At 46.7% G+C, this 56215-nt stretch overlaps 2 protein-coding genes across 8 annotated transcripts; both read right to left on the reverse strand.

The window, feature by feature from the left end:
- Nucleotides 1-2491: 2491 nt before the first annotated feature.
- PI16 (peptidase inhibitor 16) lies at nt 2492-14040 on the reverse strand. Of its 2 annotated transcripts, none has more exons than XM_037885311.2 (6): nt 13808-14040; nt 8522-8740; nt 7278-7387; nt 6210-6298; nt 4334-5257; nt 2492-3917 (listed from the first exon to the last, which is right to left on the reverse strand). In XM_037885311.2, exons 1-6 carry the CDS (start codon nt 13958-13960, stop codon nt 3778-3780), a joined length of 1635 nt encoding a protein of 544 aa, XP_037741239.1. In that variant the 5' UTR covers nt 13961-14040; the 3' UTR covers nt 2492-3777. The 2 variants fall into 2 exon arrangements, with proteins under 2 accessions (XP_037741239.1, XP_037741240.1); XM_037885312.2 differs by lacking the exon at nt 13808-14040 and adding an exon at nt 10455-10701.
- A 2885-nt stretch (nt 14041-16925) lies between these two features.
- Nucleotides 16926-50741, reverse strand: C21H6orf89 (chromosome 21 C6orf89 homolog). Of its 6 annotated transcripts, XM_037884892.2 has the most exons (10): nt 50622-50713; nt 48479-48810; nt 46106-46173; nt 44748-44955; nt 40435-40600; nt 26133-26287; nt 25688-25827; nt 24129-24255; nt 23011-23134; nt 16926-22274 (listed from the first exon to the last, which is right to left on the reverse strand). In XM_037884892.2, exons 4-10 carry the CDS (start codon nt 44934-44936, stop codon nt 22189-22191), a joined length of 987 nt encoding a protein of 328 aa, XP_037740820.1. In that variant the 5' UTR covers nt 44937-44955; nt 46106-46173; nt 48479-48810; nt 50622-50713; the 3' UTR covers nt 16926-22188. The 6 variants fall into 6 exon arrangements, with proteins under 6 accessions (XP_037740820.1, XP_043389569.1, XP_043389567.1 ...); XM_043533634.1 differs by lacking the exon at nt 46106-46173 and having other exon boundaries at nt 48725-48810; nt 50622-50714; XM_043533632.1 differs by lacking the exon at nt 46106-46173 and having other exon boundaries at nt 48424-48810; nt 50622-50714.
- Between the last annotated feature and the right edge of the window lie 5474 nt (nt 50742-56215).

Raw genomic sequence — 56215 nt, forward strand, 5'->3', positions numbered from 1 at the left:
CACAAGTGTTAGTAACACTGAATCATGTTAGAAAAAATTAAGACCCTAGAATTATATAGAGAGGTTCGGGATACAATTGGGAGAGTTAGCAATGCTGTGGCTCTCTGGTAAGTGGATAGCCCTGTACTTTGATGCCTTGGTCCAGGTCTGGCAAACCTAACAGGGTTACCCAATGTTATTTATTTGGTTCTTTTGCTGATTTGCAGGGGTTTTATACCACGTCTTTAGCCTTGCCCTATGCACAGATTAAAGGTTATAGGCCTGAAAGGCTCTTCCTGGTTTACCCCTCTCTAGTAGTATCTGGGCAACACCCTGGTACTTTTACCATAAGAAAATTGTAATAGCTAAATCTGCATTTTGAGGGAGGTCTCACTGCAGATAGGCCAAGGCTAGATTTTGTATTGGACATGGCTCAGCAGCTGCTCTGTGGGCACTTAGCCTGCACTGAGGCCACGTACAAACCAGGTCACTTGGGCACCAGCTTATTTTTAGCTGATACTTAAATACCTCTGATATTTCTGATTAAATAAAGCACTCAAGTCTCTGTAGGTTTGTTCAGCAATTTACTTCGAAGTGGTCCAGTTTCCGCTTGTATCTGAACCACTGCCATCTGCTGGCCACAACATAGAACAGCTGGTGCCCATGAGTGACCTGAAAACCCCCCTCAGGCTCTTTCCTGTTATGTAACTGGAGTTTTTGATATAGGCTAGTTTTCTCTTTCTTTAATATCTCGCTCAGTGCAGCATGAACAGAGCAAAGCAGGGCTCAGAAGGATCAGGAAAAGCAAAAGCCACGGTCTAAATAACAACATTTACTTACCCATATTACGCACATCATATAGGCTATTATACATTTAACAGCTTTCAGCTTCACACCCTAAAGTGCAAGGAAGCTGATCCACTATTCCTGTTTGCAAAGCTGCTCTGGTTTAAATGTACAGTCAAACTGCTGCCGGGGGAGGGTGGAATTTGCATGTAACGTCTTTGTTTATTTTAAAGACACACACACACACACACACAAAACTTTGGCTGTAGCACTCTGGAGTTGTGTAATTCCTTTGCTGCTGGACCGCTCCCTAGGTCTTAAAGTGCTGCCATAAACATGTCGTGGGAGCAATACAAAGTCCTCCACTGCAGGAGCCTAGAGCTCCATAGTACCATGGGCAATAATGTAACAGAGGCCCTGATTCTGAAATTCAGGACAAAGGGCTGATCCAAAGTACTACTGTTTTTTAGAGCCCCATTTTAAAATTAATTTTAACATAAACTAATGAACCATTTTACTTGTAAATTCTCAGAAAATCCATTCTGTACTCCAAGAGTGAGTCCTCTGTTATGCTGAGTAGGGTACAGAGTGTTCTTTGTACATAGCAAAGTGGCTGCATCCCAGCTTGTGGTGAAAAACTCAGCTCACCTTTAACTATGGACCGGTGAGCAGCACAGCCATAAGACACGACAGATGTACACACAGTTGTGACTATACTGAGAGGGAGGATGGGCCAAGAGTTAGGTCGCTAGGCTGGGATGTGGGAGTCCTGGATTCAATTCCCTGCTCTGTCACAGACTCCCTGAGTGACCTTGGGCACGTCACTTAGGTCCTCAAAGGAATTTAAGTGCCTAACTCCCATTGATTTCAGTGAGTGATATCTAGGAGTGAAGCACCTAAATATCTTTGAGGATCCAGGCCTTTGTCCCTCTGTAGCTCAGTTCCCCTCCAGGAACGGAGGATAATAGCACTGCCTTACTTCACGGAGAGGGGGCTGTGAGGAGAAATACATTAAAAGATTGTGAGATGCTCAGAAATGGTGGGAACAGAGGCCATAGAAAGGGATAGACAGAAGGTCAGTTACATCAGTGGGTCTCAACCAGGGGTATATGTACCCCTGGGGGTACGTAGAGGTCTTCCAGGGGGTACATCAACTCGTCTAGCTATTTGTCTAGTTTTACAACAGGCTACATAAAAAGCACTAGCGAAGTCAGTACAAACTAAAATTTCACAATCAATTATTTGTTTACATGGCTCTGTATACTATACACTGAAATGTCAGTACAGTATTTATATTCCAATTTATTTATTGTATAATTATATGGTAAAAATGAGGAAGTCAGCCATTTTTCAGTAATAGTGTGCTGTGACACTTTTGTATTTTTATGTCTGATTTTGTAAGGAAGTAGTTTTTAAGGGAGGTGAAACTTGGGGGGTACGCAAGACAAATCAGACCCCTGAAAGGGGTACAGTAGTCTGGAAAGGTTGAGAGCGACTGAGTTACATGTTGTGCACACCCCCACTCTCATAATGCTCGGGGATCCTGAAGGAAATGAACAAGGGACTTTGCCTCATTCCTAGCACAACTGCAAAGGGACGGACCACAGAAGCCATTTCTCTCTCCACTAAGAAAACAGCCAAAAGAGTCTTTCACACACACGTTACCAAGCTCCCAGCCGCAGGATTCCATCCGCCACTCAGTGAAACATGGTACGCTCCAGCGTGATGGTTTCAGAACAACGTTTATTGAGAGCAGGACCTCATGGGGTATTGGAAACAGTGTCCCTTGTAGCTAAGGGGCTACAGGATTCACGTCAGTCCCCACCTCATCTGTTAGCAAAACCAAGGGATGCTATGGTTGCTAAAAGATTCGTATCAAGTGGCATCTTCCACTGGATCTTAACTAGACCACCTGAGGCTTGTCGTGTAGTTAACACACCTTTCTTGGAAATGTAAGATACATGGAGCAGACACGCAGAGGGGAAACAAACGTTAATGCCACATACAGTGAAAGCTGCTCTATGGTAAGTCATGCTTCCAGTGGATAGCCCCTAGCAGAATGTGCTTTGAGCTTCATCATGCCACCTAATATTTGCTGGGTCAGGTTCCACTGTGCGTATAAGATACATACACCATAGGCCAAGATCTGTATCTAACTTTAAATACGTCGTACGCTTCAGGCACTCAAGAGAAGCTAGTCTAACGACATACCACAAGATACAGACGATGCCAACAGGAGGTTTATAATGAGCCACCCCCTCCTCTCTAGTGCAGAAGTATTTTTTCCCCATGCACAACAAAATAAGAGCCTTGCCACATGGAGTAACTCTGGAATGGGATGCATGCAATGGACCGAGCAAAACTGATGAGCAGGGTTCATTTCCTGGCTCTCCTGAAGGGGCATGTGCACTGTAGACATAGTTGGTGGAGGAAGCGAGAGGAGTTTAGATAGGGTTGTACCATCCATGTCTCTGCACTTCCTTTCATATAGGATTTGTAGGAAAGGACCTCACAGTCCTACAAGGATAGTAGATCATTCATCGTTTCCAGTGAGGAGGAGGGCCATGAAGCTCTGAGCCTCCAGACTGGTGGGGATCCAGGATCTTCAGTATGAAGGAGTCCCATCTCTGAGTCAGACTGGAGTAGGAATTATGGAGCTTCAGGTTAGAGTTAGAGCTCGGGGAGGAAGAGGCACCAAGGAATTTCCCCTCTCTTCACCCAGCTGCTCCTGCCCCTTCGACAGATGAGCTGGGCACTTAAAACTTAGCTACCCCCCTTATATTGGTATCCAGGGATAGTGGGGTCTCCGCAGTGCTAGCATAACAGAATGGCCACTGCGGTTTGCCAGGCACCACTGAGTATAGCTGGATTGGAGTGGACTTAGCCAGCGGCAAGAAGGCCCAGTAGGGGGTCTTCACCTGATTGATATGCCCCACATGCAGCAGAGCAGGGGGACAATCAGTACTGGAGGAGAGTTTGAGGATAGGAGCACAGGGGGCTGAGGCAGACCCTTCAGAGGAGAAGGCCTGTCAGCAGGGGCGCGGCCAGTAGGAACAGAGAGAACTCCAGAAAGTTGCTGGTGGCTGAACCATTGAGCTGGTCCAAGTCTTTCTTTGTGGGGCCCGTCATCAGCTCTTCGGTCTCTCTGGCACCTGTGTGCAGAAAGGAAGGAAACCTGGAGTCAAAGCGGAAGCCACAGGCAAAGGACCGGCCCAGTTCACACTGCTCCCTCTGCGACATGCTGCCACATGGGCACGGATGATGCATAGCGCAGGACAGCAGCACAGAGCTCCTCAGAAGGCAAGACACAGCTCGTGACTGCTCGTGGGTTAGTGGGCAACAGGCCAAATCCATGCTCATGCTTCACGAACCAGGCAGCTCAGACAGCCCCTGATAATGTTAGGGGACACAGTGCAGGGGAAGGTGCGGGGAAGGGAGTTGGTGCTGTGTGGGGGAGGAGTTTGAGGGCCAGTCTCCTATTGTTTCCTGCCAAGTGCATTTATGTTTCTTTGTCTATGTCCTTTACGTCCAAGATGGGATAGACAGACTCACTCCACAGCTGCCTTACCTGACAGGGCGGACTGGACAGTGAGGCTGTGTCTCCCTGCGGCCTTGGAAGGTGGTAATAAGTGCAGGAGGGAGGTCACCTTAGCAGTGGCGGGTGTTGGCTTTAGGGCAGGTGGGGGCTGCTTGGTATCGTCCAAGCTCAGATCGGTTTCTGGAGTCGTAAGGCTGAAGGATGGAGGTGGCTCTGAGGAGAGGGCTGGCTCAGCTCTCACGGAGGCTGCATCAGACTCCTTCAAGTCTCCCTCCATTTCTGGAGAGGCAGTCGGGCTGAGGGTTGACTCCAGGTCTAGCGAGAGCACAGCCTCCATGGTCACCAATGGGGCACCAGTCTCCTCAGAGTCCACTTGCATTTCTGGAGATGTTTTAAGGTCCAGGTCTGAGGTGGGCTCTACGGAGGATGTTGGCTCAGTAGCCTTGGTGGGGTGGGGCCTTGCTGTTCGGGTGGGTGGTGGGCTTCTGTTCATGGTGGTGCTGGCAGGTGCTGGCCTTGTGGTGGGATTCGGCCTTTTTGTGGTGGTGGTGGGTGCTGGCCTTATGGTAGTAGTGGTGGTCAGGCTCGTGGTGGTGGGTGCTGGCCTTATGGTAGTGGTGGTGGTCGGGCTCGTGGTGGTGGGTGCTGGCCTTATGCTAGTGGTGGTAGTCGGGCTCGTGGTGGTGGGTGCTGGCCTTATGCTAGTGGTAGTAGTCGGGCTCGTGGTGGTGGGTGCTGGCCTTATGCTAGTGGTAGTAGTCGGGCTCGTGGTGGTGGGTGCTGGCCTTAGGCTAGTGGTGGTGGTCGGGCTCGTGGTGGTGGGTGCTGGCCTTATGGCAGTGGTGGTGGTTGGGCTCGTGGTGGTGGTGTCAGTGGCGAGAGCTGGCCTAGTGGTGAGGTTTGGCCTTGTTGTCCTAGAGGATGTAGAGGCCTCTTCTGAGTCTACACTGGGTTCTGATGAGAGACAAAGAGGGCTGTGGGTTACCACCAGCTTCACTTGGAGCTCCAGTCCCCCGAGCAGTGCCAATGAAAACCCAGCAAAGGAGAGCTGGAGAAAGCAGGGGCAGGTGCTTTCACTAGGCTCTCGGGGAAACACACCCCACCTCTCTGCCCCTTGGTGGGAACTGAGCTTAGCAGGTAGCCCACCGGACGCAGGGACACCCTTTTTTCCAGGCAGGTCCCAAGATTTCATTTGTTTTCAGACCTGATGTAGGAAAACGCCACCCCTCTAGAATGGAACTTCCTGGCAGCAGGGGTCCAGGTGGTTGCTATTGGGATAGGAAGCCTTTCCCATATGTCACCAGCATGAACACGGCCCAGGTTGGAAGACAGTGAGTCGTTCCTGTCTTCTGGTGGCTGAACAGTGGAACGAGCTGGGGCAGCTCCCAGTGGACAGAGCTACCGCCATGCACAGGTGTCTGCAGCAGAGACGCGAAGGACTGCATGGACTGCAGAATGTGAAAATGACCTACCCCGAGGAGTGGGTGGGGGGGTCCCGTCAGATCAGGACGAGGCACATGGGCAAGGCAGCGTGTGTGAGGGAAGCTTGCTCTGTTGCTGCCTAGGCTATGCCTGCTCTGTAGATAAACACAGGACTCCAGTCCCAGGTCTGCCAATCCAGCTCCTTTTTGACAGTACTAATATACACTTACAAAAAGCGGATTCACCTCCAGGGAAAGCCCTGGAATCCCAACCCTGAGACCTAGGAAAACTTTGCTGGCAGGGCTGAGGAAGTGCTGGGCTCCCCACATACAGCCAGATTCTACCCCCTTACTCCTGGACTAGCACCTCATTCGGAAGCTAACCCCACTGCTTTCAGGGGGATTGTCTCATGGGTGGAACCTGCCCCCCCAGTTTTCTGGCTCGTCCAGTGGAGAGACTGGCTCCTTTAGTTCCCTTCACGTACCGCAGATTGAATTCCTGCACGTATAGCCCTCGGGGCACTTGGAGCACGGAGGTCCTTCCTTGTACGGCTTGCGACCCCTCACGTTGCCACTGGAAGCAGAATATGCCGATGAAAAGAGAACAGCCCATGACAACAGAGAGGACGAATCCCCTCCCCATCTCAAAAAGGAGGGAGATTTTTAATTCAAATCAGATCTTGCCAAGATATAAATCAAGGGTCATTAAAAAAGTGGGGGGAGCTTTGACTGTGCTCCTAATGGCACCTGGGCTTACAAACACTGTCTAGAGGCCTGAGCCTAAGCCCGGGAGCCTTTCCATTCACTTCAGCCGTGTTTTGGATCAGGCCCTTAATAATTATTACAGCCATTCAAAAAATGACCCCTCAGTTTCCTGAACATTCATCGTTTTATTTTGCCTTTTTCCGTTAAAATTTCCATGTATATTTCCATAGGGTTTACCAGACTGGGAACACGCTGACCAGCTCTGATAGTTAGCCCTTGTATTTATACAGCCCCATCGACAGAGGACCTCAAAGACCCCTGTACACATCTGTGAAGTACATTGATGTAAATCTTCACGAGGAACTCCATGGAGTCAGTGGCATGACACCAGACTGAGAGCAGAATCAAGCTCATTTTCTCCATATCACAGCTGGGGAAAATGAGGCACAGAGAAGTTAACAGCCAAATTCTCCTCCTAGTGACTCTGGTATAAACCCAGGGTGCCTCCATTGGCCTATGTGGAGCAACTTTAGATTTACAGCCCTGTAACTATGTGGCTTTTCATGACCCACCCAAGGACGCACGGTCCATGGCAGCACCACAGATAGAGCCGAGGACTCCTCTGTCCCAGACCTGGGCTGGATTTATAAGACCGGCCTCTCTTTGTTGCCACAGGAAAATGACAAGAAAGGGCTTTCTTGGGATTGGCTTCCACGCGTTACCTGAAAGCAAGGTAAGCAGAGCCTGGGGGAGGATTTTCCTTCTGAGCCCGGGGGTGAAGGTTACGGTAAGTAGATGTGACAGGGCCCGGATGGAACCAGAGCAGCCCTTGGTAAGCGCGCACTCACGGGGGATCGTAGTTGCAGACCAGCAGGTAGAGGTCAGAGTCTTCGACGCCATGCAGGGTTTTACAGAACTGCATCCCACAGCCAACCCGCTCACTGTTTGCCCAGACCACCTGAAGCAAGGGAGGAAGAGAGAAGGGTTACGTCTGTCAGCACAAGGCAGGAAGAGCACAGATGGGAGACCATGAGACACCCTGCCTGTGAGAAGAGGTTTAGACGATGAGCGTGTATGCCATATGCGTCAGCTCAGTCATCACCAGGATTTTCTCCCCTGACCTCCAGAGCTAAAGCATGAACCACTACAGCTTGGGCTAAAGGACCAACTCCCCGAACTAGCAGACTCATGGACTCTGTGCATGAAGGTCACACCATTTCAGAGTTACATCTAAGCGGAGTCAGGCCTTGTTAGTGCTTGGATGAGAGACCCCCATCAACAATTCTTCTCTGTCCAGCTGGACACAACCCACATGCTCCTGAATTATGGTGCTGTTCATAATCCAGATCTGAATTTTGGAAAAGGCCCCTGTCTTTATACTAAGCCAAATGAAAAGTCCAGATCCAAATGTCCCGGAGTAGTGGAGAGTTTCAAACATGGAGCTTGACCTGGATCCTAATTCTGAGGCCAGAGCCCATCTGCGACAGGGACTTGAAAGCCACACCAGGCTCGCTGAGTGACCAAACGGTGCAACATTAAAATACACAAATGATGTTAAAGACTTTTTTTTCCCCTAAAGGGAAACTGTTCAGCAGGCCTGTAATGATCACAGCAGCTCATGATGCCCACACAATTGAGGCATCCACACCAGGCTCGCTGAGTGACCAAACGGTGCAGCATTAAAATACACAAATGACTTTAAAGACTTTTTTTTCCCCTAAAGGGAAACTGTTCAGCAGGCCTGTTATGATCACAGCAGCTCATGATGCCCACACAATTGAGGCATCCACACCAGGCTCGCTGAGTGACCAAACGGTGCAGCATTAAAATACACAAATGACTTTAAAGACTTTTTTTTCCCCTAAAGGGAAACTGTTCAGCAGGCCTGTTATGATCACAGCAGCTCATGATGCCCACACAATTGAAGCATCCATGCTGAATAAGAATCAGTTCTATCCTGGCCAGCTGAGATTCTTATACTGGGCCCATCACCATGGTATTGAAGCTCCTAAACAATATTTCTACGGTGGGTCAAGTCCCAAGCACAACTCCCTCCCAGGAATCCAGCCCCTCATGCCCTGTAGCCAGATACCTGGGTGTAGTGGCCACACATCTGTCCTACGGTGCACTTGGACGTGGTCAGGTTGTAATGCTCGTGCTCGGTGTACCACTGCTCCAAGGCCACTTCCACGTCCATCTCGTCTGTAATGGCAAAGAGGTTCTCACCCCGCCGGCCCCGCTCCTTGTTGTGGCCCCAGATGCACTTCGCTGCATAGGCTTTGGCAAAGGCTTCCAGGTCGGGGGCCCAGCTCTGAAACAAACACAAAGCTGCCACCATCACAAAGCATGAGGCCGGGGCAAGAATTGTCCATCTGGATCGAGTCCTTCCTCACATGGATGAAACGCTCTGACACGCTGAGAGACACACAGCCTATCCCCTATCCAGTGGGGCCCAAGGTTAGAACCTAGACTCCTGGGTTCTGTTCCCAAGCACTGGTAAAGGCTATGGCTCTCATATTTCCCATCTAGATTAATTGATAAGATTAAAGATTAAGGGCCCCGATCCTGCAATTGGATCTGTTACCAAAGCCTTTGTGCCCAAGCAGCGTCTCCTGGGGGCTCTGTGCAGACATCGTGACGTGACACTTTCCACAAGGCTGCGGATCTGTCGAAGCACAGTTGTACCAGCTCTGTGGTATAGAAGCAAAACGTGGGTGCTGAGTGAGGCTGAAGACCCCCAGAGTGACATTTCCGATTCTTATCATGTTTGTCGGCAGGTCCATATTACATAGTAGGACAAGATCAGAAATGAGGATATTCAAAGCTCAACCCTGCACCCGCCAGCGCTGGCTCGGTTTCAGCAGTTTTCTTGGTGTGTGTGTATTATTACAATGGAAGACCAATGAATTCCAAAGTGTGTTTACCAACAAACACTGCTACAAGGGATCACATGGGCGTCAAAAGCGTTCGTTGCGCCATAAGATTGCCAGTAATAGGCACAGACTGAATATCCAGCCAGACCACCTTGAGGATCTGGCCAGAGATTGATCTGGGTGGCGCTTAATCTGCAAGGAGGCCATGTTCCTGGGATTTGCCATGATGATGATGATGGAGTCCCCCTTAGGGATGCAACTGCTGGATTGGGGTTTTAGGATGGGGTTTTAAAGGGAACCCAAGGGCATTAGCTGCTCAAATTCCAGTGAAATTCATTGGAACTCAGTATCTAACCTCCTTAGGTTCCTTAGAACATACCAGCCTAAGGCAAATGTGAATATAAAACACTGGTTGTCAATGGACAGTAATAAAATAGCAGCCATTCTACAGCCGCTTCCATCCCTGGATCTCAAAGCACCTCTATCCAGTTAGGAATTATCCCTGTTTTACCAAAGGGGAAACTGAGGCAATGAGCAGGGTGGTGACATTCACTGTCACAGGGCAAAAAGCTGGGAATGGAACCCAGAAGACCTGGGTCCCTTGTTGGAACCGCTGACTGCAATGCACAGGACAAACTGTGGGAATGCCTGGAGAGAGGGACATGCCCAGTTCAACAGCTGTGTAAGGCCAGAGAACAGGAGCCAGCGCACACATCTGGTAACCTCATCATTTAAACTTGACCGGAGACTCAGTCTGACAGCTGCCTCCCAAGTGATCCCTCCAGTGCCCGGACTGACAACAGCTTCTTGTCCAGCTGAGCTCCCCTGGGCTCCATTTCCTACCTAGCGGCGGTTGCTAGGTAAGAGAGGGAGATGTTTTGGCACAAGAGAAGCATTAAAGGGAACACGAAGATACAGCTGCTTGGACTTTCTTTACATTATTTAAAGGAGGCAGCAGCTTCTCTGAAATCCAACCAGCAGAGATAGCGGGGCAGGTGGGAGGAGAACCCAGACGTACAAGCCCACTGAAAGATCATGAAAATCAAAGGATGGAGCAGTGGGTGAGGAAGGTGGGTTTATCAGCTGATGGGGGCAGGAGTGGGGTGTGATCCAGTGAGGAAACCCTCAGTATTTTGCAGGGAAGGTGATTACCTTAGTTGGTGTGAGGACGATTGGACGATTCCTGGTTCACTGATTCTTATGTGTCAGAGCCCAAGGGTAGGCGGCAAGGATCAGAGAAGATGCAGCCTCTGTTCTCCCAAGTGGCACTCTGCTTACTTATAAGAGGGGCGGCGGCAGGGGAGGGGGGTGTCTGATGTGGCTTTGGAAAGGGGGTTGGCTGCAGGTCTTGGTGTGGGGGTTCATTATCCCCTCCCTGTAGCAGGGAGCTGGGTTCCATAAGCAGAGAACTAACCTCTGTGTTATTTGCTTCATTAAAAAACATAAGGCTTTGGTCTGCGTATGCCCATTGTATAACCATTTCCATGGTAACCAGTTCTGCTGTCCCAAACACAAGCACCGGGTGACTGCCGATGGGCAGTTAGCCACGGGAGTAGGTGAACTCAGAAGCTGAGATCTGCTTCTTCCGAAAGGAAAACGTCCTTGGAAATCCAGAAGAGCAATGCAGACACCCGGAGTTTAATCAGAGACTCACGGGATTGTTTCGAAACTGAACGGCTTACAAAAGTTTACCATGGAGAAGCTGCTGCTGTTGGCCATCAGGTCTTTTAAGTTCTATAATAGTAAATGTAGCATGAGTGCGTGCATTCCACATCTATTCGTGGTAAACTCAGGACAACCACAGTCAAGATCAATACGTTTTTCAGGACAGGATCTGAGTTAGAATCGGTGTCAAGGCGGAATGTGCTACAAAGCAGTCAAATCTGGCTTCAAGCCTTTATTTAAAACAAATAGGATTGAATGTTCTTATTGTCATATGCCTAAGTCATCATTCCATTTTTACAATAAGCAGCAGCATACTTCATTAAGCAATTTTCAAAATTGCTTAAATGAGTTAAGAGCTTGTCCAAGAGCTTGATTTCTAAAGCGCACTAATGTGTTGAGTGTTAATTGGTCTGTATATAGGCCCCGCTGGTGCGTACTAAAGGTTCCCTTGTGCACTTTAATGTTTCAGACAGCACTGTATGGCTGGCTGTCGTATCTGACAATGACATCACACATTCTCAAGTGGCTGTACAGTCCAATCCTTGAGGAGCAAGATTGTAAACAGATGTCACATAAGAATGTACAGGGTCCCATTGAGGACTTGGCAGGATGCTTGACCCTTTTTTTGATCCATTTTTCATGTATGTCTTCCCCATAGTGTTTACTGCCTTTATGGATAGTTGCTCTCCATTCAGGTCTGGCCTTGGCTTTGAAATTATCAATATTTATGTCAATGAAGGTCAGATTCTACTTCATAATGTCTTTGAAGCATTTTCATTCACCACCCCTCTTGTGCTTTCCAAGTTTCAACTCATCCCAGAAAACTTTTTTGGGGAATCTATCATTACCCAAACAGCACTACATTAAAATGCACCAGCAGGGTCAATTAATGTGCAGCACGCTAGTGTGTTTTAGAAATCACACCCCAGTAGAGCACATTACTTAAGCCTCATTTTAAAAAAATGAATTAAGCACTTAGGAGGCTAAGTCCCTTTGACTTTCACTGAGATTTAGACTCCTAAGTCCCTTTTGAAAATGGGACTTAGGTGCTTTTTAAAAATTTCACCCCTGAACTAAAATAGTGTCAAATTAACTTGGGTTCTGTCTACACAAAACGAGTTTAGTTAAATCAGTGCAAACTGTGTGTGCTGGCAAGGCCTAAAACAACCAGGTCATGATTAGAGCTGAGGGCAGAGGAGCGTAGTTTTCTTGTCCTGTGAACATTTTTGAGATATTGAAAAATTTTCCTATCCTGAAAATAGGATGAAAATCAAAATCCCAACAATTTTCACAAACCAAAAATCCTCCCAAAAAAATTGGTTTGGGTCAATGGAACCATTTCGTTTTCATAATTTTGAAATATTTTGTTTCAATTCTGACCTTTTAAAAATCTTCTTTTAACTTGAAATTTACTAAAATTTCAAAATGAACATTTGTTTCAAATTGAAAAAATGAAAATTTTTCCCCCCAAAATATTTTGGCATCACAAGAGTCATCAAAATTGACCCTGTTTCGTGAACAGTTTTGGTTTTGACAAATTGACATTTTTCAGTGCTCATCAAAAAATCTCCAACCGACTATAGTCATGATAAAGAACCCGGTGCAAATTTGTCTTTAGCCAAAGAGGTAATGCAGTCCAAATATCAACACCTTGCACTTTATGTAGTACTTTCCCTCTTCAAAACACTTTACAAATAATAAGTAATTCATCAGATATGGAGAGACATCTTACTCAAATCAAGGGGTCTAATAAAAGAAGCAGCATCCTCTTATGGTTAGAGCAGGGACCGAAAGAATGAGGCTCTATTTGTAGCTTAGACACACTATATGACCTTCGGCATGTTGCTTCTTCATGCGTTAGATTTTCCCATCTATAAAATGTGGATAGTACTTTTTTGCCAGACCTACCCCACAGAGGTGTTGTGAGAAGGAACGTACATGAGCACCTTGGATGAAAGATGGCCAATCTTAAGATACCCATACAGCCAAAATCAATGGTTGACGTTCAATTTTATATTCCATCCTATAGACAAAAGAGTCTATCAGTAATCACAAGTATTTATCAATGAAGTGCAACACTAAGAAGAATTCTCCAAGCTCAGTTGGGATTTCATCACTCTGGCTGGTGAATTTAAGTTTTGGTTATTTATTCATTGCAAGTTTGTTTACTACAGCCATGACATTTACGGCACATGGTGTGTAGCCCAGTCATTGCTACACAAGGAAAAAAGAAACAATTTTTACACTGGATCTCCAGCGAAAGTCAATCACATTTGTGAACTTAAACTTTCAAAGTACATTTCATAACAAGGTTTCAGAGTAGCAGCCGTGTTAGTCTGTATTTGCAAAAAGAAAAGGAGTACTTGTGGCACCTTAGAGACTAACAATTTATTTGAGCATAAGCTTTCGTGAGCTACAGCTCACCTCATTGGATGCATCCGATGAAGTGAGCTGTAGCTCACGAAAGCTTATGCTCAAATAAATTGGTTAGTCTCTAAGGTGCCACAAGTACTCCTTTTCTTTTTTCATAACACGGGATGCTCTTATTTTAAGAAGTGTAGGAGACCCTCCGCTATTCAATAAGATGCAGGATTCCCTTTCTATCATACAGGCGACCTCCAGATATCCCACACCTTCCTGTCATATAGAACAGCGATTCTCAACCTTTTGGATACCAGGCTTGCTGCCAGGCTTTGATACCGGCTTGCTGCCTTAATGAACTATATGAGGGAAATCTCAGGGACTGGCACCAGTTCACGGACCAGTCACTGAGAAACACTGACCTTGAAGACCCCAGATATGACTGCAATCAGACCCTGGGTTTCCCATGGGACACTTACCATTTTCAGCATGTCTGCAGCACGAGGGGAGACCTGGGAGCGGAATTGGTTGTGCATCTCCACAATCAACCTCTTGTCATCATCTGTAAGGGACGAGCTCAGCTCCGCAGCTGTGAGCAATAGGAGAAGGGGAGGAAGCCCAGAGCTCAGCATTGTGGCAGTCGGTCTCTGGCTTTAGCAGCCCATGCCTCTGGCAGACAGATTTAAAGCACTTCCCAAAACAAGGAACACCCAAAGCCTGAGATTAGGGGAGGAAATTTATCTCTTTATTATAATACATTTCAGAGCCACAGGGAACACACCCATGTAATGTCATTGATGAAAAAGGAATGTTGCTTAAGGGGCCAATGAGTGAGCAATGCCCACTCCCTGAGAGCTATCGTGTGTGAAATCCTGGTATTAATTTTTTCCACAATCGTAGGAGCTCCATTTTGGGGCCCTGCTACTGCTGTAATTTCAGTTTTAAACATTAATATAACACTTTGTGATGTGCTGTAATTACTTATGTTTATACTCCTCCCCTGTCCTTCCAGAGGATCCCCAAATGTTTTCCAAATGGAAACACCGACTATAGACAGGGATCATTTCACCTACCAATGAAATGCAGCCACCTCTGGGGCAGAACACGGCAGCTGTTTAACAGCAAGCAGCAACACTAGACATGCAGAAATTGTAATTCTAGGTCAGAGCGGGGTCCCAGCCATCTTGTCCATTATCATGTCTTAGAGCGGCCAGCACCTAAGGAAGGTGCAGTGGGCAGTTATGGAATAACCTTCCCCACAGAAAGTTTCTTCCTGGCCCTCATCAGTTAAACTTATGCCCTTAAGCAGGAGAGCTTATAGCCCTTCCCAAACCTTTTGGGTTGGATAGGAAGTGAGAAAAACCTTATGAAACTGCATACGTAGGGGTGGTAAGGGAGAGTAGTAATAGCTCTATGTCTTTCATCACTATAGAATTCTGACAGGTTTCCTTTTCCCGCATCATGGCATTGTGCCAATCAGAACTCCATATTACACTTCATGGCCCCGCCTTTTGCCCCACCCCCTTTTTGGCCCTATGGTTTTGGAAGTCCCTCCTACTCTTTCCGTCCTTTCCAGGGCCCCTAGGTATCATTTTTGGAGATGTGCATTTTTGGTGGTCGGCCATTTTGAAAAGAATAGGGTGTTTTTTAAAAAATGTATTTAATTTTTCCTTACTGGAAGAGGTATAAATAAAGAATTTATGTCCTTTCCTCATTTTAAGAGGGAAACTTGCTTTTTACGCAGTGAGTGCTATTCTAAATACAGCTGACAAAACAATTGCACAATTTTAATAACAGAGGAATTAAAGGAGAATTGTTAATATATATCCATTTAACACACACACACACACGTTCCCTCCCACCTCACGTTTTTTCCTACCCTGAACACAGAAATGCCAAACTTGCTCTGGGACATTTAGGGATGTTTATGAAAAAAGTAGGAAGGAATTAGGGAAGTTACTTGGACCTCTGTCTCCTCCATCCCCTCCTGTCCCTATCTATGGCCAAGGGGGGAGACCTGATAGCTCAGTGGTTTGAGCATTGACCTGCTAAACCCAGGGTTGTGAGTTCAATCCTCGAGGGGGTCATTTAGGGATCTGGGCCAAAAATTGGGGATTGGTCCTGCTTTGAGCAGGGGGTTGGACTAGATGACCTCCTGAGGTCCCTTCCAACCCTGATATTCTATTCTATGTCTGCTTGGATCCACCACCCAAGCCCCAGGCTGTGTGTTGTGCTCTGACTGCCCCATGTGGACTCTCCTGGTGCACTCCAGGTGCTGGAACTTGTGGTTTGGGTGGGGTATCCAGCAGCACCCCAACCCATTCAAAATCGCCATGGCTCGTCTACTAGCAACAATGATTTTTTTGGCAGGGTCAGCTGCAGCTGTTGGCAAATTTTAAACTGATCAAGGGCGGCTTCTCAACTCCAGGATCCCACCCACAGTTGTTCTTTTTGGAACCAACGTTGGTAGCACTGAGGTGCTGCAAAACAAGCACCAAGCTCCCACCCCTGTGCTGACAAGCTCGTCTCCTGCAGGGCCCATTAGGTAAGTGTGAAAGGAATGTGGCTTTCTTGTATTCAAATGCTTCAATATAGAAATGTATTGTGCAACTGCAATAAACCCATGCATCATTAGGAACAAATAATTTTGTTACATAACATATGAGATATAAAACGCACAGTGGGGTTTGTGGGTCTGATCTGACTGCAGTGGGTTCTGGATCAGGCCCAACGGCTACCGTTTCCAAAAGAAAATAAGGGCATCAGGTACCCTGAGCCCACTGAAAATCAACAGGAGTTGGGCCTCTAACTCCTTGGGCTCCTTTGAAAATACCAGCCTCTGGGTAACATTTTCAAAAGCACCTAAGTGACTTGGGAGCCTAAATCCAATTTTCAAAAGCTACTTTGCTTTTACTGATATAGCTATCTATGTCAGCTGATTTTTTGCTGACACAGATATACCAACAACAGCCCTCGTGTGGTTGCCACTTTAACCACAATAGTACAGGTAAAGCTGCAAAGCTTTAAGTGTAGACAAGACTTCAGGAGACTAAATCACTTTTGCAATTGAGATTTAGGCTCAAATCGTTTACACATTTTTGAAAATGTTACTGATGTGTAACGACAAAATATTATCAGACCATCAGATATTTAATGCCGTATGCTGACTGTCGTCAACCTACCCAGCATACGCAGATCTCTATTATACCCTCCTCCACCACTTCTGCCACCGTAGCACAGGCACTGACTCCATGAAAAAAATCGCCTCCCGCCCGCTGGCAGCCCCACCAATCAGCGCCTTCCCCTCCCGCCCTGCTGTGATCAGCTGTTCCGCAGTGTGCAGGTGCCGGAGGGGAGGGGAAGGAGCAGGGGTGGGAAGAGGTGGGGCAGGGGCAGATCAGGGGCGGGAAGAGGTGGTGTGGGGCTTGGAGGAAGGGCTGGAGAGGGGGCGGGCCCCAGGGTAGAGCAGGGGTCAAGCACCCCCCAGGAACCAAAAAGTCGGGGCCTCTACGCTATAGCTTAAGTATAGTCACAAAACCACGGCTCTTGCCCACGACACTGTTTCTTTAATAAAAAAAGAAAAATCCACATTGGGGGAAAAGGTGCATCAATGTTTGTATTTAAATGCAAAAAGTAAAAACAATTTTTAAATTCTTCTTACATACAAAGCTGATTTATTTACACTCTTTACAGGCTTTTCCCAAGTATTTACAAACTTTGCAATATATTAAATTATAATCATCCATAAAATTCCCTGCATATTTACATTCTTTAACAGCCACTTGAATGTACAGTGTGCATAATTCAACAGTCTTTATGCATATATCTATAGAATAGTTTGCCCAGCATACCCCTGAGTCTTTGTAATAATGTCACAATTAACCATATTACCCCCCATTTCCCACTACACAAAGAGAGAACATTAAAAAAAATCAATGCTCCTTTGTTGGAATTTGCACAGCAAAAGGAAAGGCCAGCACTTCTCATGTTAACACAACAGTCCCTCAATCCTTTAAGACACCTATTTTCAGGTATTCCAGAAGAGGAGAAGAGATAGCTCTTGATAGTAAATATACAAAGAGAAGAAAGTTGAATTCTCTGAGCGGTGAAAGGTTTCTGTTCATTGGTTGCAAGGCTGCTGGAATTGCTCATTACTTGTGCTCTGATCCTGGAAAGTGCTGAGTTCCCTTATTTCCCAATGAATTAACAAGGAGCCAAGGGCACCGCAGCACACTGCAGGATCGGAGTCGATCCTGCAACCCTTCCTCACGACAGCAGTCCCACTGCAGTGAGGCAGGTCTACCTGCGTGAGAAAGGGTGGTAGGCTCATCTTCCTCATACCGTGTAGCGCGGTTACCATTCAAATCACTATTAACTTGATTTTCCTCCTCGTTCCTCTAAGGCTGTATCTAACGCTGCAATCAGAGGTGGGACTGCAGCTTGGGTAGCCATATCCATGCCAGCTTTAACCTGGCTGGCACAGCTAAAAAGAGCAGTGAAGGCCTGGTGGCACGGACTTCAACGTGGGGCTCTACAAGCCCACCTGACATCCTGGGTATGTACTTGCATTGCTAGCCCGTGCTGAGGTCCATGCCGCCACGTATTCACCACGTCTACCCAAGCTGCAATTAGCGTAGACATATGCCAAGACAAAGTGCACCATACAGCACACCCAGTGCCTCCCCTCCCATCTGGAGAGTGGGCACTTTGCAACAGCTGTTGAGGGAGGGGCTGGTACATGCACCAAAAGCCATCTGACTCCAGTAGGATCTTACCCTAGAAAACTCTCCAGGGCTTTGCAATGGGAGTCAGAGATTCAGATTTGCAGCACTGCACAATTCTTGTTAAAAATCAATGGGAACTGGATGTCCAGATCCCCCTAGTTTCCCACTGTTGAAATTAGGAAAGTAGTCAGACTCCTTTCTCCTGCATTCAGTTACCCTGAGTTCAGAAACCAGAGAGATCGGGATAGACAGTGTCTTGGATTATCGGAGACAGGCCTTAAACCAGCCTCTGCAAAGTTCTACCTGTCCCCTTCCCTGGAGCAGGTAGTCTTTCCTTACAGGCGAGTAAGATACGACAGTTTCGTTATCTCTGGTCATTATGGGCAAGGGCAAGTGAGCAAGTTTTGAGCCTTGACTGGTGAATTTTCACAGCAGCTTTGCAAGGCCATGGCATTCAAGGAGGTACAAGTCCATCTCCAGGCTCATACACGAAGCATTTAGGCACGCAGTGAATTTCAAAAGAGGGATGAACTAGGTGAATGGGGTTGGGCCCCAGTAGAGAGTAGGGCAAGGTGTGCAACTAGCCGCACACAGGGACTGTTTAAGACATGTTGTACGCAGAAGGGCCCACAAATGTCGGGCAACACTGGAGGCCACTGACACCCGTGACGTAATATACAGCATCAACGACCTGATCCACTTGCTAAGATGCCTCAGTAACTGAGAAGATGGCCAGGTTGCTCCACTCTGTTACAAACTCCAGAGCCACAGGAGCCGGCTGGCTGTTTGGGGCAACATTTAACCCTTTCTCTACTAAGTCCTTGGTTTGGGGAGATTGCAAGAATAGAATTGCCCTTCCCCACCTCTCAAACCTGTTACTGCCTTTGGAAATGCTGCTGCCTTTCTGGTTGGGAGAAGTTGTGCCCCCAAAACACAAACGGGGTAGTGGGTGGGATGGGACCAGTTCTTGCCGGCAGTCATCAGACTATCTAGCCTGGAAAGCATTGACTAGGAGCACGCTGCATCTCAGCCTCACCAGCCTCATTCTCCTTTGGCCTTATCCACACAAGAGTTCAAACCCCGACAGCCATGCCTGTACTGAATCACAGCAAGGTGCTAACGCTATTTCCCTGGCTGCCAGAGACAGAAACCATGCTACAGACCAGGGCTTTGTACTCTAGTGCTGATGGGGCCACATTTGATTCTTCAGTATCTTAACAAGCAGAGTAAAATCAGCCTCCTCCTGTTTTGGTTTAGCAGCTAAGTCTGCCTTTAATGCGTTGCAGCTCTTGGAAGCAGAGGAGAAAGCATACTGGAAGTGTAAAAACAAATGATGTAAATTCCAAAGGCAGTGAGGTTTGGACATGTGAGCACTGTGTCTCCTAGACACAGCTCTGGAAACTTAAGCAGAGACCAAAAGTGCACTTGGAAAGCAGATCTGCAATCAGGACAGATTCACCATCGTCTGGCCAACTGGCGTAACGCTCTGCTAGTTGTGTTTGAGCTGGGGAGGAGCCATTTTTATGGGTGCACGTCTGTAGAGTAGACATAAACCAGCTTTAGAACCCACTGCTTGTTAGAGAGCCTGACAGCTGATTGTCCTATTGGCTGATTTCTTGTCCTTCCATAAAGCCAGGGAGCTGCATTGGCAGTGACGGGGGTCACAAAACACAGGCATTTAACCGACTACTGGCAATTTTCTCTGCAACTTTTTACGAGTCACATTCAAGGACACTTAGAAGCAACAGCAACACTAACTCACTCATGATCTTAACACCCAGTCCAATACAGCCCCTGTGCGTGTCTCTCATTGAATGCTTAATAAAAATGGAGCGAGGCAGAGGGAAACCTGGAAGCTGATGAGGTAACCTTGTTAGCCTCCAAATGTAAACTGAGAAGCTGCCAAACTGTAAATAGCATCGGTCCCTAATTTGTGTGTTTAGGGCATGATCCGTCTGCCATTGAAATCAAGGGTAACTTGCACAGGATCCAGTCCTTCAGAGGGCTACACGTGTGTGAGAGTGTATGCTGTGCACACAATCACTAGTATAGAACCCACCACCAAAAATTAGCAAACAATAATACTGGGAGTTGTACTACCCTAATTCCCTGCGATATTTTGCTACCAATTAAATTAGACCTTTATTGGTCAAAGCCAACTAAAATAACCCCCACCCTCTCACGTTCTACTCAACCTGTTTTGTCTTTTCCCTCTTTAGGGACTGATTCTGCAAACACCCCCCCAGAGTAACTCATTAGCATTATGCATGTAGGGAAGTGTTTGCAGGATCGTGCCCTTGGATTATAAATTCTTTTGGGACAGTAACTTTCTTCTGTTTTAGCTTTGTAGAGCACCCAGCAAAATGAGGCTCTGATCTGGACTGGAACCTCTAAGCATTACTGTAACAATTAATACCAGCAGCAGCTTCACACCCATTTTCCAGCTGTTGTTAAAAACTTGCAAGAGGGTGGAGTGAAATCGTTCCACTCCGTTCTTTTAATTGACCTAAAGATGTTTACAAATGAAAAGATTCTTGTGTCTCATAACATGATTAACTTGCTTCAAAACAAAAGAGGCTCTCACGATACCATACAAACAAGTGAGAGAGTATGTCCTGAACCGCAGCCCAGGGCTATGACTTCAGTCTGACACATCTGTAAGCCATCGTCCACAGCAGGAACAAAGACCCATAGGATCAGGCTTGGGAGGAACGGCTGTAACTGCAGCCGGCACATGATGAAACTGATCCTCTCTAAAGGCACCGGACAGGGGAGCACCACAAGCAACAGGAAACCTGCAGAGGAAGCTCGGAAGGGACTCAGGAAAAAAATCAACATTCATTCTGGAGAGAGATGGAGCTTTGGGGTCTGGAAGGAGTTAACACACAAATGACTGGGGGGAAGAAGGAACTTCCAGGTAAACCAGATCCTAAAAGCTGCCCTCATTTAGGTCCTTCCCATACTGGCCAAGGAAAGCAAGCCAGCACATTTCAAACAAGAGCTGCATAGTATATGCAAGCAAGATTTGTGAGTAAGGTGCTGGTGCCGTTTGCCTCGCCAATGTAGACAGGGGCCAAGATTTCAAAGGAAATCAGTGATTCTGGGTGGCCAACTTGAGACACCTCAAGGGAGTCTGATTTTCACAGGGTGGGTGCTCAGCACTGTCAGAGTCAGGGGACTCAAGATCACTAGTCACTTTCGAAAATCTTAACCAGGGGTTTCCAGGTCAGACCCAGATGGAGCCGTGGGGGAGCATGGGTGGTGCAGTTCACTCATCGATCTGGAAGGGGAAGCTTATGCAGTGCTTCCCCGCACCTCAGCCTGGCTCTCGCCAAAGCTCTTGCACTCTCAGAACCCGGACAGCCAAATTCACACCGGTGTTTTTGTTAGAGGAGGAGAAGAACATAGGGACTATTTATTGGAACCAGCAATGCTCTGAGGCTGCCATAATGCAGAAGAGCAATCACAACGAGACAGGGGGGGGGGGTTAAACAGCTTCATTTGGTACAAGAACGCTGCTGTGTGTGGCAGTCTTTGCAACCGGGCTGTAAGGCCCATTCTTTTCCTGTGGCCGGGAGCCAGGCCTGAGTCTGTGAATGGGGGCTGCGGGGCTCATTCTCCTCCTTGTGGGGCATGGAATGGGTTGTGATGTGGGGGGAGGAACCATGGAACATGTCAATCATATGTCCCCTTGACAGAGCTGCCCCAATAGACAGGCCCAATGTTACCTCTCCGGGATGAATGCACCGGAGGGTTTCAGTCACGGTTTCACCCGCTCTGGGGCTCCCTGTGAAATTCTAACAGTGCAATAGTCACAAAGGACACAAGGAGAAGCTTGTTCTCAGAAATGCATCCCCCTGCACTCAGGAAAACAAACGTGTGCACCCCCAGGGCTTACCTGAGGGGAGCGATCAGTGCAACTGCCTCTCTCCCAAGGTACGTCGGAGGATGGGCAAGTATTACCTCGGGGGTCAGGGAAACGGTTGCTTGAAACACAAGGCCTCCCACATGGTGGGCAAAGCTGCTTCCCCGGGATGTTTCAGCTGCACCAGTTTCATTGCTTTTATACACCCATTTCCTTGTCCCCCTTGCGCATTCTTCTCGCACCGGACTGGACTCCAGCTCTCCCACAGTTCTTAGCTAGAGGATCCATCGCAAATGACTATGGGCTCTGCTCCTCTGGAGTTAAAGCTCATCTTCCAGTAATCCGCGCTGGCATAGCCTTTGGGAAACACAACAGGAAGTAGCATGAGACAGGCCCATGACTGGTTATTGTACTGGACAAGCTCAGACACCACTATGATAAATATGTAGATAGAAGAGAAGCTGATCAGGGCCTCCATTTTACATCTCTATCACAAGGCAGCACCTCCAGCAGCACCCCGGCAGGGCATCAATCAGAACAGACTCAGAGGGAATGGGGCGAGTAAGTCATCCACACCATTTCCTCCAGCATCCTGGCTATTCCTGAGTGGTTTCCTCTCTAAGCAATCACCTAACCTGACCCTGCTCGTCTTCGGCAACGTGACAAGACAATGCTTTAGAAGGGACTTGATAAATGCAGAGAAAATGTTAATGAACAAGGCTATGAAACTCCTCTGCCTGCAGGACCTCAAGGGAAAGGAGACTCAAATGATCCTTGGAAATCAGTGGGGGCTTGGCCAAGAAAACAGTGAGAGATCAGGACTTAGGCATGAAGTTACGTAGAGTATCTCAAGGCATTATGCCGCTTCTGCTCCAGGTCATAAACTGAGCCCTCGAAGGGGCTGGGGAGTAATTTTTCTCTCCCGCTACATGAGACAGCTTGGCACAGTTGGTTGGGTGCAATTATTTGGTGCTGGAAGTAGATGATCATCTCTGTCGGAGGCACTTGGTACAAGACACAATCGGGATCAGGCGCCTGGCCCTGCTTCGGGAGGGGACCACCTAGGTCTACTCACTGCAGCACTGGAACTCACCGAAATCCCCAGCTTCCAGCTCCACCGACAGAGTCCTGCAGTGTCCTCTGCACTCCTTGGAAGGTGCAATATTCAGGGTTAGCTGGCCGCTTCCAACTGCAAACACGCTGTGCAGTCTGTGGGTCTGTAACAGATGGGAAGGAGGAAAGATATAGAGGAAGGAGCTTCAACACCTCTCCCTGTCCTTTCCGGGCACGGCTCAACCCGGCCAGTGGCTGCTGTTTAGAGGACTATTTATTACGGGGTTATCAATATGAAATCATACCAAATCCAAGGCCCTGCAGGCTGCTGATGCCCCTCTTCAGCTATACAAAGCAGCACAGCCCCACCACTCCTCCGCACTCAAAGAAAAACAAACAAGACAAGGAGGAAAAATGGGCCCAGAGGTGGGAGAGAGAATGGGCAGAGGCCCAGAGTGAGGGGATACACTCAGGAGCACCCATCCCTGATCTGTGCCAACAAAAAATGATCGGGAGCTACTGCATTAATCCAACTTCACAATCCTCCTCCTAAGTAGCTATGGGTATGTCTACACTGCAGTTAGACACTCCCTGCTGGCCTGGGCCAGCTGACTCAGGCTTGCAGTGCTTTGGGCTGTTTCATTGTGGTGTAGACATCTGGGCTGCAGCCCAAGCTCTGGGACCCTCCCATGTTTAGGATCCTAAAGCCTGGGCTCCAGGGCGAGCCTGAACGCCTACACTGCAACTAAGCCAGCTGACACAGGCCAGCCGCAGGTGTTTAATTGTAGGGTAGACAGACCCCAAGTCAGGTCCTTATTTTACATATAGGGAAACTGAGGCACAGAGCAGTCAAATGACTGGCCCCCAAAGTCACAGTGAGGCAGGAACAAAACCCAGCCATCCCAACATGCATTCCCCATGCTTTACTCATCAGACAAGGCTCTCCATTTCCCAGTGCACTTCGGAAAAGCAACTGATTGCACTGGTGGGTGAAATGTATTCCTTTGCAGAGCACTGGTGTACAGGCCAAGCAACATGTGAGCACCTCCTGGTACACAGGCCTTACACTGGCTCTCTGCACATGGGTGACTTCCCTGCATTAAGGCAGTCATGTACCTACACAAAAGAGGAAAGCATACCCCGGGATGGATGTCTCACCTTATTCCCTAACTCTGGGTTGTGAATGAGAAAGCAGCTTTCCAGGGAGATTGCCTTTGGGAACGCCAGCAAAGACAAGGCAGGGAAAAGTTCCTGGAGAATCTGAGTTTTATTCAGGGCTTTGTTCCTATAAAACATATTAAAGAATCACTTTATAATAATGCTTAGCGCTTATATAGCCTCTGTCCAACGTCAAAGGTCTTCGCAAACATTCATCCCCGACACCCCTATGAGGTTGGTAGCTACATATTATTAGTCTCATTTTATAGACGGAGAAACTGAAGCACAGCCAGGTGAAGGCTCTTGCTCCCACAGAGTCATTATCAGAGTTGGGATTAGAACTCATGACTCCCCAGCTCCTAGGCCTGTGCCCTGGTCACACCATTCCCTTACACAGTGATGCATATTTGAACAAGAGGTAGGATACGATGAGTGGGGCTGTAGCCCACGAAGGCTTATGCTCTAATAAATTTGTTAGTCTCTAAGGTGCCACAAGTCCTCCTGGTCTTTTTGTGGATACAGACTAACACGGCTGCTACTCTGAAACCTGTAAAAATATGGTGTTGCTTCTAGATGGGACCCTATCATGCTCCTGTACTGTGTCAAAGCCTTGGACAACTGTAGCCCTTTAGCACAGGTCACAGACATGGTCAACACACGCTGAGGTCCCTGACACACTTTAAGACCCTACATAGTTACATCTGGAACGCAGATGGTTCCTGAAACTCTGATACCCAGGTTTCCTTCGGACTGAGATCAGATTATACCCAAGAAATTGTACCATGTGACCCAAGTTCAGCCTGATCTTACTGTGAGCAACAGCACACAAAGTCCCAGCATGCAGTGCTCCAACTTGATCAGAGGAGCCCTCCACATGGCTCAGGATGGAGTATTCTGCATTGAGGCCAGCATAAGAATGTAAGAACGGCTCTACTGGGTCAGACCAAAGATCCATCTAGCCCAGTATCCTGTCTTCCGACAGTGGCCAATGCCAGGTGCCCAGAGGGAATGAACAGGTAATCCTCAAGTGATCCATCCCCTGTCGCTCATTCCCAGCTTCTGGCAACCAGAGGCTAGAGACACCATCCCTGCCCATCCTGGCTAATAGCCATTGATGGACCTATCCTCCATGAACTTATCTAGTGCTTTTTTGAACCCTGTTATGGTCTTGGACATCACATCCTCTGGCAAGGAGTTCCACAGGTTGACTGTGCGTTGTGTGAAGAAATACTTCCTTTTATTTGTTTTAAACTTGCTGCCTATTCATTTCATTTGGTGACCCCTAGTTTTTGTGTTATGAAAAGTAGTAAACGCTTCCCTATTTCCTTTTTCCACACCAGTCGTGATTTTATAGACCTCAATCATATCTTCCCAGTCACCATGGACTGCATTTCAGTTAGGGGCAAAGGTGGGCTAAACTCTGCTTTTATCTTTTTTGGCCAATCAGGTTTCACCTTCAGGCTCCTGAGAAGTCATCAATACGTTTCTGAACTGGGCAGAGCTTGGGTACCCCTGGAAAAGGGTGGCATGCAACTTCCACGTGTTTTGTCTCAACTCACCAGGGGAAGGCAAATGGAAACATCTGTCTTGGAAGGCAGCGCCAACGTTCAGCTGAATTCTCTTCTATTGTGATCTCTGTCAATTCCGGGTACTGGGACTGAAAATGCTTCAGTTCATCATAAGACAGATACTGCCCTGTCTTAAACAACAGCAAAAGAGAAAGATCAGCAGTGTTAACCTGGCTATTTTCTCTCCCATTTCCAATTCCTTGCATCACATCAAACAGGGACAGCCCTCTGGGCTTTGCATTTTAACAGGGAGAGCAATTAACCATTGGAAAAATTTACCAAGGGATGTGGTAGGATCTCAATCACTTTAAGTCTCCAAGAAATTATGGGCTTAATGCAGATATCACAGGGTGTGGTTCTCTGATCTGTGTTACACACATGGTTAAGACTATATGATCACGACGCTCCCTTCTGGTGTTAAAAACATACACATTACCTTGATTAAGAGGGGCTGAGGCCTCTGGAGGTTTTCTGATAATTGTCCTAGATCAGTCACTACCTGGAGGCTTTTAATGGCAGCACAGCAAGAGCAGTTGGCAGGAATCTCAGAACCATTCTGCCTGCAATCTAGTCCCCACCAGTCATGGCACTCTGGAGGAAAAAGAAAAAACAAGCTTTATATCAGGATGAGCCAAATGGAAAGGTAACGGAGTCCAGATTATACACTCATCACCTAACCCAACACAAAATATTGTCAGATTACTGATGATGTCCAAGGTTTATTAGCTATTAAAAATAATTAATCGGGCAAGCTTTGTTGGAGTCATCAATGTTGCTTTTAATAGACTCTTTTTCCTTTGGTGTTAGAGAAGGCAGTGAATTGATGTTTTTAGAGACAGGGTCTTGGGGCTGTGCATGGAAGAGCTTTATGGAAATTTCTCTTTGTCTGTAAATCTTTGAGGAATGTGGGCTAGACTATGCCATTACTACAGAAGTTTGGGGAAATCTGATGGGCCTTTATTATTGTGCGACTAAACTGAAACAAATCCACAAAGAAAATGTTTGGATTGCTCTTCCGTTTAAAAGACACCCAGAAGACAAAACTCAGTTGTCAGGTTACAAATGTCCTCACTGGGGTCATTACCACACCTTAGACTATGACAATCAGCTGCCTTTTTGCTTTTTACCCAGCCCTCAGCTTGGGCAGGTTCCACTTGTGTCCCTAGGCCAGTTTCTATTATACAGTAACACAGTGCTGCTAGGACTTGGCCGCAGAGCTTGCAAGGGAATGGTCTGGATTTAAACAAGATAGAAACTCTGCGGAAATGTATCTTTTTAAAGCATCAGCATTTTTATTTCTATCTGCTTATGTAATTTTTTTTAAAAGATCAATTTGGGTGCTCAACTCTTAACAGATCCCAGTCAGAAAGGAGTCTGAGTTATGGGCACGATCTGAGTTATGTCGGATGGATAAATGGGCACAGAGGAGTTAATGATTAATGCCCCACTGACTTCAATGTTCAGGGGTCCATCCAATTGTACGATCAGGGTCTCAGCTGGTAAAAGCTATGGTCCTGATTATACAATTTGATCAGTACAGGGAGACCCTTATTTATACCTTCATGGAGTCCCAGCGAAGTCAACAGCACTCCACATCGGTGCAGGGGACTTCCCACAGACAGCAGATTGCAGGAGCAGGCAGGGCTGAGTTAAAGCAATACAGAGCCCTACACACACCTCACATGGTGCCCCCCCTAGACCTGCTCCCAGCCTGCGGCCCTGCCCCCTCCTTAGGGTGCTAGCACGTTTCAGAGAGAAGACAAATGGAGCACGTCTCGTGGAGCTATTGTTTCATGCCACCTGCAGACTCAGACAGACATTAGTGACACTCGGATGTGAAGAAACACTTGAAAATGTGATCTAAGAGGGCTGGCAACATTTGTAACAGAAGCAGAGATTCTCATCTCATGTAACTCCAACAGCTGGGATCCCAGGTATAGGCCTATAGTGCCTTCGCTTTAATCCAGACATGTGATTTTCAAAGTCACCTGGAGGGTCTGGATGGCCAGGAACTGGGAGCCCAAATCCTTCAGATGGCTTTAAAACTCACAGCCTAAGTGTTTCTACAGAACGTGCACCCAAACGATTGGAGACTTTTTTAATACTAAAATCAATAAAAAATAATAAGCTCCCAAATGTGAATGAACGCTGGAGTTATTACATGTAACAGGTTATATCTGGTGGGCATCATACGATGGAAAAGCATTAGATTTGTTTCCCCTACTTTAGCTCCCCTCCTTCCCAACAGTCAAGGAGTAGCTTTACAGAGGTTTACGGTTCATGAGGGATAACAATATGGGAGGGTTATTTGGAACTATTACATTATTTTTATTCATGCAGGTCCCAGGCTTCAAGCCTTACAGATTCACAGGTAATAAAGAATTGAACAGGGCATTTCACGTATTACTGCTGATATACGGACTAAGGAGGATCAGGATAGAATTCCTGTTTCTCATTGGAAAACACAGAGTTTTTTGTTAAACAGATATGCAAGTGTAACATTTTTATTCCTAGCAAAAGGTCAGTTGCACCCTTCCACATGCATGATGTTTTAACAGACAGAAGCAGCAGCCACTTCAGTGTGCTTTTCCCATCCTCCCAGCTTACAGAAGGAAAAGGGAAAATCTTTGTTTTGTCAGCAGTAGGGAGTGTGAATTTAAAAACGCATCTGGTTGCTGATGGGAAACAAAGACCTGAACGATCTCATTGGAGTAACTGCAGTCGCCATTAGCACGGCCAGAGAACAACAAAACATATCTTGGGACTAGACAATGGCAATTCACAATAAAGCAAGGGACATTAAAATAATCTGTTTATCGTGAAATCCTCTAAGCACTGTCCTTAGCTGCTGTAGCCAACTGGTCTGCTGAAATTCTACACGAGACCGAGAGCGCAGTAGCCTGCAGGATTGTATGTTAATCAGCTCTCCAGTCCAGAATTTCTCTTTTGAATTAGCATGGGATATTTGCATTCTCAATTGCCCGACTGAAGAGGTTATTTATTTTTGCCACGAATAAGCCATCTAGAGAGCATTCGAGATGGATTCCCAGTGCTGCCGGCAGGGCTGGGTTGGTTTGTTTTTAATTAATCTTTTAGATTTATTGTTGAGGGTGTTAGTCTGCGTATCAGAATGCATGTGACCTGCATGAGAAGTGTGACCGGAGAGGAGGGCCTGGCCTTGCTAAGAAGGGAGGGAGTGATGCAAGGCTCAGACTGCACATAGATGGGAGGACAACGAGCCTGTAAGAGCACACAAGGGATTGGAGCAGGCACTTCACAAAGTATTTGTTCTCCATTTCGATCAGACTCCTACATTCCTTTCAGATTATCACTCTGTCCAGCCACCCTGGGGGATCATTGGCGTTTTAAATGAAGCACACTGGGCGTGTGATCTGTTTGTAGATTTAACTGGAGGAGGCATCTTCATATAAACAGGACAGACTGTTGCTGTCGGGCTACGATTATATCAAGGTCCATTACAATGTAAAGCTGCAAGCGTGCTAAATTATTCCTGTGTAGCCTGATCATGGGATGAGTGGGAGTGGCTGTTGTATTGATATGTCCTACTACACATGTACATTAAGGAGGCAATGGTCAAGCTGAAACTCCCCTCCCCTGCTATATTTTCATACAGCCCTCTCGCTTTTTGCGGGAAGGCAACTGACCAATATTGCCTCATTCTCACATCACGCTCCCTGCCTGCATGTCATATCCACCTCTCGTCTCATCTTAAACTTATGGTCGGTGCCCTGGAGACCTCCTTTAGTTCTGTAGTTGTACAGAGCCTAGCGCAATGGGGCTCTTATATGCTACTGCTAATGTAAACACACAACGTCTTTTTGAATGTTACTGTGATTAATGTAAGAGGGATTTTGGGTCAACATTTCCATGACACAGAACAAGTAGTTCAAGTTATAATCTGTTTAAAATGACCACACCACCCTCTTTTACATTTCCACAAACTGTCTCAATATTTGGCCCTCTCCTCACCGAGGAATGCAACGGTCTTTAAACCTGCAGATGCACATGGATGTCGAAGCCAATAAGGGCTTGTGTGCAGCACAGCTGGATTGGAAACTAAAAGGTTCTTAACAAGCTTGGCACTGCTGTGCAGAACCCCAGTGAAGTCAATGGCAGCCCACTCACATGGATCTGATGGAAAGGCGCCGTGTTGTGATTTAACATCAGTCAACAGCAGAAGGCTGAGAGACAAGGCCGGAAATCTAGTTCAGGGACCCTGAGCACCATGATGCGGAGAGCTAGGGGCGGCCCCGACTCTGCTGAAAATTTTATGCTTGTGGAAGCAAAGGCAGCTTAGAGCTCAGATAAGTGCTTCAGAAAGTGTAAGTATCAAAATGTTAAGAGCTGACAGTTCACTGGCTAACCTCAGAGTCAGTTGGCCTCTACAAGCTTCCCCGAGTGGCCCACAAAGCACCCAAGACTCAGAAAAGCTCCTTTAGGCAAACCAGTGGCAGTTTACTGTGTGTGGACCGAAGATGAGTTCTCTGCATTGGAAAACCTGCTCCAAAGTCAATGGGAAGATGCCCATTGACTTCAATGGGCTTTAGATCAGGTCCCAGCTTTTTCGCAGTCACTGTTCTAGATGCTGCCTTTAGAGAAAGGGACGGCCATCATCATTCATGCTGAATGGAAAAGAGCTCCCTGCACCAAGCAAACATGGCAGAGAGACAGTCACGCAAAGAAGCCTCACAACCCGGTTTCCGACGCATTTTCTTCTGGGTTTCCTGCCTCCTCTCTCTGAACAAGTCCGAGGAAGTCTGAAGTAACAGCACTAAACCCACCTGATCCTGGTTCCACCGGAGTCTTCCCATTGATTTCAATGTGCTTTGGATTAAAGAGCGCTGTTCTATATGCTGGGTCTACGTGCTCAATTTTTGTTTTTTTCCTTCTATGGCGATTGTGCTGGTCAGTTTCCAGTAACAACCACCCAATGCTGCAGCCCCCCTCACAGGATGTGAACTACATTGTCAGAAAGTACCGGAATAGTGGAAATCTGGGTGGGTCGACAGATAAGCCTCAGAGATATGGGTTCCAACCAGCTGTGGAATAAGCGTGACTAATTTTAACCCAAGACTATTCAAAGGTGAATTCAGGCTTGGGGTGGATCCCTACAGGCATGGCAAAATGACTCATCTATCCTGTTGGTTTGAGAGCCAGTGGATGATTTATCTATTGAGATTTTAGGTGCACTGGATGCGATTGATATGGACATCTGCTGATCCTTCCATAACAACATCTGTGCACAGCTGCTTAAACCACAGGCCTTTCAAAATGGCTTTAATGAGATCCCTGAACAAAGGGGAATATTTTGAACAGTCCGACAAATTTCTGAGAGGGTCTCCAGTTTCTGATGATGATTGCTTGAGGCCCAAGAAATCCTTACTCACATTTGCAGGCCTTTTTCACAAGTACTTTTATGGATGTCAATGGGCGAGATCACAAGAAAAAGGGGCTATTTTCCCAGACTTTAAGACCAGAAGAGCCATTATGGTCATCTCGTGTGTCCTCCTGCACAGGATTTTTAATTCCTGCACTGAGCCCAATAACTTGCCACTGAGCTAGAACAGATCCTTTGGGAAGACATCTGATCTTGCTTTAAAGACTGCAAGCAATGAAGACTCCAACTGCATCCCTTATTATTCCAATGGTCAATTGCCCTCACTGTTACAAATGCACTCCTTGTTTCCAGTTGCTTCAACTTTCAGCCATGGGAGCTTGTTCTGTCGTTTTCTGCTAGTTTAACGAGCCCTTCTGGAAGTAGGGATTTGCAGAACGGAGCCCTCAACCTAAAAGTGAGGTCTCTGTTCTAAATGAACCACTATTGCCATGACAGCAAAAGAAAATGTGGCCAAAGTCACAGAAACCTGTCATCATGCTTATGACCAGAATCCTTTATCTGGACAAACTACAGAGTTAAACAACAGCTTCATTAAATCTGCGGAAGGATGCAGGCCTCATCTTGGTGTTGCTAGGCACCCCGTTTCTGGGCCAAGATTGAGCACAGCTAAACAAAGGCTCTCAGTTCCTCTAGCCAGCCCTGACAGCACTTAACTGCCTTTGGCCTCCATTCCAGAGTCATTGTTGTCGCATCTCCCATCTGTGCTTGCTTCTGAGACGCGACCAGCCAATGGCCATGTTAGCACTGCTGCAGACTTCTAACCTCTATGCCCCCTTGAGTGTCTCCCTTGCCCATTTGTAGTGTGTATATTTTTGTTCTCCTGTCTCTACTGCAGTTTCTACATTCTATACCCAATGAATCAGCTTGCGAAGTGCTTTGGGAATCCATCGGGATGACAAGCACTACATAACTGTAAGATCCTCTAATACGACTCTCTGAAAAGTCTGCTACCTACGCATCTCAAAGCGCTTTACAGATATTAATGAATGAATGCAATTTAGTCTCTGAGGAAAGAAGCTACGATCATCCCTATTTTACAGCTCTGGAAACTAAGATCACTGAGATGAAGCGATTTGCTCAAAATCACACAACAAGACCGTGGCCAAGTCAGGGCCAGAAATCGCATCTTTGCTACAAGGACCATCCTTCCTCCACAAATAAAATGATTCATCGTGATTTTTAAACTAGGCTAAAAATTAACTCGGTCATTTATAATATAAAGTCAGAATGAGACCACATTGGTGCATTAGACATCAGCTGAGTTCAGAAAAGCCTATTTTCACAGGAGTGTTTATTATTACAGTGGAGAGCTAGCTGCACAATAGTTAAGATTGAGATGTCATTTCCGTTTAAACAAAGACTCTTCTTAGTGCTCTAAAATCCAGATTGCCTCAAAATTTGGCACGCTTCATGGGGGTGCGGGGTATGGGTAGTGAACCAAATTTGAGGTCACTTAACCAACGGGTTCCAAAGATACAGCCCCACCACCCCAAATTAACAGCTTATGAAAAAGGCATATTGTTTTTTTGCCCAGACCTAGGGATCAAACCTTGGATCTGAACCTGACACAAGGGTCTCACTCGCTTGAGGGCTACCCCCAGAGCACATGGTACCCACTAGCCCTTGGCGGGGCAACAAAATTCAGAATGTTATTAGCAAGAATTTGGCTCTCCAGTTGGGCTCTGGAGTAAGGGTCAAGCGCCAAACAGATCACTGAACATGTGCAGACAGCGAGGCTAAGAGGATTTGTAGGTGGAAAACTTTCACGGCAGCTGGGTAGCTTGAGGGGCTAAGCAGTAAGCCTCTGATCCTGAAGAACTTACCCAGCCAGCGTCAGGTCAAGTCTCATCTCGGTCAGAAATCTGGGAAGGGTGGGAAAGCACATTGCTAAAATCTGGCTGTGTCAGGGGTTTTTTTCATTTTGGGGGAATGTAATCAAAGTACTTTTATAAAAAAAGAAATGAGACACTGTAAAGCTTGCTGGCAGGGGGAGGGAGGATTCTGGGAAGTGGGGATTATGGGGATGGACAGTAGGGGAGGTTGGAGGAGGGACACTGGGAAGGGGACAAGAGGGTGAGTGGTAGAGGAACTAAGGGAGAACGGGGGCAGAGATGCCTAAGGGAACCTGACCCTCTCCTCATGTGAGCCAGGTTCTGTTTTATGTTGCGGTAGCACTTAAGAGAACCAGGCATGGACCCAGACCCCATTCTGTAGGCACTGTACAAACACAGTATAAAGAGATGGCCCCTGCCGAGCGCTCACAATCCTCACCCCTACCTTTGGGTAATTTGGATATAGCTCATCTCCCTTCAAAGCTGGTGGGAAACATCTACCAAGGGAAACCTACTAACAAAATAGCCTTCAGTTTGTTCTGGGTCAAATGGGCCAATGTCTCATGGGTCAAAGTCATGTATTTCACCAATGGGCAAGTGGCTGGTCAAAGAACAACTTTCACTCATAGTTAGAATGATTGAATAATCATTCTGATCCAACTGAAAATGGGGAAATAAAATCTCCAACTTCATTTGAATGGTTGGATCCACAATTTATGTAAACAAGTGATCAGAATAAGCAGGGCAATTCTGCTGCAACAAATCTGCTAGTTGAAAGATAAAAGTTCTGGCTGGCCGAAAGACCCTTTAAGAAATCCACTCCACCCTGCACCTCCAGCTATGAGCAGGTGACCTGTAAGGCAGCATATACAACTCCGACTCCCAGCACAAATTGGACAGGACAATAACACCACCACTTTGCAATTCTATAACTGCTTCCATCCAAGGATCACAACACACACATGAAGCTTCACAATAGCCCTGAGAGGCAGGTATCATTCACTGGTGTAGCACATCAGTGCTTCTCACAGAAACCTCCACTAACAAACATACAGGCAGAGGAGGGAGCCAGGGAACAGGAGAGATACTGGCGTCTTGCAAATGCAAAAACATAGCAAGTTTTCTGCATTCCACAATCCCGCAATAACGAGGCGTTCGTTTACCGTCAGCAATTTCAACCAAACAACTCCACTGCTTGAATGAGGGCCAAAGTAAAGCTGAAAAATACAAAGAATCTACGCCACCCTCCACTGCAAAGCCAGCCTGACTTTTCCTTTTTTCTTTTTTAAAAAACATGAGCCAACACACATGTCTGCTATTATGTCTCATGAGCTTGCAGCAGCAACAGGATTCAGAGGAAGCCCTGGGGCATAGCGAAGTCGGTGCAAAAGCCGAGCGCCCCATTAGGCAGAAGTGCTTTTCGCTGGGAAGCGAACGAAAATCATCATCCGTCTCTGACCAAGGTTTGTGGCTGACGGTAGACAGGAAGGCTGGTCCAGTGGTCAGTGCGCCAGCCTGGGGCATGAGAGACCCAGGGTCGGTTCCTTCTCCACCAGAAAAAATTCATGCCCCTGAGAGACACAGTTAAGCTGACCTAAGTCTCGGTGTAAATGCTGCTAGGTTGTTTTGTCATGTGGCACCGTCAACCTAGTTACTGCCCCTCGAAGGGGATGGATTTACAGAAAATCTCCTTTTGGCGCTGTATCAAGTATCTACATTATAGTGCTACAATGCAACTGTAGCCCTCGTAGTATTGATATACCCTCAATGCCTCAAAGTCCTCCGTCTGTAAAATGGGATAATGATACCACTGCCCTATCTCACAGGGGGCTGGGAGGATAAATGCTGTATGTTAAAGATTGTGAGGCGCTCAGATGTTACAGTAATCAGGGCCATATAAGTCCCATAGACAGACAGACACATCTGTGGGTGGCTGGCCCAGCAAAGGCTACTCTGGAAAGGGTTAAACTCACAGGGAAGCTGGAACGTGGTTGGGAGCCAAACAAGCCTCAAGCGAAACCGAGGTGGCCAGCCAAAAGACAAACATTGCTGTTGTACTTTCTCCCAACTATTCAGGGCCAGCTAACCACTCCCTCCGTGATCTGTCCCACCACTTAGCACTCAAATGCACCCGAGCGGAGCTCTGCAACATGATAACCACCCCACTTGAGTTACATTTTGTTGCTTAAACATGACAACTGTGGCAAGGCTAATTTTTGATCAGTTTCATGCACAATCTATTTGAACACATTTTTAGACCCCTCTGATCTAGGTGGCCTGGTAGTCTGAGCATAGGACTGGGAGCCAGGAACTCCCAAATTCTAATCTCCAACACTTACTCCCCTCTGTGGCCTGGGGAGAGTCACAGGGGCTAATGTTTCCACAAGCAGCCTCTGATCTCATGTGCTGCCGGTTTTGTGTGCCCAGCGTGAGACGTCTTGGCCCTGATTTTCAGAAGTGCTGAGTACCTGCAGATCCCACTGATTTCAATCAGGGTAGAGGACGCTCAGTCAGGATCAGGCCCTAGATAGGGGGAGCTTCTTCTGCCAACATGGGCATTTCATTCAGTTTCATGGCAGAAACAACCAGGAAGATTATTTTACCACAGGAGCAATGACGTAGGACTTGTCTGTTTCATCTCAGGGGTGGTTGCCTTCACACCAAACTAAAACGCAGCTGCAAAGCATGTTGAGGGGTGCATTAGTGGACCCGACAGCAGGTAATATTAGCGTAAACACCATTTAGAAAGGGATATAATCCTTGAGGTTTTCATTAACAATTTGGGGGGCAGAAAGATTTGAGAATAAAGTTCCAATCCACTTAAAATTTAAATACACACAGACAAAAAAACAACCCTTTGTTGTGTCCAAGTGATTCAGGGACAACTTGAGGGCTCCTATGGGAAATGGAGATGGTGGAAAATATTCACTATTCTTTTCATTTTAGTAGGCGACCAAAATGTGAAGCAGAAAATAAGTGTCCAAAGAGAAAGTTGTTTCAGGGAGCTGGGCTGCTCAGGAGACCGCAAAGGGGCAATGGAACCTTCTCCCTCAAGTTCGCTGGCTCAAATCCAGCCTGAGTTGTGACTGAAAGTTATTAACATTCCCGGGTGAGCTTCTTGGGGCAGAGACTCGCTTTGTGTTCTGTGTTTGTACAGCACGTAGCACAACGGCTCCTGGCCCATGACTCGGGCTCCTGGGACTGCAGGAATACAACCACAATCTGAAGGTTGTTTGGGGACCTGTGTGAAGTGAGTTTGGCAGGCTGGATCTCAGGCCATTTCTCAGGCATCCACATCACAAAGACCACCACTAGTGGGTCACTGAAAGTGGATTACCCACTTGCCCCTAGAGCTGCTCCCTCCAGGGCAGGTGCGTGGCAGGCAAGCAGGCTGCATGAAGGAGGCCTGAGCTGACGCAGCCCACGCTGCACCTGTTCTCTTGAGAAGGGTTCAACTATCCACAGCTGTCAATCTGGCATCTAAATTCACATTGAAATGAGAATAAAAATATCAGAAGTATGCAGCTACTTTGATGTGGTGGGGGGGAAGGGAACCTTCTGAGAACCAGCTGGTCAGTCTGTCAAGCTATTTATGTCCCGTCCATTACCACGTATCAGCTCCACATAGCCCCTGGGAAAAGCATCTATTTTGACTAAGTGCTTGTATGGCCCCCCATTACCATAGTATGAGTGCCTCACAATCCTTAACATACATCATCATAACACTCCCTTCCCGGCAGCCCCTTGCCTCCATACAGACGCTGCCCATGACAGCGCCAGTTAGATTGGTGGGTTTTGCATGGCTGATGTTTGTCTACCAAGAACTAGACTGAGGCTGTCAGGCCTATTTCGTATAAGGTACGTCTACAATGAACATGGGTCTGAGAGACCCGGGCTTGTGAACTCTGTGTTTCCAAGCCCATGCTTGAGCGTCCACACTGCATTGTAAATCTGATCCCTTGGTTAGTATTTTTCTCTGCTCCTTTTGCCTTCCCCTTTAACTGCTTTATTGCTTTCTGCCTCCCGGCAGAGTTTCTCTTTTTGGGCCATTCTTAGCAAAGGCCTAATCTTGCCTTTAGGACCATCACAACCTTCAGTTGTGGAAATGAGTAGGATGACAAACTCAGCATTATGACCTTTCTGTAGTAAGCAATAAGAAAGGCTGGAGCGCTAAGGGAATGTTGCAAGTTTAACCCAAAACGGGCCTCAGAGCTAAACGAATCATAAAAGACAAAGAGGGAAAAACCCACATGGTCATCTACTCCAGCCTAGTATTACTACCAGAGCAGTGCACCTTGGGTGCGGCCTATAGATCAGGGCTCCACTGTGCAAGGCACAGTACATACCCGTAGTAAGAAACCCTAAGCCCCCAAAGAACTAAATAGATAAGAAAGTCAATGGGTGGTAGATTATAATCCCCATTTTACAGATGGGGACCTGAGACCCAGAGAGAGAAGTGACTTGCCGAGGTGTCGCAGGAAATCTGCAGCATAGCCAGGCTTGAACCCAGATCTCCTGAGTCTCTGTCGAGGGCCTTAACTGTGCCACCTTCCTTCCTCCTTTGCCAGTGCAAGGTCCTTGCAATATATTTTCTAGCATTTGTCTCAGGCAAGCATGTTGCCCAGTTTTAAACGTCCAAAGCGATGGTGCTTCTGCTTTGCTGGGAGACTATTCCAGTCTATCGATCTCACTGCATTTCCTGATATTTGGCATGTTTCCTTTCTCCTATCTCATTGCTCCAAGTCACACACTCCCGCACTACCCTAAAGGACTCCTCTCCCTCAGTGCCGACATCCTTCCAACACACGTGTTCTGCTATTTTCTCTCCTCGCTGCCCTTTTAGTTACGCCAAGCGCAGCACAGATTTAAAAGAGGCTCCTTTGAACTCACGAAGCTATAAGCTTGAAAGAATATCAGAACTCATCTCAGACACTTGGCCCTTCCACAGAGGTCACTGGCAGAACATTTTAGGCCCCTAAACTGGTTTCCTCTTGGTCAAACCATAGCTATTAACATTTTTTAATGACCAGGGTGCCCAGTATTCCATTTGCCAAGACAAGCAGCAGCTTTCACTCCCTCTTATTATCTATCCTGCGTGGGAACTGTAGCAAAAGTGACTGACCAAGCTGTGAACTACACTTCCTACAGAAGCACTGGGCAGGAAAGTGGACTGCGCACGTTCACAGGTTCCAGGGAACATCAAGTCAGCTGGATTTTCCCATTGAATTGCCAGGCTGGAAGAGGTCGGAGGTCTGCAGCATGGATCAACTAAGGGTGGTCTCCCAGCTACTGTCTGTGGACACCAGCTACTGTCTGAATTCCCTCTATCTCCCAAGCACTCCCTTGTTTTAGCGTCTCTGCACTATTTCTTACACAGCCCCAATCACACTGCAGCACTCTGAAACCGCCGATCACCACCACTGCTCATGTACATGCCACGTCAGCAATCAACACTGGCTGCCCTGGATACACAGCTCTCTTTTCCAAGAGACAGCTCCAACGAGAGATGACATCCCTATTCCTGAAGATGGCAGAGACACTAAAGTTACCTTGCAGAGCACAAGTCTGGGTGCTCTGGTTACCATATAGGTGGCACACAAAAATAACCCCCCAAAATGAAACAGTCCCAACAGCACTCGATCTGCAAAGCCTGGGGGGTTATCTTTGACTCCTTGCTTTCCTCCTCTCCTTACCTCTGGGATTTAGTCAAACCACACTGCTTCACCGTCTAGAACAGATTTAAAATCCATGCAAAGTTATGGTACTTGAAAAATTTTAAACAGCTCCTTCTCCCAACTTCCCAGAGTCCCTGGCTTTTCCTATTCCCTTAGGATGCCTTTCCATCTCCTACCATTCACCCCAACGTAAAAAGATCCAGCTCCCACTGAACTCATAGGAAGATGTTCACTGACTTCAACAGAAGCAGAATTGGGACTTCGCCTCCTTCCTAGATATTTCCCACAGTGCCAGGAACCCTTACTGTCCTTTCCCCACTCAAGAAAACTGTGTACATACAAATTGCAGCATCTGAAAGTGTTTAAAAAGTATTTGGGCATTTTATTAACTAGATCATGTTAAAAAAAATTTAAAACCTAGAACTATCTGCCGTGTTTCTCTTTCTAGCAGAGAAGTCAAGACACGTTTTATGGGCATCAAGGACATTTTTTGCAAGTACACATAGGGAAAGTTAGATAAGCAGGCTACCAGTGCCAGTGTGGAATCAGAGGCCTCTCCTTCACCTCTGTTTTTTTTGCCCATGAAATCCCAATTTGCAAGCTAGGAAATGAATCACCCACATGACCCACCCACATGGGATTCAATCAATAGCCCGTCTAGTGTTTATGTCAACGGAACAGAGACAGACACTCAGAAAAGGCAGAATGGAGCTGGCATTTCAGAGGGTCTTTTTTAGCTGATACAGGAAGTTCAAAGCCAGATAATGGAACTCGGACACAATGAACCGCTGACGCTAAATATAAACCAACTCAGGGCAAGAACTTGAGCCTTTGCTTTACAATGAGCTGCAAGATGCTCACTATCACGCCACCTTCTCAGTTAGAATAACTGAAAAGTTTATTGTCATTACTGAAGTCTGGAGGAGGGATTTATCAAAATTACCCCAGGACCCTACACTACTGCCCACCACCTATGGTCCCACTGGGTTGCTGGAAACGGACTTAGAATGGAAATGAGAACTCAGCGCAAACTTTTCCATTCCTATTATGTCTATCCAGGCATTTACACTGTGTTCATCACTGTGACATGGACACACCTAATCACGGATTCAATGCACTAATATCCCATGCATTGAACTGCCATTGACTTCCCTGGGACTTCTAGGGGTACAAAAGCTGCAGTTATCAAGCCCAGAGTCTCCTCCCAACACGCTAATGGGCAAAGCTTGCCTTTCCCTAAACCAATCAGAACTGCAGGCTGGCATTTCAAACTTCTATTCACAAACACCAGGGTCTTTGATTTGCAAGTGGGAGGTCGCTTTGCTTAACCGAGAATGAAGAGGCAGTGTTTACAGGCAAATCTATCTATCAAGGCCCTCCCCGTACTTCTATCACTGCAATATCTGCGTATCTTACCGAGCCACTTCAAGCAAGGACACCATTTTTATACGCTGGTAGAGGGAAAGCGAACTTCTCTACCAGAGTCTTTGGTACTAGAAGAAGAGAACATGCAAGAAGGATTTGATATAAAAAGTTAATAGAGAAGATACACCCTAGCCTAGATCTACACTTTGGGAAACTGCTTTGGGGAATCTTTTTCAGGCTAACTTCATGCTCTGGCTACTGATAAAAACAGACTGCATGTAAATATGGTGCTAGAAACAAGACTGGCACCATCACAGTAAAGTGTTATTAGTTTGGTGGAAAGTGAAACATTCAACGGGCATGTGCAGTTACTGTTCAACTCAGAGTCAATTGTCTTTCCGGCCTCACTACACCTGTTATGCAACAGCAAAGAAATTATTTCCTTACTCTCCAGCATGTACTTCTTGGCAATAGGCAAAGACAGCAGTCGGATGTGACCAACGAGGAAGCCCCAGCCATGGGCTCTGGAGAGCGTGGTTTCAGGTGGCGAAGGGCTATACGGCTGCATCATGAAGTACGCAGTTAGCAAGATTAACCCCAGGGTAAGCAGGCCCTGTGAGAGAAGACAGGCAAGTGATTAATTACACCTGAAAGAAGCAGAAGTCTTCAGAATGGAAACTTTCTCCATCCAGGTATGAAGAAGGGTTCTAGTGTCGGAGTTGTGTGTGTTTTAACTTCCGCTGAGACACCTCATTTAAACAGCAATGCTAATCGCATACAGGTGTAGACTTCTCATTCAGTTCCGTTCACTGGAGCTGTACAAGAATGAAGATAATTGGTATTTAAACAAATCTGCAGACCTGGGGGGTTGTTTAACACTTAAGTACTAACATTCTCCATCAGAAAAGCCAGGGATCTCCATGAACAATTCTAGACCCCTAGTCTCTAATCAGATATTTTGCACTTCCGTAGCACCTTTTATGCAAGGATTTCAAAGCACTTTGCAAGCATTAACCAAGCCTCAAAACACTCTGGTGGAGTTACTTCATTGGTACAATCAGCCAAAATAAGCCCCAAAAGAAATCACACTGAGTTGACAGAACTAGGAATACAAACCAGAAGACCCACAGTCTCACTATGTAGCATTGTATATTCTTGGGAATGACAAAACTGGACTTCTTTTGATGACAAAAAATGCTCTAGAGTCAGTTGTAGAAGAGGACTATAAAATTATATCCAGTAGTATTTTTAATGAGAAATTTCTTATCATTGTAGCAAATATCTGACCACTCCCTACTGGAAATTGTCTCCTTTACCCACCCCCCCACCCAATAAACACTCTACTTTGAACCTATATAGCACTTTCCCACCATTAAACCTCTTGAGGGTGCATCTCCATTTTACAGATGAGAAAACAGATGCAGACAGGTGCAGGATCAATGGGGAGTCAATGTAGGGCTAGAAGAGACCTCACAAGGTCTAGTCCAGCCCCTGCACTGAGGCAGGACCAAATAACCTCAACCACTGTAACACCTGTTCTTTAAAACCACCAACGAAGGGGATTCCACAACCTCCCTTGGAAGCCTATTTTACTCCTCAGGGAATTCTGCACCACTGCACAATACAGAATTTTGCAAAATTCCCTGTTTTCCCTGCAGAATTGGGCCTGCAGAGCTGCTGGATGCCAAGGTGGGCACCTGGATTCTGCAAAGCCCAGCTCGCAGTGAGCGGAGCACCCAGCCTGGCTGGGCTGGTGGCTGCTCGCTCTGCTCATTCTCCCAGGGACGGGAGAGGGTCCCGAAGACCCAGCTCTGGCAAAGGGTGAGGAAGGGCAGGGCTGCACCACGTCCCCTGGCAGGACAGTAAAGAAGCTGGGGGTAGTAAAGGCTCTGGGGGTGCTGGTGTCTGGGCAGCGGGGTGCCCTGTGGCTAGGCTCTAGGGGGAGAAGGGTGCTGGTGTCTGGTGTGCGCCCACTGCTGGTCTCTGGGGGAACGGGATGCTGGTCTCTGGGCTGGGGGGTGCCCAGTGGATGGAATCTGGAGGGGAAGGAGGTGATAGTGTCAAGGCAGGGGTGCTCCGCAGCTGGGCTCTGCGGAGCCGGGGAGTGCCCCACAGCTGGGCTCTGCGATGAGGGGGGTGCTGATGTCTGGGCGCCCCACAGAGTCCCCTCCAATTCTTTACAACTGGAACTGGGTTGTTGTTATAAGGGTTTCTTTAACTCTCTACTCCTGGGGGAATCTTTTTTGCTGCTGTCTGTATTGTTGACATACTTACTGTATTTTGAAATCAGTTACCAAAATAATTGAAACTGGAGCGATTATATTGTGTTGTTTTGACAAATAAAATATGCAGAATTTTGCAAAAATTTTTATTTTTTGGTGCAGAATTCCCCCAGGAGTACTATTTGTGCTTAACTATTCTTATAGTTAGAAAATGTTTCCTAATATCAACCTAAATCTCCCTTACTACTGATGAAGCCCATTACTTCTTGTCCTACCTTCTGCAGATATGGAGATCAATCAATCACTGTCCTCTCAATAACAGCCCTTAACATATTTGAGGACTGTTATCAGGTCCTTCCCTTCACTCTTCTTTTCTCAAGAGTAAACATGCCCACGTGGGTTTTTTTTTTTTTAAACCTTTCCTCATAAGTCAGGTTTTCTAAACTTTTTAGCATGTTAGTTGCTCTCCTCTAGACTCTCTCCAATTGACCACAACTTTTTTAAAGCGTGGAACCCAGAATTAGACAGGGTACTCCAGCTGAGGCCTCGGTAGTGTCAAGTAGAACAGAACAATTACCTCCTGTGTTTTACATACGACATTCCTGTTAATACACCCCAGAATATTATCCTTTTTCACAGCTGCATCCCATTGTTGACTCCTAGTCACTCTGTGATCCACTATAACCCACAGATCCTTTCCAGCCGTACTGCCACCTAGCCAGTTATTCCCCATTGTGTAGTTGTCCATTTGATTTTTTTCCTTCCTAAGTGAAGTACTTTGCACTTGTCTTTATTGAATTTCACCTTGTTGAATTCAGACCAATTCTCCAATTTAAGGTCATTTTGACTTACCTATCCTTCAAAGTGCTTGCAACGCTTTCAGCTTGGTGTCATCTGTAAATTTTATAAGCATACTCTCTACTCCATATTAATGAAAATATTGACTATTACTGGACCCAGGACAGGCCCCTGCAGAACCCCACTAGTTATGTCCCCCAGATTTTCAGCAAACCATTGATCACTAGTCTTCGAAAAGAGTGTTTCAACCAGTTTGCACCCAGTTTATAGTAATTTAATCTAGACCAGTGCTTCTCAACCAGAGGTACACATACCCCTGGGGATTTGCAGAGGTCTTCCAGGGGGTACATCAACTCATCTAGACATTTGCCTCGTTTTACAACAGGCTACATAAAAAGCATTAGCAAAGTCAGTACAAACTACAATTTCATACAGACAAGGACTTGTTTATACTGCTCTCTATACTATACACTGAAATGGAAGCACAGTATTTATATTCCAATTGCTTTATTGTATAATTATATGGTAAAAGTGAGAAAGTATGCAATGTTTCAGTAATAGTGTGCTGAGACTTTTGTGTTTTTATGTCTGATTTTGTAAGGAAGTAATTTTTAAGTGTGAAGTGAAACTTCGGGGTACACAAGACAAATCAGACTCCAGAAAGGGGTACAGTAATCTGTAAAGGCTGAGAGCCATTGATCTAGACCATATTTCCCTAGTTTGTTTACGAGAAAGTTCTGTTGGGCTGTATCAAAAAAGCCTTACTAAAATCAAGATACAACATGTCTACAGCTTTCCCCCTATCAAACTAGGCCAGTAACCCCGTCAAAGTTGGAAATTAGGTTGCTTTGGCATGATTTATTCTTAACAAATCCATGGTGGCTATTACTTATGACTCTAGATGCTTACAAATTGATTGTTTAATAATTTATTCCAGTATGTTTCCAGGTATCGAAGTTAGGCTGACTGGTTTATAATTCCCTGCGTCCTCTTTGTTCCCCCTTTTAAAGAGGAGTACTATGTTTTCCCTCCTCCACTCGGACCTCACCCATCCCCCATGAATTCTCAATGATAATGGCTAATGGTTCCGAGATTGCTTCAGTTAGTTCCTTAAATACCCTAGGATGCATTTCATCAGTTCATCAATTCATCAACTGGAATACGTCTAACTTATCTGAATACATCTATTACCCATTCCTTCTCCCTTGTTGTGAATATTAATTGCCCTAAGAATCTGATCACAATTTACTTTAGTGAAGACTGAAGCAAAACAGGCATTAAACCTGCCAGCCTTCTTGATGATATCCATCATTAGAAGACTACACTTCTCTTCGTCCTTCTCTTGCTTCTAATGTATTTATAGAACCTCTTCTTACTGCCTTTTATGTCCCTTGCTGGGGGACATTTTGTGCCATAGCCTTTCTGATTTTGTCCCTACATCCTTGTGCTATTCTCCCATACTCCTCCTTAGCAATCTGTCTGTGTTCCCACTTTTTGTAGGATTCTTTTTTGATTTTCAGGTCATTAAAGAGCTCCTGATGGAGCCACACTGGCCTCTTAGTATTCTTCCTTCCTTTCCTTCTCATTGGGATAGTTTCCCAATTGTGCCTTTATTATTTAATCATGGGGAAATACAAGCCTCAGATGCCATTATGTAGAGGAAGAACGTCAAATCCTCAAAAGCCACGTATGTATAAGTGTCAACATCTCCTATCCCTGCAGGTCAGAAAGATGGCTTACCTTGTAGAGAGCCATCAAGAGAGGGTACTGGGGGGGTCCCCTTTGGGGCTCATTCTTTTCCAAGAGCTGCTTGACAAACTTCTCAATGGCTTTTTCTGACATTCCACATTGGTGTCCAGTCTGCCTCACCAGGTCAATGGTCTCCGATAGCTTGTCATAAATGCTGAGCTCACTGGCAGAAAGCTCCATGGCCACCAGTGAAAAATCCCTGCGAGGGGATTGAACACAGTCAAGCAACAAGAAACCTTCAAAAGCTCCCCATCACCACACTCCCACACAGAGCCCAAGGCCACCCTCCACAGAACAGTGCACATCCTCAAGGTTTTAAATGAGAAAGGAAGGCAGCACAGCTGCAAAGCCGGTTGTCACCAAAGAGAGAGTTCATTCAGACATAAAGGGAGTTCATCTGAGAGCAGTTAGCTGCTGCCCTAAGCTCCTTTGCTGCATCTGTCTCTCCTACAGATCATAAGAAAGAAGAAACTACAGCCTTATGGGTCATGAGATTTAATAAGGATACTAGGCAGAAAATGGAGATAAATGGCCAGATCCTCAGCTGGTGTAAACGGGTGTAGCTTCACTGAAATCCATAGAGCTACATCCATTTACCCAAGCTGAAGATCTGGCCCATAAAACGTACTGCTCATTGAAGGTCACTGTCAACACTATGGAAGACAATAAGCATGTGCATTGGCCACGCTTTCTTCTGTTATAGCTTTAGTGAGTCACTTATTTTAACCAAGCACATCTTTTGTTCATTAAATCCCTTGTCCCTCTGTCCTCTTCCCTGTTAAAAATAAGTAGCACAGGTGAGTGGAGGGTCACGATTTTACTATTTAAATTCTTGCAATTTAATTCCAAGGCCAGCTCATTGTTGGGTATTAGCAATACGATATGTGCTAGCTGCAAGCAGGAAGAGTTCACAGTAGTAAGCTCTTCCTTTACGTTTCCTTGCAAGTGATTCACACATATGGCTTCTCTATACAACCAAGTACTACAGCGAGAGACTCCTTGCAAATACAAGAAAGAGACAAAATGGCTTTTGAGGGCAAAAACAACGAAGAGTTCAGTGGCAGGTGCCACCGGACTCCTCGTTGTTTTTGCGGATACAGACTAACACGACTACCCTTCTGATACCTTTGAGGGCAAATTATTCCCGACCATGGAGTTTAAGTGGGGAAGTTTGTGACATATACAAATCATATGCTACCACTGAAAACTTTTCACATGAGGACCAGCAGGATGTGTGATGAACAGTGATGAACAGCAGGATGTGTGAAGGAAATTTATTGCCCCAACACTGCCCCGTCTGTCACAATGGCCGAGCCTTATAACATAAAGATATTAATTATTTGTATTACCCTGCGCTTAGGATCCCTAGTCATGGATCGGGACTCCACTGTACTGGACACTGTACAATGGGGATGGGCTGTAGAAAGACATAAGGAAATAAGCCATTTGAGACTGTAACTGTTCCATCATCAGAGACTCACATAAAAACTTGTGAATATCCTGCACTGGAGGGGAGGGGACTGGATATAGGGCCTTCCCCTAGCTCTTAATTCTGAGCTTGGAAAATTCTGTTATCCACTAGACTAGGGCAACCAAAAATCTATTTAGAGAGAGGAAGTTTAATCACATACAGCCCAGCACGGAGGGTGCTTTCCCGCAAGTGAAAATCCTAGGCGTACAGATTTTTCAGGCTCACCCCAGGCTGAGAACAGAAACAGGGCTACTGCCTCACTTTTGTTCTCAACACCACCCAACCACAGGAGTGGACAGCTTGTCCACCAAGTCATGAAATTCCTCCTCTGGCTCCGCTCAGTCTGATACACTCCCTACAGCATTATTATGAGACCAGTGTACATGGCTAATTATACACGTATTCGCTGACCAATCGCTCAGCTCATCCGGTATTTTAAAAACCACAGATCAATTCGGCAGCTTGTCCTTGAGGGCGCAAAGGGCAGTACAACACACAGTGAAAAATATTTGAAATAGCAACTCATTTTTGCTAATCCTCCCCCCACAATAAAAAAAAAAAAGATTCAAGAAATCAAGTTTCCTTGTTAGGCAACCAAATGTGAAATCTGGTTGTCCTTAAAGAAGTCATCTGAAAATTATGTTTCCTAGCCTTCCAGCTTTAGCAATTAACTAGAACCAAGTGATGACATTTCTACCCTCCATTCCTGCAATATCAGAAACACTAACAAGCAATCTAAAAAAAAAAAAAGATGGAATGGGATATATGCCACTTTGCTCTGCTTCTTGTCTTATTCCAGTCTTTATTCCTCATTCTAATTTATGACTTGACCAGGCAAATGCTTACTACAAGATGTAATTAGTTCTTACTTTTATGAGTAGCGCCATTGAATAGTAAGCATTCTGGGTGGGATTCCCATAGGTATTCAGGTGCCTCACTCCCATTGATTTCATGGGAGTTAGGAGCCTAAGCACCTTTGTGAATCCCACCGTATATCCAGGAGCTAGCATGGGGAAGATTGGATTATAGAGTGCAAGCTCTCTAGGAAACGTACCTTTTCTACCTGTGTACTAGATGCTTTACAAACAACTGGCTCTATAAAAATAATATTATTTTACTGACTCTTTCATTTATATAACACACTGATTCACAAAATAAGCAATAGCCAGAGCCTCTGCAGAAAATTAAACGGTCTTTGCTCAACTTTAATGATTGTTCTAGTTGCCTTGACACTGGAACCGCAAGTGATGTACTAAATGGACTGAAAGGTCATTGAGCTTCTCTGTAGCTCCTGTATAGCTCTTTGTATCATTTGCTGAAATGCCAGAGCTCAATCCTGCGAGCCCTCCACATAAAGAATTCCAGTGAATTCAATGAAATCTGTGCACAAAGAGCTTGCAAAATTGAGCACTTGTTTTGTAGCTGCTGACAGCAATTCCATGCAGCAGCTCACGACAGATATCCTTACAGTAAGTGTCACATAGCGCAAGTTTTCTCCTTTCCCTAGTAGCAGAAGCTCATCAGTGTCAAAAATACTGAGATATGTCCTAAGACTAGCCCCCTCTATACGAGTATCCACTATTAGGGAGCATAATTGAAGAAGACACCTACAAATCACATACTACCATTGAAAACCTTTCACATTTCCTTAGCAAAAGTCAACAGTAATCTGTGTTCCCTACTGGAAAATAAAATATTTGTCTAACATTGTTTTAAAAATAAACGATGCCTTAAAAAATATCCATTATTTACTTTCAGATCAATGCAACATGATTTATGAAATAAGAATGACAGACTAACTCTTCTACTTAGTTGCTATATACATGTAGGAAATAAATCTTCTATATCTTATACGGCTAAGCCTACTAGAGAAATAACAGTCTTTACGTTTTGTTTCTGGCTTTTATTTATTGGAAAACCATCAGGTTTACTGTTATTAATTATTACTATTATTTAGTACTTATTTATGGTAGTGAGCCAGTGAGAATCAGGGAGCCATTGTGCTAGGAGATGCACAAACACAGCAGCAGGGAAGGTTCCTGAACTAAAGAATTTATAGTTTAAAGCCCCAATCCTGCAAACACTTATGTATGAGATTAAAGTGATTCACACGCAGGTATTTTCAGGATTAGAGATCTGCTCAGGCCTAACTTTTAAGCCGGACCAGGACTCAAACCCGAGCGGAGGACAACTGACCTAAACCCAACCTGAGAGTGTGGAGAGGTTTTCAGACCCGAACCCAACATTTCACCTTGAGCCTGTGTCAGTGCTGCCTCATCCTTGGGGCTTGGCCTGGTAGCAGCTTCCCACTCCCTATGCCTGGTGCCAGCAATCCATCTCTGGCCACCTCCTGCAGCAGGAGAGGGGTGTGACTTGTCAGCACACAGGAGCAGCAGCATACGCAGCGCACTGATGTGGCGGCCAACAGGAGTGAGGTACACAGCAGAACAACGCGTCAAGCCCACAGTCAGGAAGAGGTGATCAGAGATGACCAGACCTGAGCCAGACAGTTGCAGTCAGGTCCCGTCAGGTTCGGGTTGGGTTGCAAGGTTCTATTCAGGATCATGCCCTTAGGTTCCAATCCTGAAAACATTTAAACATCTGCTCAACTTCATGCATGTGAGCAGTCCCACTGACTTCAACGTGAATGCTCGTGCTGAAAGTTAAGCGTTTGCATAAGTGTTTGCAGAAACTGGGCTAAAGTGGCAATCTATTTTAAAACAGATGTTATTGGATTAAAAATCATTTTTAAAAGACAAGTATCAGGGGGTAGCTGCGTTAGTCTGTATCCACAAAAACAACCCATAAGCTTTCGTGGGTAAGAAGTGGGTTTTTTACCCATGAAAGCTTATGCCCAAATAAATCTGTTAGTCTTTAAGGTGCCACCAGACTCCTTGTTTTTTTAAAAGACAAGTTTCCTCACCTACATTACTAATAAGACCCAAGATTGTTAAACCTGAACAAATTTTAAAAATCAAATTTACATTTCACCATTTATGCTGTCGGTTTCCCATCTGTGCCTCACTCTGCATGAGCAATAGAAAAAGAAAGCTAGACCCCATCCTGCACCTGAGTCCGCACAGAGCCCAGTTTAAGACCATGGGGCTTTGCATGGGGGCAGGGCTCCAATTGCAGCATCAGAGCCCTTGTGAGCATTTGGCTCTCATGCAATAGCATGCTGGATTGCAAAACACAACAGCAATATGCTGAAAGGCCAAAAACAAAAAACCTAAATATTTGCCTTCAAATTTTGTTCCTTAATTAGATTACTTCTGCTGACACCAGGTTTGCTAGAAATTTTGTATTTTGGTACAATACTGAAATTTTGGACCTTCGTTGCCTGAGGGTACCCCCTTTAAGGGATCACTTCCCCCCCACCCCAGAGCTGCAGTGCAAACACTTGCAGGTTGGTTTGTTATTGCACTAAGGCCAAGGCCTTTTCTCTGCTCCGCACTTCTCATTTTTCCACAGTTGGAGTGCAGCAGGGGTAACAAGGGAACTAGGACACCCGCAGCTGGTGCAAGGGCACATGGGCTCCCTGACTGGGATTTGCAGCAAAGGGGCAGGGTGCCCTGGGAATCCGTCTGTACCTCCACCTGCCAGGTGCACCTGGGCCATCAGGCTCACCCCTCTGCCCTGCCCCCAGCACCTTCACACCCCCCCCCGACCCAGGCGCTTCCCGCTTTCTCTCCTCCCCCTTCACTATCCCCATTGCCCTCCCTTGCCCCCTACAGTAACCCCACCCCTCTAATGCCCCCTTCCCTCCTGCCTCTCTCCATGTCCCGTTACCACGATCCTCGCTCCTGCCCCATTACCCCTCCCCTCTGCCCCATCCCCCCTCCTGCGCCATTACCCCTCCCCTCTGCCCCATCCCCCCTCCTACCCCAGTGCCCCTCCCCTCTGCCCCAGTGCCCCTCCTGCCCCAGTACCCCTCCCCTCTGCCCCTTCCCCCCTCCTGCCCCAGTACCCCATCCCCCCTCTGCCCCAGTACCCCTCCCCTCTGCCCCTTCCCCCCTCCTGCCCCAGTGCCCCTTCCCCCCTCTGCCCCAGTACCCCTCCCCTCTGCCCCATCCCCCCTCCGCCCCAGTACCCCTCCCCTCTGCCCCTTCCGCGCTCCTGCCCCAGTACCCCATCCCCCCTCTGCCCCAGTACCCCTCCCCTCTGCCCCTTCCCCCCTCCTGCCCCAGTACCCCATCCCCCCTCTGCCCCAGTACCCCTCCCCTCTGCCCCTTCCCCCCTCTGCCCCAGTACCCCTCCCCTCTGCCCCATCCCCCCTCCGCCCCATCCCCCCTCCTGCCCCAGTACCCCTCCCCTCTGCCCCTTCCTGCCCCTCTGCCTCCTGACCCCGCCCGGGGCGCTCCCCTTCTGCCCCCCATGGCCCCGTGACCCCTCACCCCATCCACGCTCAGGCCCGGGTGCTCCTGCCTCCGCCCGGCTGGGGGGACCCGCCCAGCGCTTCCTGCTTCCTGCTGCCGAGGCCGCCGATTGGCCGGGACTCGGGCGCGAGGAGCTGCGCAGCGCCGCCACGGCTGCCCCGCCCCCTGCCCGCCATGGCCCCGCCCCCGGCCCAGGGCCCCGCCCCCACTGCGCCCTCAGCCCCGCCCCCATCGCGCCTCCCGGCCTCTGCCCCGCCCCCACCGCGCCGCACTTGCCCTGGCCCCACTACTGGCCCCGACGCCTGCGTCTCCCCAGCGCCCCCCCCGCCCCCCTCAGTCCCACCCCTACCACACCCAGGCCCTCGCCCCACTGCCCCCTCTCGCCCCACTGCCCCGCGCCCCTTGCCCGCGCGCACCCCACGACAACCCTTCCCCATCGCGCCCTCTGCCCCACTGCACCCCTCGCCCTACTGCGCCTTCTGCCCCTATGTGCTGCCCCCCATCCCGCCATGCCCCTCTGCCCCGCCCCACACCACCCCCGGCCTCACCTCCACCACATCTCACCCCCCCGCGGCCTCCCCACCCCCTCCCCGGCCACCCACAGACACCCACCCTCTGCCCGCCACCCGCTGCGCTGCCCACCCCCTCGCCAGTTGCCCTGTCACCCACCCGTCTCCTCCCGGACTGCTCTGCGGGGGTGCTGGAACTACGGGGGCGGGGCTGCTACCGCACCCCCGGGCTTGACGCGGTTTCCGTGATATTCAGGGTTGATGGTTTGGTTCAATGGCTCTCAGCCCCCCCACTATTGTTCCAGCCCCCCTGCTGCTCTGCCACCCACAGCGCCCCCCGCCCAGGTGCTGCCCAGCTGCCTTGACCACCCACAGCACTCCCTGTTTTGCTCAAAGTGCCCTTGCAGGGCCTACCTTCCTTTGCCAAGAGTCGTCCGCAGCTTTGTCAACATGTCCACAGTCACCCTCCAGCCTCACCCACTTTCCTCCTGTGCCTTGGCTTTGTCCACGCACCGTCTCCCTCTGTAGCGTCTGGCTTCCGCTGCTTACAGCTGTTACCTCGTTGGCTACATACAGTTAACAGGAGTGTGGCCAGTGTCTGTTGCTTCTGGCCCGTGGCAGTACATTACGCTGAGTGAAACTGAGCAGTCGCTTGCTTTCTTAGTCAGCTTTTGCACTTCTCTGCTGGCAGTGCCATACGAAAAGTAAGCCCCCTCCTCATTTTTATTTTCAGTCGTGCTCAAACCGTACGAGGCACCGGACAGATTATACAGGACCAGTCCCTGTTGTGATGTGCTTACGGTCGGTAGTAAACATCACAGATTCATAGATACTAAGGTTAGAAGGGACCATTATGATCATCTAGTCTGACCTCCTGCACCACTCAGGCCACAGAATCTCACCCACCCACTCCTGTGAAAAACCTCTCACCTATGTCTGAGCTATTGAAGTCCTCAAATCATGGTTGAAAGACTTCAAGGAGCAGAGAATCCTCCAGCAAGTGACCCGTGCCCCATGCTACAGAGGAAGGCGAAAAACCTCCAGGGCCTCTTCCAATCTGCCCTGGAGGAAAATTCCTTCCCGACCCCAAATATGGCGATCAGCTAAACCCTGAGCATATGGGCAAGATTCACCGCCAGATACTACAGAAAATTCTTTCCTGGGTAAAATTCTTTCCATCGTCCTCAATAGTTAACGATGTTTGTGGAAAACCTTCATCACCGGCAGTCCACCCATTTCACGGCGGATAAGACACTTGTTTCAAGAGTTGAAGAACAAATCTAAAATGTTGACATCATTCAAACACATGGGAAAGCCAAGCAGGGCAGTGCCCGTTAATACCATGTGGGGGCATCTGACCAGTACAGACTCTGCGTTTCTGTACAGAGACTGGTCTCAATGACTTCCGGTGGCAATGAGAAAGTATTTCCTTTTATCGGTTTTTAATTTTCCCCCTTTTAAACTGTAGCTTACGGAGAAAGCAGAGGACTCCCTGCGTCCAATGGATAGGGTACTGGACTGGCATTCAGAAAAGCTTGATTCTAATTCTCAGCTGTGCTGCTGGCCTGCTGGGTGTTCTTGCGCAAGTCATTTCACGGCTGTGTGCCTCAGTTTCCCCATCTGTGAAGTGGGTGTAATGATACTGACCTCCTTTGTAAAGCACTGTGAGATTTGTAGATGAAAAGTGCTAGTTATTCTGCTTCATTTGGTGCATATTTTATATGCCAATAAGAGTAAATAATAATCCATTAAACGATGAAAACAGAGAGAATTGGAGAAGTGGCTTTTGGAGACCAAATAGTTGTGCATTTGAACTTTTGTACAATGATGTTAAAATGTGTCATGAGCTAAGTGCTTGTTCAGTCCAGTTGTGCTCCGCTATTAGGAGCAGCCCGCAAAGTGGTATGGCTGCAGGCACTCAGCTGGTTTGTGGTTGTTTACTAAGATTTTCTGTCGTGCTCTGAAATGGAATTTAATTTTGAAAATTTCTCTGTTACTGGTGAAGTGCTTATAGTAATTCTGAAAGATTTAAAGAGTCACAGCTTAAAAAATCAATCATATAGTACAAACAAATAAAATGTCTTTTCCTATGATATTACTATGACCATGGGCCCTGATCCTCCAAACACACATATGCATCACTTTATTTGAGTAGTCCCTTTGGCTTCAGTGACTCATGTGTACGTGTTTGCATGATCCAGGCCTTATTTAAAAGTGAAAGAAATGTTAAAATGCAACATACTTGTCATTACTTATGCTCGTTGTTAACTTTCTTGCATTTCTGTCAGCTTGGAGAATGAAAAATCAATTTGACTTTTGTTTATATTGTAAACAATTCAGTTTTGCTTTCCGGTTTAGTGCTGCAATGTTTTGAAAGTTTGCTAACGCATCAGGGGGAGTGATTTTGTTTAAAAATATCTCTTTTTATCAGAATTAATGCCATTGGAGATAAAATAGTACCATTTCTCTGTGTATGATGTTTTATAAAAGTTTGGCTTTACAGATCTACATTTTGAGCCAAATTCAGGTTATCAGCATCTCTTATACAGCTCAAATATTATGCAGTTGGAATGCATTGTTGTATTTACTACCATCTAATGGAAGAACTGAGGAAAAGCAGCGTTAACTAATTTAATCTTCTTTTGTAGGCAAATAAAGCTGTTTGCTGACCGACTGAAGCAGGAAAAGCGCCATCTTCCGTACATAATCCAAACAAGATTTAGGGTAAGAGAAACCTCTTGTGGGCAGCTTTTGTCTATGTACAGCTTCATGAAGTGAACAGGCGGTCTGGTTTGGCTGATGGACATAGCGATTTTGTTACTTTCATTGTTGATCGGAATTTCAAATGTATTTGGGTTTATTCTGTTCAAGGACTTTTAAAATAGAAATAGTACAGATTGGCCCAAATTAAACCTGGATCTGAAGACCCCAGAATATTGCATCCAGAGCTAGAACAGAACTGTGCCGTTAGATTCTCTCTTTAGTGAATATGTTCCAAAGGCTGATCCTAGTACTAGATAGAATAATATCATTTTATAGTGAAGTGTGATAAGAGAGGCTAGCCTACAAGAAGAATTATGTAAATTGGATTAAGAAAATACAGTCCTTTTATTATTAGGGCTAAGGGACAGTTGTCTGGCATTAACAGTAAAGGCAACAGAATGCCTCTGTAAGGAAAGGAGTTAGGGCATTAGCCTGGGATTTGAGGTACCTGAGCTCATTTTCCTTCCTCAGCCTGTGTGACCTTGGTCAAGTCCCTTGGGCTCAGATCCTCAAAGTTGTATAAGGAAAAGGAGTACTTGTGGCACCTTAGAAACTAACCAGTTTATTTGAGCATGAGCTTTCGTGAGCTACAGCTCACTTCATCGGATGCATAGCATATCGTGGAAACTGCAGAAGACATTATATACACACAGAGACCATGAAACAAAACTTCCTCCCACCCCACTCTCCTGCTGGTAACAGCTTATCTAAAGTGATCATCAAGTAGGGCCATTTCCAGCACAAATCCAGGTTTTCTCACCCTTCCCCCCACACACACACACATACAAACTCACTCTCCAGTGAGTGCAGATTCATTTGCAAATTGGATACTATTAATTTGGGCTTGAATAGAGACTGGGAGTGGCTAAGTCATTATGCAAGGTAGCCTATCTCCCCTTGTTTTTTTCCTACAACCCCCCCCCAAGACATTCTGGTTAAACTTGGATTTATGCTGGAAATGGCCCACCTTGATTGCTGTGCACATTGTAAGGAGAGTGGTCAGTGTGGATGAGCTATTGCCAGCAGGAGAGTGAGTTTGTGTGTGTGGTTTTTGGAGGGGGGTGTGGGGGGGGGGTGAGAAAACCTGGATTAGTGCTGGAAATGACCCACCTTGATTATCATGCGCATTATAAAGAGAGGTTTCAAAGAGGGATGGGCTATTACCAGCAGGAGAGTGAGTTTGTATGTGTGGGGGGAGAGGGTGGGGGGAAGGGTGAGAAAACCTGGATTTGTGCTGGAAATGGCCCTACTTGATGATCACTTTAGATAAGCTGTTACCAGCAGGAGAGTGGGGTGGGAGGAAGTTTTGTTTCATGGTCTCTGTGTGTATATAATGTCTTCTGCAGTTTCCACGATATGCTATGCATCCGATGAAGTGAGCTGTAGCTCACGAAAGCTCATGCTCAAATAAACTGGTTAGTCTCTAAGGTGCCACAAGTACTCCTTTTCCTTTTACGAATACAGACTAACACGGCTGTTACTCTGAAACCTGTCAAAGTTGTATAGGCATCTAGCTCCCATTGAAATCAACAGGAATTAGGCACCTAAATACCTTTGAGGGTCTGGGCTTTAGTCTCTCTGTGCCTCAGTTCCACATCTGTACAATGGGGCTAATAGCAGTGCCCTGCCTTACAGGTTGCGACAAGGTTAGTCCATTAAAGAGTGTGAATTGCCCAGATACAGCACAAATGCAGGTAGAGTTTAGTGCCACCTAATCAGGAATAGGAATATACCACTTTGGTCAGAGATGAGACAAGCTATGTAAATAAAAGGTTGTTAGAATTGAATAGCAGGCCGAGGGCTCAAAGGCAGCCATTGAAGGAATTTGGTATGTGACAGGAAGTGAAAACAAACAGTCAACTCCATTCAGTGTGAATTTAAACTGGTGCATACAATGGAAAAGGGAGGGCTATAACTTCTGATTAGAAGAGAGATTGTTAAAGTCTCGATAATGTTGAGAAAACAGATTATTCAGCCAACAACTTTGCAGGAGGTTCACCCCTTTGCTGTAATAAGTGTCGGGAGACAGGTAAACCTGACATACAGAGTGTTTTGGTGATTCAGGGGAGATGGAGTTTTGAAATGTTGCAGTGCTAACAGAGAGAGACAGCTGGTCAGTGAGACACTGAAACACCTGAGCTCTGACATTGTAAGATGTGATCCTTTGTCTTAATTACAAGATCCTGCGGAACCTGGCTAACCTTTGTTACCCAGACTAGCACTGGTTACAATCTGATACCATTTGTTAATGTGTGATCAGTGGATCTCTCCATTTGCTAACCAGCTTTGCTTTCTTTGAGATCTTTTTGGTCTTGGTCTATTCTTAGAATATTCACAGTT

This window comes from Chelonia mydas, chromosome 21 (genome assembly GCF_015237465.2).
Source record: "Chelonia mydas isolate rCheMyd1 chromosome 21, rCheMyd1.pri.v2, whole genome shotgun sequence".
Classification (NCBI taxonomy): Eukaryota; Metazoa; Chordata; order Testudines; family Cheloniidae; genus Chelonia; species Chelonia mydas.

Bases quoted from the DNA above. Each gene is read 5' to 3' on its own strand.
- PI16 (XM_037885311.2), bottom strand. From the start codon at position 13,960: ATGCTGAGCTCTGGGCTTCCTCCCCTTCTCCTATTGCTCACAGCTGCG. The intron at 6,299-7,277 runs GTGAGTGCGCGC...TTCTGCTTCCAG, and splicing joins GTCTGCAACTACGATCCCCC to TGGCAACGTGAGGGGTCGCA. The intron at 3,918-4,333 runs GTAAGGCAGCTG...TTCTGCACACAG, and splicing joins TGTCCAGTCCGCCCTGTCAG to GTGCCAGAGAGACCGAAGAG.
- C21H6orf89 (XM_043533632.1), bottom strand. From the start codon at position 48,626: ATGCTGCTGCTCCTGTGTGCTGACAAGTCACACCCCTCTCCTGCTGCA. The intron at 26,288-40,434 runs GTAAGGAAATAA...TTTTTCCTCCAG, and splicing joins CAAGAAGTACATGCTGGAGA to AGTGCCATGACTGGTGGGGA. The intron at 25,828-26,132 runs GTAATGTGTATG...CTGTTGTTTAAG, and splicing joins CTCAGCCCCTCTTAATCAAG to ACAGGGCAGTATCTGTCTTA.